General features: G+C 38.3%; 3 protein-coding genes across 7 annotated transcripts in view; 2 read left to right on the top strand and 1 right to left on the bottom strand.

Annotated features, from left to right (window-relative positions):
* LOC149148339 (putative disease resistance protein At1g61310) overlaps positions 1–679 on the bottom strand; it is an 8,740-nt gene extending 8,061 nt beyond the window's left edge. Inside the window, exon 1 of the mRNA XM_089442149.1 lies at positions 1–679. This exon is cut by the window's left edge and continues 1,181 nt beyond it. Coding sequence (XP_089298275.1) covers positions 1–679 — 679 coding nt within the window.
* A 9,604-nt stretch (positions 680–10,283) lies between these two features.
* Positions 10,284–22,327, top strand: LOC149148340 (putative vacuolar protein sorting-associated protein 24 homolog 2). 5 transcript variants are annotated; one of them, XM_089440427.1, is made up of 8 exons: positions 10,284–11,118; positions 11,243–11,673; positions 11,783–12,193; positions 12,381–12,459; positions 12,933–12,998; positions 14,730–14,832; positions 22,055–22,130; positions 22,253–22,327. In XM_089440427.1, the coding sequence occupies exons 1-2, from the start codon at positions 11,040–11,042 to the stop codon at positions 11,476–11,478; spliced, it is 315 nt and encodes a 104-aa protein (XP_089296553.1). In that variant the 5' UTR covers positions 10,284–11,039; the 3' UTR covers positions 11,479–11,673; positions 11,783–12,193; positions 12,381–12,459; positions 12,933–12,998; positions 14,730–14,832; positions 22,055–22,130; positions 22,253–22,327. The 5 variants fall into 4 exon arrangements, with proteins under 5 accessions (XP_089296553.1, XP_089296554.1, XP_089296550.1 ...); XM_089440424.1 differs by having other exon boundaries at positions 11,243–11,461; XM_089440426.1 differs by having other exon boundaries at positions 10,284–10,508; positions 11,243–11,461.
* A 15,704-nt stretch (positions 22,328–38,031) lies between these two features.
* LOC149148341 (uncharacterized) lies at positions 38,032–42,145 on the top strand. The gene is made up of 7 exons (XM_089440574.1): positions 38,032–38,438; positions 39,465–39,538; positions 39,961–40,120; positions 40,322–40,346; positions 40,800–40,886; positions 41,745–41,919; positions 42,068–42,145. The coding sequence occupies exons 1-7, from the start codon at positions 38,138–38,140 to the stop codon at positions 42,143–42,145; spliced, it is 900 nt and encodes a 299-aa protein (XP_089296700.1). The 5' UTR covers positions 38,032–38,137.
* Positions 42,146–72,089: the final 29,944 nt, after the last annotated feature.

The following is a 72,089-nucleotide window of genomic DNA, read 5'->3' on the forward strand; positions in this document are numbered from 1 at the left end:
GAATGTTAAACTTTTCTGAAACAGTTAACCAAATCACGTTTTCAAACACATTACCTTTCTTGTGGGTGTTAAAGACCATTCTCAGCAATGTCGTCTTGCCAACGCCACCCATGCCAATGATGCCTATTACCTGAAATTGATGATCTTCTGCATCTTCAAGCCTTCTATTCAACCACATCTCTGCTTCTTTTATCCCAGATCCCACAAAGCCAGACTCCGGTACTGGCTGAAGTAATGCCCCTGCTTCCAGTGGCTCAGAAGAAACAATCCCTTGAGTAGAACTTCTGGTTGAAATGGCATTTTCAAGATTGTTGCGGCGCTCAATGATATTTAATTTGCATTCTCTAATTTTTCCACACAATCTGGGCTTGCAGAAGCGGCAATCTAAGCAACCTTTCCATTGTTGGGAGCGTTGTATGACGCTCTCCGCATCTTGCAGGGAAAGTCGGAGCCTTTCCAACCCATCATTCAGAGGGGGAGGGATAATTCTTTGCTGATGTTGAAATTGGTTGACCGTGTCATCTAAGAAGACTCTGACACTACTTAGCTTTTCTTGCAGAAACTGTGTGTTTCTTTCCAAGTGAATAACATCATCTATGGTTTGGACTAGTGGAGAAATAACAACGCTAACAACACTGCTTATGATGTTGGCTATTGCTCTAGTGCAAACGGCCTCCATGGATTTTGCAACAACAAAGCAAGCAGAGGGAAAAAGCAGAAACAATATGGAAAATAAATTTTGCAAATAGAGAAAAAGCACAAGCAATATGAAAAAGTAGTAGATATTTGCAAACAAAATAATATGTATGGAAGGTGAGGTGAATAGGTACAACAATGAATCCAATTAATATAAAGCGAGCAGTGGTCATTTCTCCTGATTTTCTTTGGGCAGAATGTGATGGAAAAAAGGAAAAGTGAGAATAAAAGGAAGGAAGGAAGCAATATGAGTGTGACCAAAGAAAAGAAAAAGTAGGAGAGCTGAAAACCATGAAGGCACATGAGTGCGACCGAAGAAAGAAAAGGGGGAGAATAATAAACAAGCAAGGCTAGCAATGCAACGGAAAACAAACTTGCAAACAGAGCAAAAGCAGAATGAATATCGAAGGAAGGAAGGAAGGAAGGAAGGAAGCAGTATGAGTGTGACCAAAGAAAAGAAAATCAGGAGAGTTGAAAACCATGAAGGCACATGAGTGTGACCGAAGAAAGAAAGAAATAGGCACATCTTGAGATGGACAAGGAAGGAAGGAAGCAGTATGAGTGTGACCAAAGAAAAGAAAAAGCAGGAGAGCTGAAAACCATGAAGGCACATGAGTGTGACCGAAGAAAGAAAGAAACAGGCACATCTTGAGATGGACAAGGAAGGAAGGAAGCAGTATGAGTGTGACCAAAGAAAAGAAAAAGCAGGAGAGTTGAAAACCATGAAGGCACATGAGTGTGACCGAAGAAAGAAAAGTGGGAGAATAATAAACAGGCAAGGCTAGCAATGCAACGGAAAACAAACTTCTTATACATATACATATATATAACTTCTTATCGAATTCTATTTTTACACAATATTACATTTGTTCTCCTACTTTTTCTTTTCTTTTCTTTTTCAACACAAGTGAAACGAACACTCAAGTAGAAATTTTACTAGTTATATTGGTTTTTTTTTTCAAAAAATAAAAATTTGTAAGTATCAATTTTAACATAGTGCTATTCTTTTTCAAAAAAAATATTACAAATTTGCAAGTATCAATTTTAACATAGTCCCTAAGCATATAGATATTTTGAAAAATCATGTAAAAACAAAGCTACACATGTTTGATATCTATGTCCATATTGTTCTAATGGACTATGTCAATGGCTGAAATTTGGAGTTGTTTAACCAATTCACCATCACTCTATACAATTGACCATGCAATTAAATGCATCTAGTTTTGAATCATGCTTTGAAAGCTCTATATCTCATCTATAGTCTTTTAGAGAAGGTGATTCCATTATTATGGAAGATTCCCTATCTAGTGTATCTTCTTGAGTTCTAGGCTTTCACAGTGACAATGGCATTTTTGTATAAGTCCAATCTTTTGAATCTTCAATTATTTTTTGACCTCTTAAATTTCACATGTAAAATATTTGTCATCATGCTTACACCCAAACAATACCTATTTGATAAAGGAGTCTTATTAGTCCATGCATAAAGCTTTGACTTCTGACTTAAAGTCTAATGTAAATTACTAAACTCAAGTAATTCTAATAATAATAATAATAATTTAAAACAACAAAGGATGAAAAGTTATAATTCCAAACTAAGGCAAATTTCTTAACTCCTATAAACACCAACATGAAAAACTTCCAGCAAAAAAAATTTAAACATGCAAAACAAAAACAAAAATCCACAACAAAACCAAAAACCAAAGAACAAGCTCCATCAAACCAAATTTAAAGTCCTTCAAAGTATTGAGATCTCCAAACATTATGGAAGCCCAAACACTAGTATTAAGGAGAAATCTCCTACAAGGATGAAGGAAAAGGACAATTGATTGTATAAAGGTATTAATGGGCCTTTAGATATGAACTGAGGATAGAGTTTTGTTTCAAAGACTTGTTTTTTAACGTGTCTCCTTCAAAACACATGCTTTTTGGGGTAGAATATGCCTTCCTATCCAAGATTCTTAAGATATGATAGTATTTCATCTTATATAATTTTGTTTTTTCTTTCCTTATTCTTTATATATTTTTTAATAAAATTATTCTAATTTTATCAATATTATTTACTGCACTTTTAATTATAAATTTGAAATTTCCTATTAATTTTAATCCCATATATAAATGCAAAACCTCAATCTCATTATTAGTTACTCATCCTAAATCCCATGCAAATGATATTCTTTCCTTTCCTTTGAGATAATAAACAATCTCAATCCCTCTATCTTACCATTCCTATTTAAAGAAATTACCATTCGTATATAAAGAAATATATATTTGTAGATGTCAAAGTAAGGATGAAATTTTATTTCAAAAACCGATGTACCTTAATGTGGTTTGGTCGAGCCACATACTTCTTTACCCTTTTTATCGTCTCAAATCTTATTTATTTTTTCATTATTCTCTATAAATTTTTAATAAAATTATTCTTTACCCCTTTGATCATCTCAAATCTTATTTATTTTTTCATTATTCTCTATATATTTATAATAAAATAATTTTAACTTGAAAATAATTTCCAAAAACCTAATATCATAATACTGAAATAAATTTAATTCCATATAAATGAGCTTAGAATCCTAATTAATTAGATTTAATCCCATTTATACGACCAAATTCTCAACCTCATTATTAGTTTTTCTTTCTAAATTCTTTCCTCGATCTCATTATGCCGTAAGGCGTTCCTCTCTGAAATGAACTCCCCTAAATGCCTTTATGTCCCAATCTTAACCGTCATATATATTGTTAGACGATTCAACAATTACATGTCGTCCAATTTAATTAAAAAACGTTAAAAAACTGTTCAAGTAATTAGTTAATTAAAAAAATAATTAAACCCTACCCAGCCCGTCCTTCTACCCAAGTCGTCCATCGTGCCCGCCCAGATAGCCTGTTTGCTGCAGAGGAGGGCGGATAGCCTGTTTGCTGCAGAGGAGAGAGGAGGGCGGGGGCGAATGCCTTTGCTACAGAGGAGGTTTGCTACAGAGGAGGGCGGGGATGAGGAGGCCTGCTTTTTGCGCAGGAGAAGGGCCAAGAGAATGTGGAGGGCCAGAAGGAGGATTGTTGGAGGATTGTTGGTAGTTTTGCCCTGCATCCGTTCTTAAGGCCCTGTCTGTAGAAGCCAGTTGGACAGTTGAGGAAGACATAACCACTTACTCAAACCTGAGACTTCCTTTCCCTTTGTTGCCAGGGTTTCTTGCATTCGTTGGCATTTGTTATGTTTTTAGGGTTAATTATTTATTTATTTACTTATTTATTTATTTTTTTTTATTTTTTTTTGTGACTGGTTTTCTTGTTTGTGCAAGGATGCAAGCCAATGTAGCGCATGGAGGTAGGATGGGTGGTATTTGGATGATGGTGTTGCCTTCAGCGGGGCCTTCCTCGCCTACTTTTAATATGTTGACCTCGGCCACACAACTTCAACACAGCCTGACAATGCTTCAGCGTAGCCTGGCAATGGAGGGCGGCAGGCAGTGGACGCCAGGCCAGAGTGAAGTTTCGTCTCTTTGCAATAACCGGGCAGGTGAGGAGGAGAGGTTATTACTGCCATTTCAAGAAGGCATGGATGCTTCAGACGAGTTTTGTTAAATGCCCATTTTATTAAATGCCCATTTTGTTAAATGCCCATGGATGCTTCACATGCCTATTTTTTCTAAAGTTGTAGCCTCTGGTTTGTAGATTTTCTCTAATGGAGGAATATTGGTTTATCCCCAATTCATTTTATAGAAAGAGTTGCCACTGTGTAATGAGATGGAGACTCCACCTCTATGGTCTACAATACCAGACCAGAGGTTTCACAAATACCAGCGTTGTCGCCTCTGTTATCTATGCTTGCAATATGTCGCGAGGGGAGGGAATGTCGTAAGTATTGGAAGGGAATCTTTCAGAATGTTCATTTTCAAACACAGCAGAGCAGAGCAGAATGAATCTTAATCTTATTCGCTGTGTGGTTGCATATATGCAGGTCTCTGTGGTGGCTCCCAATGTCCCTGAAATGCATTTCGTAGTTCAACTGGCAGGGCCGTTATTGTTCTTAACACAATGCCTGCTCTGCTCAATTCAATTCCTGCCTCTGGACGGAACCAACCATAAGCTCAACCTCAGCCTGGTACTAAGAGTTAGATCCATCTGTCAGAAAATCTTTACCTCCGCTGGCTGTTGTGTTGCTGAAAATTGAAATGCTTCAATTCTTTGTTACCCATGCGCGTTGTTGGGCTTCAATTCTTTGTTACCCATAGTTACATGTGCTTGGAAATGTACTTTGACTGGCAGCCCACCAAGTGAAATCTAGACAGGGCATTAGGTTGCTAAGGGTCAAGGGTGCGGGTAACATGGGTAGAGATTGGGCGAGGTTATGTTATTCGCAGGACCGTTGAATCCAACCAATATTTATTTGCAACTTTGGTCTGAATCTCTGCCTTTTTCATTCCCTCTCCTCCTCCTCCCATGGTCGCCTATTTTGTATGCCGGTCTTGTCTGTATGACTCTTGGAGCTCCATGTCTTGTCATGTTTGTGTGTGTCTGGTTTGGTCGGTCTGAACTTTGCCTGGTCTAGTTTTGTATGTGTTGTGTTGTGTCGTTTGGTATGTGGTTTGTATGTGTTGTGTGGGAGGTGAAGGCAGACATCACATCAATTCAATTTTTAATTAGCAGGGGCCAAGAGATTCAATTCCAGCTATATATATACGAGGAGATATCCACCCACATCCTTCTCAATCCCAGGTATGCAAATGTATGTACATGTGATCTCATCTCTTTTCTTTGGGTTAACCTTAATACAGATTTTAGATTGGCTTGGTAAGTGACGTACATTACAGGATTTAATATGAATTTTGTAATTTCAAGCAATTGGCTCGCTCTGCTCAAGTGTTATTGAATTTCCAGGCTAAACTTAAATATGAATTGGTACAACATCAGTTTGCGAATCCACAGGCGTGCGCAAGGATTGAATCCCAGGTAGACTAGATAAATTTATTTGCGTCTCTTTGCTTTTCTGGTTATATATGTTCAAATTTATATCAGCTCAATGAGTGAGATGAGCAGGAACAAATTTGATTTGGGACCAGCCTTTTTCAAGTTGTTAACTATACTGCATAAGCTATGGCTATGGAAAATGGAGACTACCCGTGTCTTGGTATGGTGCCATAGGATTATTGTCAATTTTAGTTTCATAAATGGACTTGAAACTAACTATAATACAATATATTGTTGCAATGTAACATATGTCCTCATTGATGCATCATACTTTTACATAAAATTGAGATAATAGTTCTCTTGTTGTTGGCAAATACACAAATTTACTTTAAGCACATAATAGAAGATAGCATAAATAGTAGTCTTTATCATAGTAGGATTATCTCTTCTACACAACCAAAAATCTTAACCTTGGTCAATTGTTAATCTAACATTTTAGGAATGATTGACATGGGACAACAAGAAATTATACTATTGTTTATCATTTCATTCTATGTTTCTAAAAATCCCATAAAAGTCATTGATATTATGTATTTATCATGCATGATGATGAACAAAGTTGTAATATAAATAGAGTGTTAATGTTATGGAGAACTATTTGGTCCACATCTAATATGAATTGTATTTTAATGAATGGAACAAGGAAGTAGAAGATTGTAACAATGTTTGCTATGGAGAACTATCTGGTCCACATCTAATATGAATTGTATTTTAATGAAGGGAACAAGGAAGTATAAGCTTCTGAGAGTGTTAATCTCAAGGGAAATTTGATGCACAAATGTTCTTAAATTGGCTGAAATGTGAAAAAAATTAACATAAATACTAATTAGGGACCTATCTTTCACCTTTTGAAAATAAATCCCACCTTCAAAATTTCAAGTGCATTAGTATCTATATTATTATTACCCCAAAACCTCGAAATATTGTGTTCTCAGTTATTTAATACGAGTAATATGGAAATCCAAATAAGAAATGCAAAGGCATAAAACATGATAATGAGAATGCCATAAATCAAAGAGACAACTCTGCCTCCTCTTCAAAAGAAGAAAAGTTTATAAAACACTTAAAATAATTTTACAACCTTCACAATATATTGCACCTAGTTTAGACACTTAGAAATATCAATTTAAATGACAAATAACTAATGTACCTTGTTTTGATGGATAAATAGACTTGAAACTAACTATAATACAATATATTATCATAACTTAACATATTTCCTCATTGATGCATCATACTTTTACATAAAAGTGAGATAATAGTGCTCTTGTTGCTGGCCAATACACAAATTTACTTTATACTTTGAAGCACATGATAGAAGATAGCATAAATAGTAGTCTTTCTCATGGTAGGATTATGCCTTCTACACAACCAAAAAATCTTAATCTTTGCCAATCGTTAATCTACCTTTTAGGAATGATTGATAGGAGACAACGAGAAATTATGCTATTGTTTATCATTTCATTCTATGCTTCTACAAATCCCATAAAAGTCATTGAAATTATATATTTATCATGCATGATGATGAATGAACCCAAAGCCCACAATGTACAACACATGGCTCTCTCGGTACAATTACCTAACCCTAAAATCCTAAATAATTATAGGGGAGAAGGAATACATGATAATACTTTCATTAGTGAACTCTGTAATGGTGCAATAAACCTAAATCAAGAATCATAAGAAATTATAGGACAGAAGCACATTAGCATTGGTAAATATTTTTGGTTGTAACTATGTGAGATATATTTTAATCTTACTCATCTCGAAACCCTTCACGGATCATCAGTAAGCTAGTAAGAAATAAACTTGTGCTTGCTTGCTTGTAGAACTTTGTCTGAAAAGTAAAAACACATCTGCAATCCAAGTAATTTAACAATAAAAGTATAAAGCACGATTCACAAACAAAAACGAGAAGAAAAATTACTATAATGATTCTCTTCATTAATTTCCCCAAAGTGAACAGATATATTATAGTGAAGAAACAATACTGAAACACTAAAGAATCACTCACCACAAGTTTATCAAAGTTTCAAGGACCAATAAATTGACATAGAAATAGATGTGCAACTATAAACTAAAACACTTACCCCACGATGGCCAAGGGAACCTGTCCACTGGGAATACCAGTTCAATGTGATAAAATTCACACTAATCCAAACAATTGAGTAGAGATAAATATTAGATTCCCATAACAAATTCACTCACTTGAACAAAGGGCATGGAAAAACAGAGATAAAAATCAAACTATTGTGAGATTTATATATGTGAAGCAGGACAAATGGTATATCCTTGGGTATTTCTAATACAAGACTCCTTGAGCTTTGGCTACAAATTCATCATTGCGTGTACATGGTTCTTATTGGTCACGTAATGTGACTTGGTCAAGTGGAGTTATCCCAATATTGCATTTGCAGTAACTAAAAAGGGCAGAATTTTTTGTGAATGGATAAAATAAATTTATTTTAGTATATATCTATTAGGCAAGCTTCCTTTCAAGAGGAAAAAAAGTTGAGAAAAAGAGCCTTCGATCCTAGACCCCAATTATTTAATACCAGTAATATGGAAAGCCAAATGAGAAATGCAAAGGCACCAAACATGATAATGACAATGCCATAAATCAAAGTGAAAACTCTACATCCTATTCAAAAGAAGAAAAGTTTATACAACATTTTAAATAATTTTACAACATTTGAAATATATTGCGCCAAGTTTAGACCCTTGGAAATATCAATTTAAATGACAAATCTAACTAATGTACCATGTAGTGATGGATAAATGGACTTGAAACTAACTATAATACAATATATTGTCACAAAGTAACATATGTCCTCATTGATGCATCATACATTTACATAAAATTGAGATAATAGTTCTCTTGTTGCAGGCGAATACACAAATTTACTTTATACTTTGAAGCACATAATAGAAGATATCATAAATAGTAGTATTTATCATAGTAGGATTAACTCTTACACACAACCAAAAAAATATTAATCTTGGTCAATCGTTAATCTAACATTTTAAGAATGATTGACATGAGACTAAGAAATTATACTGTTGTTTATCATTTCATTATATGCTTCTAAATATATTGCACCAAGTTTAGAACCTTGGAAATATCAATTTAAAAGGCAAATCTAACCATGTAGTGGTGGATAAATGGACTTGAAACTAACTATAATACAATATATTGTCGCAATGTAACATATGTCCTCATTGATGCATCATACTTTTACATAAAATTGAGATAATAGTTCTCTTGTTGGCGAATACGCAAATTTACTTCAAGCACATAATAGAAGATAGCATAAATAGTAGTCTTTATCATAGTAGGATTATCTCTTCTACACAATCAAAAATCTAAATAGGATGATGATGAACAAAGTTGTAATATAAATAGAGAGTGAATGTTATGGAGAACTATTTGGTCCACATCTAATATGAATTGTATTTTAATGAAGGGAACAAGGAAGTAGAATATTGTAACAATATTTGCTATGGAGAACTATCTGGTCCACATCTAATATGAACTGTATTTTAATGAAGGGAACAAGGAGTATAAGCTTCTGAGAGTGTCAATCTCAAGGGAAATTTGATGTACAAATGTTCCTAAATTGGCTGAAATGTGAAAAAAATTAACATAAAGACTAATTAGGGACTTATCTTTCACCTTTCGAAAATAAATCCCACCTTCAAAATTTCAAGTGCATTGGTATCTATATTATTATTACCCCAAAACCTTGAAATATTATGTTCATTTTTCTACTATGTGTTCATTTTCTACACCTTTAGGTTTGAGCTATTTAAATCTCTAATGGGACGCTAATATAAATACTCATACCCCTAAATTACGTTTATGTTTGACAAAAAATTTCAGATTTCACATGTCACAACATACAAAATTTTTAATGTCTTGAAAATGCAAAGACAAGTCAAGCTCTACATCTTCAATCTCAAGGAAGGTTTCAATATCTACTAGTATTCTCAAGGTTTCAATATCTACTAGTATTCTCATCCCTTACAAGTAAGTTCTAGCCTCTCATCTATATTAATTCATGAGAATCTTCATAAGAAAAATGTACTAAAAAGCTTCATACATGAGTTTTCAATTTCATAAACAAGTTAGTATAATTTATCTCCTAAAATGTTAGATTAACGATTGACAAAGATTAAGCTTTTTTGGTTATGTAGAAGGGATAATCTTACTATGAGAAAGACTACTATCTATGCTATCTTCTATTATAAAAACCAAGAGAATAACGAACATCTCTTTTAAATATTATAAAAACAAAAAGCTTGAAAAGATTTGAATCATTTAAATGTTATAAAAAAAGAAACTTGGAAAAAAAGGATGCAAAAATCCTATTTAAAAAATAGTGATTTTTCATAAAACAATATTTTATTGAAAGAATTCATCATTTGCAAAACCCTATTTAAAAAATAGTGGTTTTTCATAAAACAATATTGTAATAAATTAGAACGTATTAAATATTTATAAACATAATAAATTATTTAATACTGAAAATTTAATAAATATTAAAACATTAAATTATATATATATAAAGTTAATATGTGATTAAATTTTTTGGAAGTAATTTCTAAATTTGTTAAAATCCTCTCGACGGCAAACATTTTCCTGGTCACTCTCCACGTTAAATGCACCGTTAACCCCTGTGATGATTTGTAGCTTGACATAACATGTAAATTGAAATGTTTTAAGAATTTTAAGATTGGTATCACGGAAAAAAGAGAAAAGAATTTCAATGCAATGCACGAAATGAGTGTAATGCACGGAACCAGGTTGCGGACTCACCATCAAACAAGCGATAATCCCCTCTATTACGGTAAATACGAATGTCATGATACGAATGTCAGTCTTTGACAGTGCGATCCACTTGGCAAGCAGACTGTTTTTTGCTCGAAAAGTTTTCAGACCTTGCAGGCATATCAATGGCGTGTTCCGACATCGACTTCATTTCACTAGTGGACGGTAGCTCGCTCTGTGGTTTCTGCCTCATGAGAACTTGCTTCCCTTTGTGGACTCATGCGAATTCTCTATTACCTGAAGAAATCAATTCTACATTAATGGGAATCTCAACGATATTATTGTTACCTACCCACTGTTTCGGCTGAACGCCAGTTCTGCAAATCGTAAGTTGAATGCCAATGAAACCACATGTCCATACAATCTACGTGAAAGCTGTGTTTGCTATTGGTTAGAAACCGACCTTTCTCGATCTCCTGAAATTCTGACAAACAGACCGCGCAATCAAGCACCTCTTTGAAGCTCTGCGCTTTATACTCAAAGACGGGCAGAGCCTCCATGACGAGCGCCTCCAAACCCATATTGCAGAGGCGTCCTCCCAAGAAAACCAATGTGGCGAGGAAAAGACTCGCAACGTCTGAGCAAGATTCTGTGCAGTAGTGGCCCTGTCTGCAGAAGCCAGTTGGACAGTTGAGGAAGACATAACCACTTACTCAAACCTGAGACTTCCTTTCCCTTTGTTGCCAGGGTTTCTTGCATTTGTTATGTTTTTAGGGTTATTTTTTTTTGTGACTGGTTTTCTTGTTTGTGCAGGGATGCAAGCCAACGTAGCGCATAGAGGTAGGATGGGTGGTATTTGGATGATGGCGTTGCCTTCAGCGGGGCCTTCCTCGCCTACTTTTAATATGTTGACCTCGGCCACACAACTTCAACACAGCCTGACAACGCTTCAGCGTAGCCTGGCAATGAAGGGCGGCAGGCTGTGGACGCCGGGGCAGAGTGAAGTCTCGTCTCTTTGCAATAACCGGGCAGGTGAGGAGGAGAGGTAATCAAGAAGGCATGGATGCTTCAGACGAGTTTTGTTAAATGCCCATTTTATTAGAAAGATTTGCCATTGTGTAATAAGATGGAGACTCCACCTCTGTGGTCTGCAATACCAGACCAGAGGTTTCACAAATACCAGTGTTGTCGCCTCTGTTCTCTATGCTTGCAATATGTTGTGAGGGGCGAGGGGTGGGAATGTCGTAAGTATTGGAAGGAAATTCTTTATGATGTTCATTTTCAAACCCAGCAGAGTAGAGCATAATGAATCTTAATCTTTAATCTTATTCGTTGTGTCTTGCATATATGCAGGTCTCTATGGTGGCTTCCAACGTCCCTGAAATGCATTTCGCAGTTCGCAGTTACACTGGCAGGGGCCGTTATTGTTCTTAACACAATGCCTTCTCTGCTCGATTCAATTCCTGCCTCCAGACGGAACCAACCATAAGCTCAACCTCAGCTTGGTACTCAAAGTTAGACACATCCGTCAGAAAATCTTGACCTCCGCTCACTGCTGTGTTGCTGAAAATTGAAACGCTGAAATTCTTTGTTACCCATGCGCGCTTCTGGGCGTCAATTCTCTGTTACACATGGTTACATGCCCATGGAAATGTACTTTGACTGGCAGCCCACCAAAGGAAAGCTAGACAGGGCATTAGGTTGCTAAGGGTCAAGGATGCGGGTAACATGGGTAGAGATTGGGCGAGGTTATGTTATTCGCAGGTTGTGTCGCTGGTTAATTTGTTAATTTTTGTTTTCATAGTTTTATGTGCATGACCATGCATCTTGGCTTTTACAGTCCATTTTCTCTTTTAATGTTGTTTGTAGTTTTGGGGTTGATTTCTTATTTTTATATTTTTGTATGTGCACATTCTTTTCGTTAGTCGATTTGTTTTTTTTTTTTTTGCAGGATTTAAAGAAATGGACGAGGAGAAGAGAGTCCTCTGGTTTGGATTTTTTTTATGACTAATACTAGAATGGTCAAGCAGGTACGCCTATTTTATGATTTTTTTTCTCTAATTTGAATATGTATACCTGTTTAAATAATTCTTTATTAATAAATATTTGCATAATGGGATGTCTTATGTGCTGATAATAGCTGATAAAGGGGATTGGATGAATATAGTTCTTGGAAGGGTTTATCTATGGTTGGGTTTTCAATAAAATGAAAGCTATTCAACTTAAAGTTCACACTAAACGAGCCTATTGATTTAATTTTTTTTGGTCGGCAGTTTTGATTACTTAGGTTTTTTTCTATCCAGAGGTTTTTCATCTTTGAAATGGGCATTGGTTTTTCCCAATTTTTTTTCTTTTCATCCATAATTTCATTTCAGCGTGAAGTAGGGTTGTAGTGCTCTATGTTCCATTATCAATACATGTTACACTTATGAATCTTTATGAAAGGAAGAAGGCACAATATATATTTATTCGAGATTAAATTGGCGGGTGCGGTAAATTGCAGCGGCTCTGGTTGGTACATCGTCGGCTGCAGCTACAGCCTCAACTTCAACCCAACATTTCGTTGCAGGTACAGCCTCAAATAATATAGGAACAAATGATATTTACATTTTAAATGATATATATGTGTGTATCTGTTCAGATCTTCTTACCTTTTGAATTCTTGTCTCTTTTTTCATTTTTTTTATTTGGAGAGTTTGAGATCTGTTTGAAGCGGATTTATGTTATTTAAAACAATTTAAATTTACATTTTAAAGAATATATATATGGATAATTGTAATGTAGATGATATGTTTGATTTGATTTGTTATATTTTTAATATTTTTGTTTGTGTTATTATATTGCTGGTAGCTTTGATATTTTTAGGGATTTCCCTTTTCGGATATATTTTTATTTTAATTAAAAAATAAACATTTGAAAATTCTCGAGTCAGAAAAACAAGAACAATGACAATATGATAAATTTGAAAATATGACGATATGATTGACACCACAAAAATATTTACGAGAGGATTTTACATTTGAAACAACTTAAATTATAGTGTGATGGAAACAATTATATCGTGTCTCTTATAAAAGATATCTCAGCACAGAAGACTTATCATTCATTTGTCAGCACATTAGTTCATTTGTCATTATTTATTTGTATCAACATGAGTGCCCATCTTCCTTTCTTGTGACGAAGTCCCTTCAAAAAGAGAGTCCTCTAGAGATATTGTGAATGCTCTAAATGGGTTATGGTTTCTCATTTTGATTGTAATCAACATCATTTTTTTTCAAACCATTGCCTAGATTAAGGTAGCTACGGTATCAGATCAAGCACTACATGTATAACTTCTTCTGGAGGATGACGTAGAAGAACCTGGGGTTTTCTCCCTTCTTTCTTGGGAATAGCTATCTGACAATAGCCATTTTTTACTATATAGCAAGCATTTGCAAGCTAAATATGATATTAACTAATTTGCAGTTGCTGTTTTTATTTCCCTTTTTACAATAGTTGTATACTAAGTTAACACTATTAGGATACATATATGGGTTGTCCCAAAAACAAGTGGGTCACTTGATTGGTTAGGTTCTCAATGTTGTACCTCATTGCTTTTTTGACCTTAGGATACCAATCCATGTCATCATATCTGAAGTAATATACCATTCTAATCTGTGTAGGACTTTATCAAATCAATCTTGAGGAGCAGATCTTCTTGATGAATTTCTCCAATCCACTAGATAGTTTTCAACCTTAATTTTTTTGTGGTTAATGCTTCTGCAGGAGTCTTGTAAGCCACGTAAAGTAGAATGATTAGCCTGGGATCATTAATTGAGTTCCTGTTGGCCGAGTTGTGGTCTATATTGATGATTCCTGCATTAGTTTGCTCTGCAAGTGGTTCTAGATGAAGAGCTTCCAAGCACACATTTAAAAGCACACATGCTTGTGTTTCAAATCTTTAGATTCTCTATTACTGTGACATTATAGCTTTAATTTTTGCAATTATGATTTTATTGTCTATATGAATAATCGTTTGCCTGGCTTCATTTCATTGACATCACATGGCATCCAATGCTATAGATTTAGTATTGATCTTGTGAGGTGTGCTTACACTAAATGCTGGCTGATGTACTGTTTTCCATCACTTTTTATGTATCTTGGGTTGAACCTCCAGTAACAATTCTTGTTATATTTCTCTCTAGTACAATTTCTAAATTTAATGATATCATGTTTGTGACTGAAGAACATCAACAAGGTTGCTAGTACTCAGAAACAGGCTTTGCTTTTATCTTTGATGAGTCAAAATTTTCTTGGGCAGAATTTGGCAAAAGAAATTGTAAGATCGAGGCAAGTTGTTCAGCGCCTTTATGAGAACAGGGCACAACTGAATTCGATATCTATGCACCTTGGAGAAAGTATTGGTAATTTTTCTTTACCACTCGTTCTCAGATCATCTTGCATGCAGTTTAATCGCTGTTCTGTTATTGAATTTGCAGTTTTTTCTCACTACCTTTATCTGACAATAGCCATTTTTTACTATATAGCAAGCAGTTGCAAGCTAAATATGATATTAACTAATTTGCAGTTGCTGTTTTTATTTCCCGTTTTACAATAGTTGTATACTAAGTTAACACTATCTGGATACATCTATGGGTTGTCCCAGAAACAAGGGGGTCTCGTAAATCTCAGATTTGATGTCTGGTTAGGTCATGACCTAAAATTAGATTATATATATATATAATATGTCAATTTTAGAAGATCCGGAGAGTATACAACTTGATAGGGGTAATGACATATACAGTATACTAAATATATGTAAAAAAATCTATGCAAAACAAATGCCATGGAGATTAGAAAATACTAACTCAATAGTTTGGATTCTGTTAATATAAAGATGCCAGTACAAAATGAGTGGCTTATCAGCGTTACAAATTATCAGTCACTCCACAAACTGATATATTATCAAACAGATGTTCACCTTCAGAACAACGTAATTTAACAGCAGTTTACATTTTCCAATTAGAAATTTCTTCACCGTGGTCAGCCCACCCTCCAGCAAAGTGTAAAAAAATCCAGCTAAAGATGAAAATTATGAAAACCCTGTTCAGAAAACAAAAATTCTTGATGGCCTGGGTTCCACATCATATACAAGTGTGTTCCATTTGGGTTTTGGTCATGATGGCCTGTCTATATTTGTGGTATCCGTTTCACTTTCCACTACCACATTACTTTTATCTAGTGGGATTTTACATTTCTTTGGTTGTTTTTGAAAATGAATTCTTCCTTATCGAAACATCTGGTTCTTCTCGTTGCTTATATTCAAGATCTTCCAAGCAATGCCCAATAAGCTTTTCTAGGTAATCTAAGGACTTCAAATGTTTTATGAGGAGTGATCGCATAACACTGTGTTCTTACTGCCATCAATTTACCTATGGTCTTGCAAATAATGTGATTGGCCACCCTTATAGGGATCTTATCATCTTTCTTGGTTTTAGAGGTGGTTTTCTGAATACCTCTTCCCAACAGAGATTAGAGATGATGCTCATCTCTGCTTGTGTCTACTACTGCGTCAAAATTTCTCTTGCCCATTGTTAATGTAGGTACCTGTAAGCCTTTATGAAGGAATGTATTGTTTTTGCATATATTTGTTCTATTGTGAATTTATGATCACCATGTTCATCTTCATCGGCATTTAGTAGGGGTTCAAGGAATCCATATACCATTTTCACGGAATGCTTGTCTTGAGAAAGACTTGGCCCCTTTACTTTTAACTTTTCTGTCCCTTGAGTTTCTATCACTTAGGTCAAGGCTTGTATCTTTTTTAGGCCTCTTCCTTGCCAGTGAATTGGAACCCCACATAGGTATATGCTGTAGCGATCTCGATTCTCTACTTCATCCCCTGTAGATATGAAATGGAAGTATGATTGTTCTTAGAAGTACTGAAGATCATAACCTTAGTCTTGTTAATGTTTAAATGATAAGTCTATGTTTGGTATTGAAGATCATAACCTTAGTCTTGTTTTTTTTTCTGCGTAAATACTAATTCTATTAAAAAGAGAAAAGATATGTACAATGAGGTCAAGACCTCAGAGGAGGCCGAAGCCATTCCTCAACCAGATACTCAGAGATATTACAATTCAAGCTTTCTGCCGAATTCACAATACAACCTTCAAAAGATTTTGTTTGGGCCATGACACGCTGAAACTTTTTACTAAGACTCACACTGTCATGCCACTCATTGACCAAAAAAACACAAGGATACCCAACATAGTCACAGTTGCAACAAAAAACAAATAACAAATTGGCTATCGCCACACCCTGGAACAAGAACATAAACCAGACATAGACCCATAGACTTGGAGACGAAGACACGAAATCAAAATTGCACAGCGCATAGGCAAGAATGCCCCCCGTCAGTGAAGAGTCAGCTTTAATCTGCATGCTGCGAAGAGTCAGGCGCGTCCCTCTCCACCTGGTTGGAAGAAGCTACCCAGGTGACAAAGCCATTGTCATCATGTCCTTCTGTGCCGCCTTCAGGAGTGGTCACCAAATTGAGAATGCAGCCTGCACGCTGAGACGGCCCACAGGCCAGAATCTCGCTCTGAGTCGGGTCGACGGGATGCTGAGGCGCTTCAGAGACAGGGGTGTCCTCCTGCATATTGTCCGCGTTAAACACCACCCCTGCCATATCCCCTTGCAGAACACTGTCTTCCTGAGAGTGAGAGGAAGTGGTTTGAGCCGAGCTGACATGATTATTCTCCTCCTCCGCGAGAATAATTGTGATGCTTGCCGTCAAAACAGGCCTGTTGAGCCTGCTGTGGAAAGTAAACCTGGAGGTCTGAAAAGAGTTATGCGGAAGAGACCCAGCTTGACCCAGGGGCGGAGAAGAAGGGGAGGTTGAGGCGATGGGAATGACGTTCTGTGGTGCAGGTCGAGAGGGACGGCCTCTGTTTCCCGTATTGCTTCCTCTGCGCGGGATACCTCGGCGGCGAGGCATTCTTGGGCGAACAGATTGACTGAGAAAGGGGTTGAGGCGGAGTAAGCGGGTAAGAGTTTGAGCGCAGAGGAGCCCAATGATACTCAAAGACCAGGCGAGCTTCCAAATTCGATGGACCAGGCAGGAGTGCGGGAAGAGTTCTGCGCCGAGGTAAATAAAACCAGTGACAATGGCGTGAATGAAAAACGGATCCATACATAAGAACTGACCTGTATGCGCATGAACCAGGCGCTCATAAATGCTAAATTGCGAGACCATCATTCCAAACTGCAACGAATTAACTTCGCATGCCCTTGAAAGAGTTCGCCAGCCCGAGGCGCATGTCATGAGGGCCGTCCGCCAGCCAGGTGCCAGGCCAGCTGCCTGCTCTGTGCGGCGTCCCATTAATAGCATTGAATGCCACCCGCATCCGGGTCATAACCTTAGTCTTGTTAGGGTTCACTCTCATAATCTATTTTTGGTATTGAAGATTGTAACCTTAGTCTTGTTAAGGTTCAATGTGATAAGTCTATGTTTGAGATCGAGGATCATAACCCTCGTCTTTTTCAGGTTCACTGCCATTAGTCTATGTTTGCAAAAAGTTACAGACAACATCCAAGGTCCAACTGCCTCTAAAGGCCTTGAGAAGATATTTGGTTCTTTATGTGGGAATTGTGCCTTCAATACTATCACCTTATTTCTATCCACCAAAGTTAGAAATGTATGCAATGATCTGTGCTATATTAGATGTATTCAGACATGGAAACTCCTTTTCTTTTTTAAATAAAATACTTTATTTGATTATTAGCATACAAATATGTACAAGGAAAGCTATACAAAAGCAATGGGCTGCATTAAACAACCACCATGACCTAAAGGCCTAAAAGACATGTCACATCTCTGTCTCTCCCTCTCTATTTTAGTATTTTGTGTGTCTTCTAAAATCAAACAAAATCTCACCATTGAAAGGATGGGTGTTAATACATGTAAGTTTATGAAAGAACAATTCGATAGGCTGAATCATGCTTGAATAGGAGAAGTTGGAAGACTGTAAGATTACGCAAATATGGAGAACATCATTAAGAAAGCCTCCTCCATGGGAAATAAGTTTAGTAAAAAGAAAAGTAAGGATTTGTAATTTTCACAAGTCGGAATGATGATTAAATGCAAATGGGCATGCAACAAAATTTAATAGGTAAAGTTTTTCTTTCATATTTTACAAACAATTGGGATAATGGATGGGGTATCATCTAATTAGATATTAACAATAAGGAGTTAATCTTAAAGAGAGCCACACATCTTTTAAGTAAGAATTAACATTTGTTTGCCTCTCTAAATGAAGTGAGGTTTTGTAGTGAGCTAGGGTAATTTGTCCTAGGTTTTCCCACACAGTCAGGTTTTATACAACAATTTTCTCGTAACACTTCACGAGGTAACAGCTTTAATATCAAACATCCACAGTCCACACATTATAAAATTTAATGAACAATATTGTCCAAACCAAACAGTTACAACCAGATAACTCAATATATATATATATATATATATATATATATATATAACAATTAAACAGTATACCACTGTCCTGCCAAGCAATTATAGACTAATTGCAATTGTTGTCAAATAATTTAATCCAGTCTGGCACATAATTACTAATTAAAGTCCCAAGTCTAAAGTTCAACAGACAATTTTAGCGTCTACAACATAAATAAAAAAATAGTCTACGGTATGAACTCAGTGTTCTTGCTTGCTTCTAGTATTCCGTTCTGTCAGCTCACGGCAGGGTTAGGGTTTATTTGTAGTTTAGAACTCACGTGTTTTCCCAGCCTCTGGACAAGAGGTCTGTCTCTCCAATTCCAGGCATCGGGGTCCCCCTTTGTCCTTAGCGGGAATCTCAGCATCCACAGTGAGGGTTTTTTTTCTTAAATTTCGTTCGTATGGGCTTTTAAGATATGCCCCAGCCCTTTCGCATCACCCAGACGGAACCTCGATAGACCATTCTTTTGGAAAGTCAATTCTTGGTTAGCCCCATGGAAAACGCAACGTCAGCTATAGAATGCACTTGCACAGGAGTCCCCCAATTTCAGACTAAACAAATATTGTAATCGAGTTGTCACTGAGAGCCGCTAATCTCAGAAGCTCAGGTTTGGCTGCTTTACAGTGGTTTATTCCAGAATTGTGCGATGTTGTTCTTTCTTCAATAGTAACTTCCTGTACCACGCAGTCAGAGATTTTCCACTTTCCTTCAAGAGATACTCCTGTATCCACACGATGATCAATTCCACAAGATCGTTGTCTTAGATGGAGTCTTTATGCCGGACAGAGATCATTTGCTGCCTTAGGTAGAGTCCCTTCTACCAAACAGAGTCTTGTTGTCAAAAAAGATCGATCATCACAGGATCCTGCTGCCAAACTAAAGATCAAACATCACAGACTTGCTGCACCCAAACAGAGATTTACCATCACAGAACCTCGCTGCCAACAGAAATTATCATCACGGAATTTCGCTCCCAAAAAACAGAGATCAATCCTCAAAGAACTCTGTGCCCTCAGATGAGCATTTTCTGTGCCCTCAGTTGAGCATTTTCTTTGCCAAAAGCAGAAGTCAACTCCACAGAATTTCGATGCCAAACAAGGATCAAGGCATCATAGAATTCGCTGCACAAACAAAGATTGTCACAACAGAACATGTGCCCACAGAGATTGATTATCACAGAGCCTGCTGCCCTTCTAGAGAGTTTCCCTGTGCCAGAACCTAAGAAGAAAAATAGAAAATGTGTCAACTAGGGTGGAATCTTTCACCACCAAAATTGAGAGGAGGAACGGTGCTTTCGCAATCCTAAGAGCCAGTTGCAGGAATTTGCCTAGGTAGGAGCAGATGGACTCTGCAGTTAAAATAGGGTGCTTTCGCAGGAATTTGACTAGGCAGGAGAAGATGGACTTTGAAGTTAAAATTGGGTGCTTTTGCACTTCAATCACCGTTTAGGCCTGTTCCTAATTGCCTCGAAGCTCTATTACATTACACCTTATGTTTTAAGATAAGGGAAGTTGGGATGAGTTGACCAAATACCCACCATTAGCATATATATATATATATATATATATATATATATATGGGGCCAGGACCATGTGGCAGGTAGCTTGTGAACTGTTATATATATATATATATAGGGCCAGGACCATGTGGCATGTAGCTTGTGAACTGTAATATAATTTGTACCACATTTAAAACAACAGACAGCCTTTCAGATACAAGTGACATGCAATAGTGAGAATGGATGATAGTATGATTAAATTTAAGTTTCTGACACAGGGCTAAGCATTGTAAAAGAGTCCTGCTAGACATGAATTAGATTTCCTATGCGTTATATATAAACGATTTGAAATTTTTAGGATAGCTCATGTGGTTTTACTGGCCATCTGAAATTCATATGGACCAAGAAGTTGACGAGGTCAAAATCCATCTCTGAGAGCTTCCCCTGGGATGAATAAGCTTATAGATATCAATTAAGACGCTTGTTATTTTACATTTGGCTTTCAACATCCTGTCACGTTCTAATTTTTCCTCTTTCTAAAATTGTTACTTCATTTTCTTCCTTTTTTACTTTGCTCCATACATTGAAGCCAATTCTGTAGAAAAATAAAGAACTATTGTAAAACAGTTTGATGGTTGATTGAAATGCATAAATTAGAAGTATATTCGCTTAGCCTGATAAGGATTTTTAGAAGAATAAAGTAGAACTGTGTTCTCATTAATCTTTTTCATAGCTACTTCAGATTTTTTAAAAGCATAATCCTTGATTTAGTATCCTGATAAGAAGCTGAAGTTAGAGACTGATAAGCAAATGGCACTGGAAAATATTGTATACTATACATCTGCATGAGTTTCTACAGCAACTTAGATTTGTACATTGATTTATCATGATTCGGTGGCTTGCTTCTATCCCAAACGTTACATTGGAATGTCATGATTCATCCTTGATTGGCTGGAGAATTGGCATTGCCAAAGCACAATCAGTGGACACCACATCGAGCTGGGATATGTCCGAGGGTAATGTCGGTACTAGATAGTTTTCAAGCTTAATTTTTTTGTGGTTAATGCTTCTGCAGGAGTCTTGTAAGCCACGTAAAGTAGAATGATTAGCCTGGGATCATTAATTGAGTTCCTGTTGGCCGAGTTGTGGTTTATATTGATGATGCCTGCATTAGTTTGCTCTGCAAGTGGTTCTAGATGAAGAGCTTCCAAGCACACATTTAAAAGGTTTCCCAATGGTGTCTCAGAAACCCTTATAGAATTTCACAGGGAGACCATCATTCCTTGGATATTATCATGTTTCAAGGAGGGATAAATCTGGGGTTAAGGCCATGACAAGGAATGGTCTATGTCTCGGCCTTAAACTTGGTTAGTAGGATGTTGTGCACATTCCCACCACAAATTCCACTCAACACAGCCAATAGAACAGGGAAGTAAGTTACACATTTGCTAAGTAATTTTCCTGCACTCCAATGGCTTGAGGTGGGAAACAATAAGCTTAACAATGAATGAGTTTGTCTTTCTCTGTTTTCAGTTTTTTGTTTTGGTATGTGTATGTCTGCACCGTTTGTTCGGCCCATTTTATTTTTCTGCGAGATATAGATGTGAACAACAAATTTTATCTTGTTGCCAGATTTAGGGCTGAAGGTGGGCAGTTGGAAAAAGATCCATGATTTAGGATTCTTATGAGGTTGTAAACGGAGTAGCAGGTACGTTGTTTTTGTTTACTAATCTCTACAAAATATGATATTATCTATAGAAAGGAAATATGTATGCATACGGTCTGAGGCTGTGTTTGGGAGAGGTTTAACAGTTATCATTTCTATTTCAGGGAAATGCAGGGTTTGCAAAGCCCATTGGGGTAGTGTTTCTTTAACAACTAATCACCATCAAGGTAAATATCTCTCTGTACTGCTCTGTGATGTTAATTTTATTTGGCGAAGATCTTTCTGTACTGGTTCGTGTAGTTTTTGCCAGCGATTTTTGACCCCGTGATTTTATTTTTTGAAACATTGAAATGAACCTTAACTAGGTATCTGAGTTTGTGTTTCTCTAAAATCGTCAACATTGTCAACATTGTTATGCCATCCATGTTTGAATAAAAAATCACCTGATTCAAATGTAATTGTTAATTATGATTTAGTTGTAACTTGTTTTTTAATACTAGATGCCCAGCTTGAAACTTAACAGATGCTTTGGTGAACATAATGCTCACTGCTTTCTCAAACTTGGGCCAAATCCAACACATCATCTTATCCAAAGATTGGGCTAATTCTAGAGAGAGCACAGAGTCATCTACAAAGTGGATTTTAAAACATCTTGTAGGCACAATGATCATTCCTTCGATTTGCACTTGACTCTAGCTAACCTAGAGCATTAGCTATGATGAAATGTTTTATTGGACAAAGAAAACCATTTTTGATGGACCACTGCAAAATAACTTGATTGGTTAGGTTCTCAACGTTGTACCTCATTGCTTTTTTGACCTTAGGATACCAATCCATGTCATCATATCTGAAGTAATATACCATTCTAAACTGTGTAGGACTTTACCAAAATCAATCTTGAGGAGCAGATCTTCTTGATGAATTTCTCCAGCCCACTAGATAGTTTTCAACCTTAATTTTTTTGTGGTTAATGCTTCTGCAGGAGTCTTGTAAGCCACGTAAAGTAGAATGATTAGCCTGGGATCATTAATTGAGTTCCTGTTGGCCGAGTTGTGGTTTATATTGATGATGCCTGCATTAGTTTGCTCTGCAAGTGGTTCTAGATGAAGAGCTTCCAAGCACACATTTAAAAGCACACATGCTTGTGTTTCAAATCTTTAGATTCTCTATTACTGTGACATTATAGCTTTAATTTTTGCAATTATGATTTTATTGTCTATATGAGTAATCGTTTGCCTGGCTTCATTTTTATTGACATCACATGGCATCCAATGCTACAGATTTAGTATTGATCTTGTGAGGTGTGTTTGCACTGAATGCTGGCTGATGTACTGCTTTCCATCATTTTTTATGTATCTTGGGTTGAACCTCCAGTAACAATTCTTGTTATATTTCTCTCTAGTACAATTTCTAAATTTAATGATATCATGTTTGTGACTAAAGAACATCAGCAAGGTTGCTAGTACTCAGAAACAGGCTTTGCTTTTATCTTTGATGAGTCAAAATTTTCTTGGGCAGAATTTGGCAAAAGAAATTGTAAGATCGAGGCAAGTTGTTCAGCGCCTTTATGAGAACAGGGCACAGCTGAATTCGATATCTATGCACCTTGGAGAAAGTGTTGGTAATTTTTTCTTTACCACTCGTTCTCAGATCATCTTGCATGCAGTTTAATCACCTATCATGCTCCTCGCCCCTACAAGGGTTGCTGCCTTCAACATACAAGCATCGACAATCCATTCTGCTCTGCACCTTCCTATAAAGGATCTTATGCCCTTAGAAGGTAATGCTCTTGCAAAATTCCAAGAAGAACTCAGGCATATAAGATACATACTAATCGATGACATGAGCTTCATTGGGCCAAAGCTTCTTAGCCATAGATGAACGTCTTCGAGAGGCATTTCCACAGCAAAGAAACACTCCTTTCGGTGGCTGTTCCATTATATTGGTTGGTGATCTCGGTCAGCTGCCACCTGTCAAAGACATACCTCTATATGTAGGGACGAGCCACGGAAGCGCACTGTGGAACACCTTCAACACAGTCATCACATTAGACACAATATTTCGTCAACAAGGCGACAACATCACACAGGTTACTTTCAGGAACATTCTCCAGAACATTAGAGATGCAAATCCAACAATCGACGACTACAACGTACTCATGTCGCACACAGATTCCTTTTTATCAGAAGAAGAAATATGTTCATTCCATGATTCCATGCATCTATTTCCAACAAATGCTCAAACAATGGTCCATAATAAGCAAATGATGAAATCTTTAAACACTCCAATCGCAAGATCCATTGCTGAAGATGGCAACACATATTCCAACATTTCCTCAGAAGATGAGCAACTTGAGCGAATTGTATTACTATGCAATGGCGAAAAAGTTATGTTGACTTCCAACCTTTGGGTTTCAGCCGAACTTGTTAATGGTTCCCTCAGAGAAATTGTAACCATCTTTTACAAAGAATCAACTGCACCACCACAAATTCCAACATTTGTTGTTGTAGATTTTCCCAAATACATCGGGCCTCCTTGGGATGAAAGAAACCCCACTCACTTGCCTATTCCAACAGTAAAAAGAAATGGACGTGCACAAATTCCACTGAAGATGGCTTGGGCTTTAACCATACATAAATCTCAAGGTATGACACTTCCAAAAGCAACAATTGACATTGGAAAAAAAGAATGTCAAGGTCTCACATTCACAACAATTTCAAGAGTACCTTCTCTACAAGATCTCTGGATTAGCCCCACATTCAGTTTTGATCGTTACAGTAAAATGAAGGACAACAAAAACATTGCTCGCAGAAAACACGCAGGAGAAATTCTCCATTAAATGCCGCCCCCAGATAATCTGCTCCAACCCATACTTTAACATCACCAAAAGGTTTCCTCCATTTATTTACCTCATTTTATTTCATAACATACTTTTCATATCTTTCAACAACAACCAACTTTAATCAATATTAATAATTAAACACATATTAGAATGTCTTGATATTATCTATACATCTCATTATAACATTTCCTTTCTTTTGCAACAGGACACATGGACTCAGAAATAACATACCTAAGCAACTACAAGTAGAATGGCAAGCAAAAAATATGCCTCTCCAACTACACATAAACCTCCAATGGTGTTCAATATGCCATTATTCACCAGGCATTTTCCACTAACAATATATAAATCCCCATGGCAAAGATAACTTCATTTCCATTCATTCCAAATTCATTTTAACACAACTCACCTGCAAAGTATTACTAATAAATTTCCACAACTGATTTACATATTACTAATTCTAACAAAATATACATTTTGCAGGTCCATTGCTGCTTCTTCAGGTCTTCGATGCCTCCAACATGTTTTGATACAACTTCAAATATGGAATGACAAGCACAATGTTCTTTAGAATATTATATTCCTTCTCGAACCTCTTCTGTTACAATTCACTATTTGTATTTTCCATTTTAAACTTAAAAAAGAATGTTTCAAGATCAAATACCATTTTGATGGTTTATGTCCTCACAACTATTTGTATTTTCCATTTCATGTTGGAAATACTGAGAGGGGGGGGTGAATCAGTATTTCTTTTTCTCACTATTGTTTTACTAGTTAAAACATATATGTTCAGAACACAAAATGAACAGCAGGAATAAATGCTTTTATTAATATAACTGTGCAGTAAAATAAATACAATAAATAGATTGTCACAATTGGTTGCCAAGCTCCAACTTGGACTTTGGTGAGGCTCCAACCTCCTGAGCACCAACTCTATTTTGCCAAGACACCAATCTTGGACTTAGGAGCACCAACTCCCAAGGATTTCAATCTTGTTCTATTCTGAGGCTCCAACCTCTTTGGTATACACTGGTGTGCTGCTGCGCTCTTTTCAACTTCCACTGCTTCTGCTGCCCCCTTTTCTTCTACTGCTTCCTCTATCTCATACTCAGGTTATACTGTCCACTCACAACCACTACAGTTCTCTGTTTTTGCTGCTTTTATATGCTCCATGCCCCTGTCCATTCGTTTCCTCTTACATGCTGGCTCTTTGGCTTCCTCCTCACTTTATCGCTTGACACTTCGGCTTCCATTCCTTTACTTCTTCTGTCTATACAATTGTTCCAAAATCTGAGTAGAAAAACCCAAACTCTCCTTTCTTAAATAAAACTCGGCCCTTGATCTGTGGTTAATACCTTACAGGCTTTATCGGAGGCGTTTAATCACCCATCAGAAGCCACCACCCGAGCGTTTCAATCAACCATCGGAAGCCACCACCAGAGCGTTTTAATCACGCATCGGAAGCCACCACCCGAGCGTTTTATCAACCATCGGAAGCCACCAACCGAGCCTTTAATCAACCATCACCGAGCGCTTTAATCAACCCGCCACACTTATAGAATTAGAGCCACCCTTTTATTGCCGCTTTTATGTCTATCGGAAGCCACCGCCCAACCGTGTCCACACATACAATCAACACAAGGATTTCAATATATATCTTAAGGCTTAAACCCACAGCCACATATAATATATGGGAAACATTATAAAACCCCTTTATAAAGATTTCGGTCACATATACATTACTACACAGGAACCCATGTAAATCCGCTCAAATGAACATTCGCGGATTTCAAATCTTATCCGCCCGCCTTTATAGTTATCGGCGGGTCCGGATTTCAGTGATCACAATAAATCCCTTTACTCCGACCTCCGATGAGGAGCGGACCCGATGCTCTTTTAGACTCCCTCTATACTGATTTCGGGTCCGATGTATATCGGCACTCGCTGTAAACAATAGTCCCAATCCTCTGACGGAACACGGACCCGATATGGCTTTAGACTCCCTTTAATATTGAATTCGGGTCCGGGATATCGGCAGGTTCGCTTCGGCGGATTTGTAACGCGAACGTTTAGCGGACCTGATCTCCCTTTAGGCTGCTCTCTAATATGACTTCGGCTCCAGATATCGGAGCTCTCCACTTCGCAAGCAATTCTTTATCGGACCCGATCTCCCTTTAGGCTGCTTTCTAATATGACTTCGGCTCCGGATGATTTCGGCGATCGCTACCTTGAACAGTTCGGACAGCTCCAAGGGGCTTTCGCCGATTAGATCTCCGCCGTCCATTATTCCTTTAGATCGGACGGTCAATGCTAAATCGCATATCGCGTCCATCGCATATCGCGTCCATCGCATATCGCATCCTCCATTCTCCATTCCCCGATCGCCGATTTGGCGAAATATAGATATATATATATATATATATATATATATATATATATATATATATGCCATCGGGTCCATATGTGCTGAAACACATTTAACTTGTGTTGTTTCCGCCAAAAAGGAAATAGGCCTTTGATTATTATAAATGCATATATGTAGATTTTGGGCGCTCAAACACTCTCGATAACATTAATACATGCATATGTGGGTTTCCATTGCTCGAACAACTCCCGATAGTATTAATGAAGGCATATATGGGTTTTGATCGATCGAACAGCTCCCGATAATGTTATTTGAGGCATATATGGCTCTGTTTGCTTCATTTTCTCCTCCGATGGCTCCTCTTGCTCCGATATGCTCCGATAGCTCCTCCGATGGCTCCTCTTGCTCTGGTATATGTGGCTCCTCCGATATGGTCTGCTCCTCTTGGCTCTGATATGCTCTGTCTCCTCCTCTTGAGTATTGCCATATTGACATCAATGACAATCTGTGTCCAACAATCTCCCCCTTTGTTATTGATGGCAATATTCTTCTACTTTCTCCCCCTTTGACATCAATGGCAAAGGAATGCACACGAACTCCCCCTGTCAAGTTGCTCCCCCTGTCCAGCTGCATCTTTATGAATAGACTTGAGTGATGATAAAGAAATAACCCCCATCTTTTGTCACAGGTGTTCGAATGCTTCCCGAGGAAGAGGTTTAGTGAAAATATCAGCTATCTGCTCCTTAGTACTTATATATTCCAGAGCGATGTTTTGTTCAGCTACTTGCTCACGGAGGAAATGATACTTGATTGGTATATGTTTGGTTCTTGAGTGCATCACTGAATTTTTACTGAGACTGATAGCCCTAGTGTTGTCACAATAAACAATAATTGGTTGATCTGTACATATGTTTACATCCTTTAGCACTTCCTTCATCCATAGTATCTGAGTACAACAGTCTGCTACAGCAATATACTCGGTTTCGGTTGTGGATAATGATATGGATGATTTTTTTTGCTGAGCCAGGATACCAAACAGTCTCTTAGGAAGAATGCATTTCCACTAGTACTTTTCCGATCATCTATATTTCCAGCCCAATCAGCATCGGTGTATGCAGTTACAGTCAATGTTGAACACTTTGGGTAACAGAGACCAAAATCAGAAGTTCCCTTCAAATATCTGAGAATTCTTTTTATAGTTAAAAAATGAGATTGTTTGGGAGCCGATTGAAATCTTCCCACCATTCCTACTGCTTGCATTATGTCAGGTCGTGTAGCTGTTAAGTATAGGAGGGCTCCAATCATTGACCTGTAATGAGTTGCATCTACTAGAGGGGAGTCATCATCTTTGCTCAGTTTGCAGTTTGTGGTCATGGGGGTGCTCATGGGTGCACAGTCCTCCATTCCATATTTTTTGAGCATGTCTTTTAGATATTTGGCTTGAGATATATACAATCCTACTCTGGTTTGAGATACTTGAAGTCCAAGGAAGTGGGATAGTTCACCTATCATTGACATCTCAAATTCTTTTGCCATGCTTTGAGAAAATTCATGGCTCATTTCATCATTATTACTAGCAAAAATCAGATCATCGACATAAACAAGAGCAACTAGTAACTTACCTTGATCTGTCTTTATGTATAGATTGCTTCCAGCCACTCCCTTTTTGAAGCCTTGTTGTTGGAGATAGTTATCCAGTCTTGCATACAAATCTCTAGGAGCTTGTTTCAGCCCATACAAAGCCTTTTTCAACTTATAGACTAGGTCCTTTCCCGCTGTCAGATCAAAACCTTCTGGCTGCTCCATGTAGACTTCCTCCTTGAGTTCCCCATTTAGAAATGTTGATTTCACGTCCATTTGATAGATTTTGAATCCTTTCGAGCAAGCAAATGCTAAAAACATCTTGATAGCTTCCATACGGGCCACTGGTGCAAACGTCTCTTCAAAGTCAACTCCTTCAATTTGCGAATAGCCTTTGCAAACAAGTCTTGCCTTGTTTCTGATAACCTGTCCTTCCTCATTCATTTTATTTTTGAACACCCATTTGGTTCCTATTATGTTTTTGTCCTTCGGATGAGGTACCAGCTCCCATGTCTTGTTCTTCTCAATTTGGGACATTTCTTCTTCCATTGCTTTTACCCAATGAGGATCCTTACTTGCTTCTGTGAATGTTTCTGGTTCTATCATAGATAGGAGGGCAATGGCTTTTCTCTTGGGTGAGGTTGTTATCCTTCTTCTGGTCTGCACACCTTCATCTTTATCGCCAATGATCTGTTCTTCTGGATGGTATCTTTCTACATACTTCATCTTTGAAGGAGTATGAAACGGTTCTCTTTCCTCTTCTTCTTCTTCATCATCTATCTCTTCTTCTTCAATGAGAAAGTCATCTTCCTGTTCTTCAATTTCCTTTTCTGGAAGATCTTCATCAACCTTAACATCGATGCTTTCCACTATTTTCTTCAGTCGAAAATTGTAGCACTTGTAAGCCTTGCTCCGTGGGGAGTATCCAAGAAATATCCCCTCATCAACCCGAGAATCAAATTTTCCAGGTGAACCATCATTAATTTTTATGAAGCACTTGCTTCCAAATATTTTGAAGTACTTCACCGAAGCAGGTCTTCCTTTCCATAGCTCATAAGGAGTTTTGTCACAATTTGGTCTTAATTGAGTCCGATTCAATGTATAGAATATTGTCCCTACTGCTTCCCTCCAGAATTTAGGTTGTAGGTCTGCTGCTAACATCATGGTTCTTGCCATTTCTTGGACAATTCGGTTTCGTCTTTCAACTACCCCATTTTGCTGAGGTGTTCTGGCAGCTGAGAATTCCCTTTTAATTCCATGAATATTGCAGAACTCATTGAACTCGTTTGATGTGAATTCTCCTCCTCTGTCTATTCTGAGACACTTAATTTTTGAATCTTTTTCGTTTTCTATAAGGGCTTTTAGATTCTTAAAACACTCAAAAGTTTCAGATTTATACTTTATGAAATATATCCACATCATTCTAGTATAATCATCAACAAATAACACAAAGTACCTTTCTCCTTGGAGTGCTTGATTTCTAGTTGGCCCACACACATCAGCATGGATGATCTCCAAGGGCTTTGATGTACAGTGTTCCTTTGTCTTGTGGCTGGTTCTGGTCTGTTTTCCATGTTGACATGGACCACACACTGCTTGCTTTGGTTTGGACAACCTTGGGATGTCTTGTACAGCTTTGATTTTGCTGATATTGACCAGATTTTCGAAGCTGGTATGTCCAAGTCTCTTGTGCCACAACCAACTCTCATCTGCCTGACTCAAGTAGCATTTGTTTTCCTGAATTTTGTTCAGAACGTAAATATTGTCTGGTGTTCTCACTCCTTTTGCCACAAGTTTCCCTGAGGCAGAGTTCCTTATTTCACAGTCTTTGGTGCTGAAAACAACCTTATGTCCTTGATCACAAATTTGGCTGACACTCAGAAGGTTGCGTTTGAGTTCGTCAACCAGTAGAGTATCTTGAGCTTTTCCTTTTCCATTGATCAGAGTAACTGTTCCTCTTCATGCAATTTTGCCAGTTCCGCTTCCAAAGGACACATTCCAATCCTTTTTGCTCAGTGAGATAAATTTCCTTCTGTCTCCTGTCATGTGCCTTGAGCATCCACTATCCACAAACCACTGGTTTCCATTATTTTGCGCAAATAGAGACAGGCCGCATTTTTCCATTGCAGAGATCTTGCTACTCGTCTTTCTTCCTTTGAGTGGGCAGTTGTGTTCATAGTGTCCATTATTGTAGCAAAAAGAGCAAATCAGATCAAATTTAGTCAAGGGATCGAATGAATTGAAGGTTTTGATTTGTCCCTGTCTTTTGGGAGCATATGAGTTGATTACTTGGTCCTTTTGCGTTTTCTTTTCACTTCTGCGAGCCATGCAGTGTCTAGCTTGGTGACCGAAGTTTTTACAGTGAAAACAATGTCCAAGAAATATGGTTTTGAAGCAACCACGGTTTAATTCGCCTTCCTTTCTGAGAATTACTCCTCCCTCGTGCTTTGGATTTTTGATGGGCCCTTGGTGGAGTACAGGTTTGTATTTGCTGTAGTGTCCATGATTCGACTCCACATTCTTCTTTGGAATAACTCTTTCTTGATTCTTGGAATCTGGGATGCACTTTTGATAAGATACTTTTTCATCTTTTGGGTTGCAGGAAAGTGCATCGACATAGCTTTTCACACTATTCTTAGTGCTTGAGGATTCTCCCTTGAAACCTATTCCAGATTTATCATGTTGAGGTTTTTGATTTTTCAGAATAGTATCAAGTATTTGAGAGCTTTTACAGCCCTTTTTAATTTGCTCCAACTCCTTTCTCAGAGATACTACTTCGGCCTCACGTTCTTCACAAGTCTCTTCTTTTTCCTTAAGCTTTGTTTCCAAGAGATCTTCTCTCCTTCTTATTTCCTCGTTTTCCACTTTGAGAGAGATAATTTTGTTTTGTAGTTTCTCGTTCTCTTCAATGGCACTTATTAACAGTTCATCCACATTTCCTTCTTGCCCCGAGTCATCATCATCTGTTAGTGCCATGAATAATGCTTCTTGGCTTTCACCATGATCGCTTTCCTCATCTGATTTCTTTTTGATGACCATAAACTCATCCTCATCAGACTCATCTTGCTTGGAGAGAAGGTTTTTCTTATTGAACCCTTTCTTTTTGTATGTCATTCTTTTAGAATTTCTTTCATCATCACTGTCATGTTTATTAGGACATTTTGTTGCATAATGACCTATTTTACCACATTTAAAACAGATAAGAGGATACTTGCCTTTAAGCTTAGATCCTCTCTTCAGCTTTCGTACATATTGAGCCAATTCGGATTCCACATCTGACTCATCACTACACTCATTCCTTTCTTTCCCTTTCTTTGACTTTGAGGCCTTGAATGCTGCATCTTTGGAGCTAGGACCACCTTTCCTCATTTCATAGGCAGTGAGAATTCCATGGAGTTCATCCATTTTGAGGGTGTCAAGATCCTTTGATTCTTCTATAGCACCTATTTTGGAGTCAAATCTGTCTGGAAGAGACCTTAATACCTTTTGAACAATGGTACTTTCTTCAACTTTTTCGTCTAATCCTTTCAGGGAATTTACCACTTCAGCTACTTGGAGGAGGTATGCTGCAATGTCTTCTTCATATTCCATCTTCAAGCTTTCAAATTGTCTTCTGTGAGTTTGAAGCTTTGCCTTTTTTACTTTTGAGTCTCCATCGTACAAGCCAACTAGCTTCTCCCACATTTCTTTGGCAGCGTTACAGTGCATGATTTTTGTAAACACGAAATCAGTGATTCCACTAGTGATGGAGTTCATGGCCTTTGCATTTGCAATGTAGGCTTTCCTCTCGTCTTGGTCTGTTGGAAGAGTGGAAGTCGCTTGGTATTCAGTTTGACAAAAATGCCAGACTTCAGGTCCAAGGGACATTAAATAGTAAGTCATTCTTTTCTTCCAAAAACCAAAGTTAGTGCCATCGAACAGAGGAGGTTTTCCTGATGCTTCATGATTTCTCATCATGGTTGCTGATCCTTCTTTAAGTTGTTAGGCTAGAATGAAGAAGCCCGCTCTGATACCAATTGTTGGAAATACTGAGAGGGGGGGTGAATCAGTATTTCTTTTTCTCACTATTGTTTTACTAGTTAAAACATATATGTTCAGAACACAAAATGAACAGTAGGAATAAATGCTTTTATTAATATAACCGTGCAGTAAAATAAATACAATAAATAGATTGTCACAATTGGTTGCCAAGCTCCAACTTGGACTTTGGTGAGGCTCCAACTCTATTTTGCCAAGACACCAATCTTGGACTTAGGAGCACCAACTCCCAAGGATTTCAATCCTGTTCTATTCTGAGGCTCCAACCTCTTTGGTATACACTGGTGTGCTGCTGCGCTCTTTTCAGCTTCCATTGCTTCTGCTACCCCCTTTTCTTCTGCTGCTTCCTCTATCTCATACTCAGGTTATACTGTCCACTCACAACCACTACAGTTCTCTGTTTTTGCTGCTTTTATATGCTCCATGCCCCTGTCCATTCGTTTCCTCTTATATGCTGGCTCTTTGGCTTCCTCCTCACTTGATCGCTTGATACTTCGGCTTCCATTCCTTTGCTTCTTCTGTCTATACAAGTGTTCCAAAATCTGAGTAGAAAAACCCAAACTCCCCTTTCTTAAATAAAACTCGGCCCTTGACCTGTGGTTAATACCTTACAGGCTTTATCGGAGGCGTTTAATCACCCATCGGAAGCCACCACCCGAGCGTTTTAATCAACCATCGGAAGCCACCACCCGAGCGTTTTAATCACCCATCGGAAGCCACCAACCGAGCCTTTAATCAACCATCACCGAGCGCTTTAATCAACCCGCCACACTTATAGAATCAGAGCCACCCTTTTATTGCCGCTTTTATGTCTATCGGAAGCCACCGCCCAACCGTGTCCACACATACAGTCAACACAAGCATTTCAATATATATCTTAAGGCTTAAACCCATAGCCACATATAATATATGGGAAACATTATAAAACCCCTTTATAAAGATTTCGGTCACATATACATTACTACACAGGAACCCATGTAAATCCGCTCAAATGAACATTCGTGGATTTCAAATCTTATCCGCCCACCTTTATAGTTATCGGCGGGTCCGGATTTCGGCGATCACAATAAATCCCTTTACTCCGACCTCCGATGAGGAGTGGAACTGATGCTCTTTTTGACTCCCTTCTATACTGATTTCGGGTCCGATGTATATCGGCAATCGTTGTAAACAATAGTCCCAATCCTCCAACGGAACGCGTACCCGATATGGCTTTAGACTCCCTTTAATATTGAATTCGGGTCCGGGATATCGGCAGGTTTGCTTCGGCGGATTTGTAACGCGAAGGTTTAGTGGACCCGATCTCCCTTTAGGCTGCTCTCTAATATGACTTCGGCTTCGGATATCGGAGCTCTCCACTTCGCAAGCAATTCTTTATCGGACCCGATCTCCCTTTAGGCTGCTTTCTAATATGACTTCGGCTCCGGATGATTTCAGCGATCGCTACCTTGAACAGTTCCGACAACTCCAAGGGGCTTTCGCTGATTAGATCTCTGCCGTCCATTATTCCTTCAGATCGGACGGTCAACGCTAAATCGCATATCGCGTCCATCGCATATCGCATCCTCCATTCTCCATTCCCCGATCGTCGATTTGGCAAAATATATATATATATATATATATATATATATATATATATATATGCCATCGGGTCCATATGTGCCGAAACACATTTAACTTGTGTTGTTTCCGCCAAAAAGGAAAAAGGCCTTTGATTATTATAAATGCATATATGTAGATTTTGGGCGCTCAAACACTCCCGATAACATTAATACATGCATATGTGGGTTTCCATTGCCCGAACAACTCCCGATAGTATTAATGAAGGCATATATGGGTTTTGATCGCCCGAACAGCTCCCGATAATGTTATCTGAGGCATATATGGCTCTGTTTGCTTCATTTGCTCCTCCGATGGCTCCTCTTGCTCTGATATGCTCCGATAGCTCCTCCGATGGCTCCTCTTGCTATGGCACTCCTCCGATATGGCTGCTCTTGCTCTGATATATGTGGCTCCTCCGATATGGTCTGCTCCTCTTGGCTCCGATATGCTCTGTCTCCTCCTCTTGAGTATTGCCATATTGACATCAATGACAATCTGTGTCCAACATTTCAAACTTAAAAAAGGATGTTACAATTCACTATTTGTATTTTCCATTTCAAACTTAAAAAAGGATGTTTCAAGATGAAATACCATTTTGATCATTTATGTCCTCACAACTATTTTTTTTTTTTCCATTTCAAACTTAAAAAAGTATGTTTCAAGATCAAATACCATTTTGATAGTTTATGTCCTCGCAACCAATTCATTGTCAATGGTTTTAACATATTTTGTTAACAAAATCAATTGATTTTAATGAATATAATTTATCTTCATATTAATTTAATTTCTCGTTTGAATAATGATTTCTTAAATAACCCTATCCAAATCAATATGGATACTCGATTGTTGTTCGCGTGGATTCATTCGTTTACCTTCACCTTTAACTACACAATTTTTACTAACTACAAACAAAGGTCTCTAAACAAGTTTATTCGATAATTTATGGCTACTTGCATTCCATTTCAACAGTTTTCGGCATGGCTTCCTCAAATTAATACTCGGAATCATCGACCCTTGCTTTCAAAAAAGCCCACAAAAGCCCATTCACATTTCAATATTATTCCACACACTATGCCTTACGGCGTTTCCTTTGCAACATTAGGTGCAAATGCTAGTTATTAGTTTCTCTTTCAAAATTCTTTCCTTTCCCTTGGGAAAGTAAACAATCTCCTGTGTCCTAGCATTGTTAAGTTAATATGTTTTTACTTTAAAAGATATTAATTTTTTTTTTATTAAACTTTTGGAATAATTTTTTAACGTCGCTATGGTGTGCATATATCAAGTTGATAATGATGTCGATGTCGGAATCATCTTAGTTGATTTGTTAGCATCATCCATATCATATCAAATCCTTGATCTTTGAACAAAAATATACAGTCACGTTAAGAGCATTATGTGCAATATTAGAAATTTAGATGATTCTGTTACAGTGAGTATGGTTAAAGCCATAGGGTTCCACTCAGGTCGCTAAGATTAGCCCTAAAATTCACAGTTATCCAAAAGACACTTCTGTCACAAGATAATTTTGGCAAATATAGAAATGCAGGCTACCAACTTTTATTATGGGGGGATGTGCTTTAATTATGCTAAACTCCGATGTTGAGATTATGTGCAGGACGGTTCTGAAAACAAATTACAGTCAAAATAGAATGTAATATAATCGTATAGTCAGATCAGTTCCACTGGGGTTACTGAAAGTGATGAAGGTGTAGAGGCGATGGCCCCATAATTAGTAGGGTACGTCTCAGCAGGGCTGACATGACAGCTGCACTCATGTACAACCAGCAAAGAAAACGCGTTGAAATGCAGAGAAAATCTCAAGTCAGGGTAGCAGAACAACACTTCCTGCTGTGCTACTGCAGGGTATAATAAGGTGTTTAATAAGGCATAGTCTATAATGCTACTTTTTGGAAATCCGGGAAACGGATTTTTCTTCTTTCCCGGCTGATGTGACATTGCTTGGGGTTTTCTCTCTGGTCACTAGATGTCTCTTGTCCGTCGCCGTCAGTCGACCGCCGCTACGCCCTCCAGGCGGTTTAGTCCCCATAGCATAGCATGTCATTCATGTAAACCCCATAGCATGCCATTCATGTATGGATACATTGTCCATGAAATTTGAATTCTTTTAATTGCCGCGCTTTACCTGAAATCTGTTTTGATTTTCAATTGGGACCGAGGCAGAGGGTCTCCTCTCGCCAACATTCCGTTTCCCCAAACAACCAAAGACTAAACCTGAGTAAACTGTAGAGAGCGTGTTTTTACGACACGTCTTGCAATTCGGGGAGTTCCCTGTGCCAAAGCCGGGACAAGGCCAGATTTTAGTTAAAAAAATTCGAACTTCCGCTCTCAATCTTGTCGATTTTAAGAGACTGGGGAGGCATATTCAAAGGTACCGATTCCGATTTTGCGCTCCACGTTTTCCTGCTCTTCAAGGCTATTTGGGGGGACTTGAAGATGTTATCATGACATTACTCCGCTCTTCAAGGGTATTTGAGCGCACTCATTTCAGCCATGACTTATGACTTCAAGTATATAAAAAAGATCATTGGTGGGACGTGCATTTCTATGGCTACTGCCTGCATTGATCATGGACGTTCTTCCACCCGAACTAATTAGGGAATGTCTGCTAAGAGTACCTTACACGTCTCACCCCAACCTTATGTAGAAGCTCGCGGGCCATGGTGAAGAGCCCCCAGTTCTAAGAAGACATAAAAAAGTTTGGCATTTAGCAGCAGTACTGTGTATGGAATGTGGAGCAGAATTATCGCAGGATGAAGCGTCTGGAGAGTGGAGTGTCATTCCCATTAAGAATTCCACCTATGGAATGTGATCAATTTATTCGGTGTGTCGTTATTTTTGAGATTTAAAATTAAAATCATAGGGCTTAGCATATCATCGTTGATTGAATCAGTTAGTGACTAAACTCTGATAATTAGGCCTATCGGCCTTCCTTTGAGTGAGCCTTTCGTCGTCCTTTTGTTTCTAAGGTTGACACATGGCGTCCACATTCAGCGGGCATACAACGAGCAAATCATTCATATGTGTCGTGCAATTTCTGTTTATTCTCAGCAATTTCCAAGAACTTCCTGATTTCTTCCACCATGTCCGTCTGTTTTTTGCTCTTCCTCCATATCTATACGTTTTCTGCTCTTCATGTTCTCTGTTGTTTGACATCTGCACAAATTTTCCTCTTTTCGCTTGACATATGTTTCCCACATGTATCATTATTCCGGGTTTGTCATCAGCTTGGATTAGTTATGGCCGTAACCACCTTACCCCTAACCGCATTCTCGCCTCATTTGCCTTCTGTGTGCCCGGAGGAGCTCTGCTCACGACCGACGACATTGATGATTTGTGGCAGCAATCGCCTGTAAGTACTTGAATCATTCTAACATTAACCTGTTGCTATGTTTTAGTTTTTTGCTGCTTGAAAGAGAAAAACTCGTTTATAGTGTTTCAAATTCGAGTTCTCTGTAGATTTTGCAAGTAATAGGATCGATTTATTCCATAATGCAGGATGGATAAGCTCTGGTAAGTCTACGAATCTTCTCAGGAATGTATAGGTTGGGAGGGTATTATCAGATTTACTAAATTCCGAGCTATTTCTAGCCACTTCACACCATGAAGACCCGAAAGCATGAAGTAGTTAGGCTTCCTGGAGAAAGCGGAAGGATACAGATGGACCCTGAGAGTATTTTTGCTCGGGTCGAATTGGAGACAGGGAACCCATACCATTGCGAGATGCCTACAACCATTGCACAGAGATATCACGAATTCATGGCAGATTCTTGCTGCAGCCAGCTATGCGACGGTCCAAACCCTCATATGGCACGAAATGTCTACGGGTTCATCTTCCTCCCGACAAATTTGTTAGCCTGGATGGTTCGGGATTATGGTAACAATGCATTAGCAGAGCTCGAGCGTAAGTATCAAAAGTTCTGTTGTTGTTTCTTTCGCTTCAATTATGAATTTCGAATGAAATTTAGCTTTTGCAAATAAAGGATTGGGTGTGTACCTTGATTGCACATTAGTTTAATGCTTTAATTCCGTCCATTACTAGCTTTTCGGACTGTTAAACTCGAAACTAGAAATTTCAAATCCTCTAAATATACCTGTTTGGTGTTACTGTAAACCTAAATTGGGTTTTACATTTTTTTGGTTGGCCCCAGCTCAATGTTAGAAAGAAGGATTTGAGCTATTGTATGAAGCTGCCAACATTATTATGTGAGACTCCGGTAGGCCTGAACCCCTTAAGGGACAGTTTTTATCACTACAGCTAGCTACCTCAAACCCTTCTCCATAAGATTTGAACCTGAGACCAGATGGGACTAAACTCCAAATAAACCAACTGATGTATAGCTCATGGGTTTAAATTGGGTTTTCTAACTTGAATTCAAATTTCTCCCTATGACCAAAATTGGGATCACAAACCTAGACCAAAATTGAGGATCACAAAGATACGAATGACCATGTAAGCAGCTATGGCGCAGTGTGCATGATTATGGTATGCTGAAAAATATGACTGATTTCAAAATCTTGAAAGTTAAAATAGAAACATTATTTCATGCACTACCAGTTCTCAACGAAATAAGAGACTTAGTTCAAACCTTGAGACTCACTTTACAGCCCTCTACCACTATGGAAAACAACAAACTGTAGACCCTATAGGCTGCTAATAAGATGGAACACCTGCTGACCTAAGGATACTGATGACCCTTCACTGCACTTCGGGACATTTCACATGATTTTACAACTTTTAACTTTACTTAAATTCTCATAAAATCGTGAATTTTTCAAATAGCTCTTTAACTTATCTGCATCCATTTAGATTATTATTCTTTTGATATACATGTAATTACATTTGGCTTTGGAAAATGAACCTAATTTACATTGTATGCCGTTTTCTTCGTTATATATATATATGAATTTGAGATCTTCGTTTTTACAGATTTGAAAGGCTGTCAAGGAGGTCATGACTGCTTAGGTACAGAAGGTGTGCTTCGAGTAAGCCTGGGCTGCTTTGTATCCAATTTTAAAATTTATATGCCTTACAAGTTGTTTGGCTTTTAAACACGTTGGATACCGGATTCTAATTTCTTGTCATGAGCTTTTTAAGTTTGAAGTGGCATCATGTCTTTCACAGAAGGTAAATCCGGATCAGTATCAAGGTCTGAATTTTCATGCAGAACTAACCACCCATTGGTTACAAACCAGATTATTTCTGGGGGCTTTAACATGCAAGTGGCCTTGGCAATTTTCAAATGCATAACCATGGCAACATAACTTACATAAAATCATATCCGCGTATCGATGCCATTTGACTATAAGTGGCACATGCGTCTCGGGCACTTCGTGCGATGTCAAGCACGTTATTTTCCCCAACAGTATTGGACCATAGCGATAGGCCTCTGGAGTCTGAACTGTTTACCTTAACATCACCTCAGATATTTTATTTCGCTATGTTTCTTACAACAGTTGGAACTACGAAGTTGCATGAATGTCGTGACTCGTGGCATTCAGGATGGTGGCCCTTGAAGAGCCTTATGTGGATTGCTCTGATGGTGATCCCCTTTTTTATTCCATCTGCTTTTATTCAATTCTATGGTGAGTTTACCTAAAATGATTCTCAGCAATCTGTTTCAATACCAAATCTGGTTCAAATTACCAAGTTTTACTTTGTTTCTGCTTAAATTAGACAGGTTTCATGACTTTGTGGCAAATTGCAATTAGACATCAAAATTGTCCAAACATGGACTTCATAAAATGACATATCATAAACTAACGTCTTTGTAACTATTGATGCAGGTGAAGTTGCTAGATTTGGTGCCAGGTATGCTTCTCTTCTTTCACGTTTTTTGGATACAATGTGCCTTTTAAGTACACAAACAATCTGCTTGGATAAATTGACTTTTGGAGAATCAATTTTACATTTGTTGATTTGTAGAAAACAAATCCAGGGGTGGGGGTTGGTGATATTTTCACGCAATGTTTCACTATTTCAGTGATATATAACAGATCCCCCGTACAGCAATCACCTACGTCATCAAAATACCTTTTGCAATTTTAACCTAAATAGTACGACTAGATAACCTTTGTCTTCCAAAAGAGAATATGTAGATGCTATCTTTTTGTCCATGGTAAATTCAGGATTACATTGGTTACATTTGGGTGATATAGTTTGATCAATCACTAAATGGATATTATGGTTTCTATCTTATAGGCTAAAATTAATTGCTTGTTAAGGAATACTAACCAGGGCCAAAATTTCTCTTTTTTTTGGTAGGATATTTCTCATCATACAACTTTTCAGTGTGATCAATTTCATCACCTGGGGGAATGATTATTGGGTATTGGAGAAAAATGTTGAACGATGGTACAACTCTTTCCCCTCATGTTCACCGTTTTTTTTCTTTTAACTTCAAGGAAGATGGATATGTTAAAAAATTGAAGTTTGAATCCAAAATTTGTTTGGGAGATTTTTTTACCCTCAGTTTCATCCAGCTGAAGCCATCCCTAGATTGGACAAAAAATTCCTTTTACAGAGTGAAAAGAAAAGGAAAATTACTGGATGACGAACTGGTATTAATTATGTTAATGGGTAAAATAACCTATAAGGAAATTCAAAAACATAGAAATAGTCGAGATGCAGATAAGGCATATGGCTATGAATACCTAAATTGAGATTCATATGGCCATTTATCATTTAGTTCCAATATGTAGATTTGGTTTAGAGTTTGCTTTCTTGGATCTTGTCAAAAATCAGGAGATAACAGAATCAAGAACATTTAAGTAGGATTAGAAAAATAAAGCCCTGTCTATCTACAGATATACACACATATTTGCCTCATGACCATATCGACGAATACGAGAAGCATCCTTAGAAAGTGAAGAAAATTTGAGTAATGCAGAAGATGGGCGTTTACTTTGTTACTTGAAATCCCAACTTAAAAATACAGAACTTGCCTTATCTGTTCCACAGCTCGACACAGCTCTATATATTGAATTGACATGCCAATGTACTAAATCTGAATTTTATAACTCATGGAAACATCGATTATAATGCATCCAAAAACATATTCAAATTTCCACCTCCCCTGTTTAAAAGCTATAAATCTAAGAGTTTTTTGTTCTTTAATTGAGATCCATTTTCTCCTTATCATGACATTTATTTTATCGCCCAGTTTTCGTATATGACATAACACTGATGAACAAAGAAAATTTAATTTCACTGTCGGATCCTAGTGATTACAATGTCAACGATGGCCTATGATGCTTCCCTGGCTGGAATCATACTGATGTACATTTGGTATGCTCCGAAAGCATCATGCGTCCTGAACATATTTTTCATCACATGGAAACTACTTATTCTTCAAGTAATGACTAGCATCTCCCTACATTCAAAAGTAAGTTCCAATGACATAATTCACATGTAGTTATTAGTGATTACTTATCACAAGTTCGTTTAGTTGAAGAGTTGTATCTGCTCCTCAGTGTAATTCTTAAACAATAAATTGCTAATATAGGAGAATTGTTTTGCTTTGCAAAATGCAGGTTAATGCAGGCCTTATGACATCAGGACTTATGGGGCTTTATGTTGTATTCCTTTGCTGGTCTGCTGTCAGGAGGTAACCACATTATATAATAGTCTTTTTCTATTTATATTTTTATCAACGTCAGCCACTTTCAGAGCCACTATAATTGAACTATTTTATCTGGTATATTCTAAAATACTTATATCACCCATTGGACCACAGATACCCCCATATGTTAACCACTCTATCCTCTGGGTATGAGGAAGATTTTATATTACTAGGTAGTTCAGTTTCCATAGGCTAATTAAACTAGGTATGAAGCTTATATCACATGAAGTAGTTAAGTGGACTAGTTTGCTGCTTTTGTTTTCCATTCAGATTGCCCCTATGGATGACAATAGTTGTAAGGTTTCAAGCCTCTATACCACTTGCTATTTTGTATCTCATGTTTCAGTATACATTCTTATTGGTATATGAATATATATAATGTGCATGAAATATGTGATGATTCGAACTATGCATTAATATCACAAATTCATTGAATGAACATAGTCGTGTACACTTTCATTCTCTGACTGACATCTGGATCTTCTGTTGTTTGACATCTGGCACAAATTTTCCTCTTTCCGCTTGACATCTGTTTCCCACATGCATCATTATTCAGGGTTTCTCATCAGCTTCGGTTAGTTATGGCCGTAACCACCTTACCCCTAACCGCATTCTCGCCTCATTTGCCTTATGCGTGCCAGGAGGAGCTCTGCTCACGACCGACGACATTGATGATTTGTGGCAGCAATCGCCTGCAAGTACTTGAATCATTCTAACATTAACCTGTTGCTCTGTTTTAGTTTTTTGTTGCTTGAAAGAGAAAAACTCGTTGCTTTGTTTTCTTTATTTGTTGTTTGACAATTTGTTCGTAAAGAATCTGCAAGTAATAACCGAGGGGCGGGGAATTAGGATGGTTCGTGTCCTCAGTTATTTCTATCACGTTCGGGAACCAAAATCAGACGAAGAAGTCATATGGTTCAAAAATTGGTGTGATGAGGTTTTGGGAAACTGTCTCAGAAAGTTGATTGACCCTAAACCATATTGTGTCATGAAGTTACAACTTGTTGCAACTGAAGATCGTCATTTAGAAAGCATACTGAGGAGGGTAGAGTCACCAAACCTGACATGGATACGCTGGAACAACTGTCCCTTCTCTTGCCTGCCTCCCTGGATTCCGATGAAGAATATAAGGGTTTTAGAAGTGGTATGAACCAAATTGAAAAAACTGTGGCAAGCAAAATCTCAGGTTAGGGCTAAAGACAATTTTGTATTTATTCTCTTTTTTTACTTTGCCGCCCTAATTTATGGTAGATTGTTGCTGCAATTGCTATACTAGCACAGGCTCTCGAATGCATTTGAAGGGTTTTGTAGATAAAGGCTAACATCTCTGTATTTTTCTTACTGTTGAAAGATGAATATTGTGTGGCAGGCACCTCTGGAGTTGCAGGAGCTACATGTTTATGCTCCTCTTTCAATGTTCCCAAAGTCCATTGGACGGATGAAGCACATCGAAAAGATTGTGGTGACTTGTATGTCAGATTTGATTCATCTCAAAACTTTACCAGAGGAATTCTGTCATTTGTCCTCACTGCAATACTTGCACCTAAGATGCCCAGATATGAAGTCGTTGCTTGATTCTTTTGGGTCGCACCTTAATCTCTCTCGCTGTCGGAGTTTGCACGGGCTTCCAAATTCCTTCGGGAATTTAATTCGACTTAAATATCTGAATTTGGAATATTGCTCCGATTTGACCTTGTTGGAGGAAACATTTGCAAATATCAAGACGCTTGAATATCTAAACCTTTCAGACTGCAAGAGTGTGGAAGTGTTGCCTTGCCAAGTTGCACATCAACTGTCCCTGGAAATATTAATCCTGTCAGAGACAAATTTAAAAGAATTTCCTGGGGATATTGGAAACCTAAGCAGTTTGGAAGAATTTTCTTTGGGAAATGCTTTGTTGGAAATGCTGCCCTGTTCTCTTGGTCACCTGAGTAGCTTGAAGAAGTTGTGGGTTTGTGATTGCCCAGAATTGAAGAAAGTACAAGAATATAACCATTACTACAAGGTTCAACCACCTCAAAACCAATGGAGGCATGATCACTGTGATAAAGGATAAAGAATCTAAGAACATATCGAAGAAAGAAAGAAGTCATTAAAATATCAAAGAAGCAATCTGCATCAGTAGAAATCCTTTAGAACCTATAGCAACTTCTCCATTATTATCATAGAAGGATACAACGGTCATGATGGCAACAATATGGATATTGTTCCTTAGTTTATGAAATAAATGTTGAGAAACCAATGCTAGTAGAGTTACCGTTAGATTTCTCTTTCTTGATAACGACTAGTGAATTACGTTCTTTGTTATATTTATCTTTCATCTAGCACTTATGGTTGGTTTGACTAAAGTTGACTTTCTGGTTAGGGCTGAAGTTTGACTGCAGAATTTGACAGGTTGATTTGACTTTGTGTTGGGCTAGTCTATTTGACTTTTTTACTCTCTTTGCTTAACTATTGAATAATAATAAGAAGATTTGATCAAAGGGTTTTCCCCAAATTGGGGTTTGGCATCTGCTAAATCTGGTGTCCTCTTGTCTTGGCTGGTCTTCTGCATTTGTTTTATGTTCTATCTGCATTTACTGTCAATGTGATTGCTACTGGAAATAATTGGAAATCGTTATTGGGTTGCTAAGCATAGAATATACCATTGTTGTATTGAAATTACATCATCAAACAAAGCTTTGGCGAAGACATGCTAATAAAGACCGCTATAGGCAAAAGTGCATCGCATTCAGGCATTTGCGCAACGCACTCAGGCAAAAACGCAGCGCCATCTTGCAAAAGGCTTTTGGAGGCCTTCCGGTGCTCCAAATTAAGAACTTGGTGGCTCGTTGGAAATTTGTGAGTGTTTAGTTTTCATTTGACTACTCGAGCAATTGTGAGTGTTTAGTTGTCATTTGACTACTCAAGCAAGTGATTTGGACACTCCATCTAGCAGAAAAATAGATTTTCCCAAGGTCACTCCAAAAACGCAACGCCTGTTTCAAAATAGTGGCAGAAAGTGATTGTTTGACTTGTTTTTGAGCTTTTTCTCCCAACATGTCCACCAAAAAACTTGAAAAGTGGATACCAGATAAGTAGGGGTAATTATATATCTAGGCATATAAATTTTTTGGCATTTGGATGGCTGAGGAAAGCGCAGTGCCTTGGTAGGGTCAAAATTTTGGGTTTTTCTGCGAAAATAGGCCTCAAAGATGGAGATATATATCTCTAAAAATAAAAACAGAAAATTAGAAAAAGGGCAGAGTTTTGGTAGATAAGGATGTTTTGAATAAAAACCTCTCTTATTTCTTGGAAATTCATTTTCATTTTCTCGGAATCTGTGCCACAAAATCATGACTAAAACAGGAAATTAACTTTAATTTTTTTTTATTTTTTGACATAGGTCTCCAAGAAAGTTTCATATATCCCAATCTATGATACCTATGTAAAAACGGAAGGAGTTTTTTGTCCCTTGTTATATGATTGACAAAAACCTCTTCCACGTTTGTCAAGTTCATCTTCATTTGGTCAGAAACACACTTTGAAGCAAAATCGTCCTTGTGTGTGACAAATGACCACTTGATGAGTTTGTGAGGCACTGATCTATTTGATGTTAGATGGCTCAAATCTTCAGACATGTCCTCCATTATTGTACTTATTCTTGTTAAATAGGGATTCCATACAGGTGAAGATGGTTTTAGATAGAGGAGGAATAACCTGTTGAGGAGTTTTGTGAACCCAACGTTTCGGACTGCCAAGTGAGTCCATCATCAGGGGACGCGACAATAGATAATCTTGAATCAATGGTATATATATCTAGGTTATTGAAGATTATCTATTGTCGCGTCCCCTGATGATGGACTCACTTGGCAGTCCGAAACGTTGGGTTCACAAAACTCCTCAACAGGTTATTCCTCCTCTATCTAGTACTTATTCTTGTCAGTGTGTGTTGCGTATGTGTCCAAGTTGAAACCCTAGCTCACTAGGAGGAAGAATTAGGGTTTTGTTTTGGGAAAATAGGGGATTTGGGACAATATTGTAGATGGAGGGGAATGAAGGGGTTAGGGGATTTCTAAATTCTTGGGGAAATTTTGGGGGTTAGGTATAGGTGTTAGGGAGTGTAGGGAATTTGAATTCCTAGGAACGAGTGAGGGGAAGGGGTAGTAAAGTACAAAACACAGCCCTAGCCTAGGAAAGTGTCAAAAGGATAGCAATAGGCTAGGGTTTGTGGGAAAGTGAGAGAAATTAAGGGAATGAGCATGGTAAAAGGTTAGGGGAGATATATGGAGTATATGTGAGGGTGTTTGAGCAAAAAAAAGTAGGGTTTTACCACAAAAATGAAGTAAAATGACTAGGAGACCAAAAGTGCAGCAAAACCCTAGGAGAGGGTGATTCACTAGCTCTTTGTGAGCAAACTGATGAAAGGAAGGATGAAGGAGGAGTGAATGAAGTTCACTTACTTGCTGATTATGTGTTGGACCGGTAAATTGATGGATAAAACCTCTGCAATGAATGATTTTTCTCCCTTTTCAAAAGCGCAATAAGGATGCCAAAAACGTAGCGAGGGAGAAAGAATGATACTCCAGAGGCAATAATTTGATCTTCTGAGGGCTGGAATGCACTTTTCTAGTGGAGTGATGTCTTATGAGGGTGGAATGAGCAAATGGATTTGTTTTTTGGTCCTTTGTAACTTGTGGAAGCCAATTTTTTCATAGTGGTGAGGTGACCCACCACATGCTTTTCACTTTTGCTTCCAAAACTATGTAGCTTTGGCATATTCAATGCAACCTTGGAACTTTAGAACTTATTACATCATATTTGAAATAAATTAAACTTTGAAACAAATTTTTTTGAGCAAATTCCCTATTACTACTCCTTCATTTGTTGGATTTATGAATGAGATGACAAATTTTGATGACTTTGACCCTAATGACCTAATGGTGACACTGAGCTGAATGAGGACCATGATGATATGACTGAGATTATGATGGTGAGTGATGGCACATCCAAATGAGTGATGGCAATGACCGAAACATGGAAATTTTGAAAGGAGTAGCAATAGACCTAGGCACACTAAGCAGTGACCAAAATTTTATTTTGAAAACCTAATGAAATGATAAAAATTTGGCTTTGAGACCCTAACAAACCTTGTAAGAGCATATTTGATCACTGGTGACTGACATGACTGGCAGGCGCTAATATATCCAGCACCAGAGTGTCAAGTAATGGTTGCAAATGGAGGAACCATAAATTTCTCTAAAAAGTGCCATAATATCAAGCTATCCATGGGAGAATATGTATTGAATAGTCTAATGCTTTTCATTCCAATGGGTGGTGCAGATGTTGTACTAGGAGTCCAATGGATAAAATCTTTGGGTACGATAGCTTTTAATTTTTAAGAACTTTTCTTGAATTTTTTTTGGGAAGGAAAAGAAGTTGAATTAAGGGGTATCATAGGGAAACCGGGAAATATAATCAACTCTAACAGAATGACAAAGCTTCTAAAGAAAGAACAATAGGGTGTAATTGCACAATTATGTTCACTAGAGGTTCCCACATCGAAATCATCTATTTCTCCAAATCTCCAAAATGTTTTGGACAATCATTCCAAGGTATTTGAGACCCCTAAAGGCCTCCCACCTAGAAGTATTCCCCCAAACATCAGGGCTTACAAATATCCATATGCCCAAAAGAGTGAAATTGAACGTATGGTTATAGAAATGCTAGAGGTTGGTATAATTCAACCTAGTCAGTTCTTTCGCTGCTCTAGTGGTATTAATACGCAAGAAGGATGGATCATGATACATGTGTTAGGATTATAGGGAGCTCAACAAGCTTACTATTAAATATAAATTTCCCATTCCTGTCATTGATGAATTATTGGATGAATTACATGGAGCAATTTACTTCACCAAGTTGGATCTTTGTTCAGGATATCATCAAATCAGAATGAAGACTGACGACATTCCAAAAATAGCATTTAGAACTCATGAGGGTCATTATGAATTTTTGGTCATGCCTTTTGGCCTTACCAATGCACCTTCTACATTTCAAGGTTTGATTAATTCCATTTTCAAACCCACCCTTAGAAAATTTGTGCTAGTATTTTTTGATGATATATTGATCTACAACAAGTCTTGGAAGTATCATGTTCAACATGTTGATAGGGTGCTCAAACTATAGGAGGAGAAACAATTATATGCAAAAAGCTCCAAATGTTTCTTTGGAGTACAAGAGGTTGAATATTTGGGTACTCAGTTAGCTCATAACTTGTTTTATCATCCTCATTCTGATGGGAAAACTAAGATAGTGAAAAAATGTTTGGAAAGATATCTTCATTGCTTTGTATCTGATAAACAAATATAATGGGTCAAGTGGTTGCCTGTGACTGAATGGTGGTATAACACTTCCATACTGCAGCAAAAATGACCCCATTTGTGGCACTTTATGGATATCATCCATCGTCCATCACATCATCTTTAAAAGAAAATTCTAAGGTTTAAGCAATGGAAGATCACATCGAGCATCAACAACAAGTTCTCAAACTCTTAAAGGATAACCTCACTTTGGCGCAAAATAGAATGAACCAATAGGCAGATCAACATCGTAGCCAAAGAAGTTTTGATGTAGGTGACTGGGTATTTCTACAACTACAACCATACAAATAAATGTCCCTCAAGCAAGCTAAGGAGGATAATAAATTATCACTAAATTATTATGGTCCGTACAAGGTGTTACAAAATATTGGTACTATGGCATACAAATTGGAGCTTTTTGCATCTTCCTGAGTGCACCCAGTTTTCGATGTTTCATGTTTAAAGAAGGTTATAGGTGAGGGTATCCTAGTTCAAACAATATTGCTAGAACTTGACGAGGAAGGAAAAATCATATTGGAACGAAGTATTCACAAAAACAAGAAATTGACAGCTACGAAATCGATCAATTTTAGAGTATCTCATCAAGTGGAAGAACTTACCCACTGAATATTCCACATGGAGAATGAGAATTTTATACAGAAGCATCCAAAACTACTCAAGCATTGAGGACAACACTTTTTGAAGGAGAGGAGCATGTTAGGTCCCTATTTATTGTTATTAGTGCAACACCATTAATGTATTATTGTGTCCATATAATCCCCATGTTGTTATTATTATGCCTCATAGAAGCCCACCATTGTTATTGTTGTGCCCCTACAATATTATTTTTATGTGGCCTCTGATTATATTAGTGCCCCTTAGACTCCTATATATAGAAAGGAGGTCTTATCATTTGTATCATATAAGAGTTGTTCATTTGTGTAATGTAAATGAGGTTGCCCCCTTGAAGAAGCTAATTTTGAAGGCGTTGATCTATCTTTTCTTCTATTTTGTGAGTTGGTTGCATAACATTTCATATGTTTTATAATTTATAGGTTTTAACTTATTTTCAAAAAGACATTTTTATATTTTTTAAGTTTGTAGTTTTCCCTCAAACTTTGGACGGAGCTCCCAACTACTCTCAAAGATAAGTATTTTATGTCTTTTAAGTTTTGGGTTCATGTAATCATTCAGTTTTGATTATATTGAATACTAATCACCTTTCTCCCTCTATTATCTTGATTAGGGAAAAACATCCGCAAGAAGGAGGATCTCTCAAGACAAGGTTAGCAAAGAAACAAATGTATGCTTTGAATTCATTGATTGAAAGGATTATTCATTTGATGATCTATTACTAACCTTGTTATGTCTAGAAGTATTGAATCCTAGTGATTTTTGTTTGGGTGATTCATCTCTTGATAAATATACCTACCCCACTCTTATCTAATTTGGTAGAACCCTAGACAGATTCTGGAAAACCTTAACCGAAGGGTATGCTATTGTGAATGTTTGAAACCCTAAGTTGATTAGGGATATTGTGAAATGCTAGTCTTTATTGATGATTTTATGTTTTGGATTTTGGTATGATTAGGAAGTCCTAACTTGTTAGGATGGAATGATAAGATATAAAATCTTGAAACCTTTGAAGTTATGGTAATATAGGGTTTGCTATGTTTCTACATTGGAACCCTAGTTCGTTGGGGTTTGGTGGAATATGTGTTCTACATTAGAACTCTAATTAATTAGGGTTTGGTGGAATGTGTGAGCAATACTCTTATATTGTCTTAGAATTGATTTACTTGGTATGTGTGTATTGTCTAGTCAGACACTAGTACAATCAAATGATTGTGTGTCTAAATCTTATTTGATATTGTTAAGAAGTTGGGTTTGACTAACACATGATATGAAATGTATGTTTCATGATGATGAAATTCCTATCTTGGTCTAGGTCATAGGTATTAATGTTATTGGACATATAGTATGCTTATGTATGGTTGTGAATTCCTAGATACGTGTGTTGACCGAGTCATTGATGGTCATAAGTCTTAGTATTCAATGAAATCCTTGTCTGAGATTTTAGGATGTTGATGTTTGGAAATCTAGGGTGTTATAGCTAAACCCTAGTGAAGTTACAAGTTGTTTAGTATGTGTAAAATATAAAAATCTGAGATTTATGAATGAAATGATTGTTGAGATTGGAAATCTAAGGTTTTGGAATTGAACCTTAGTCGAAATATCTGATGAATATTTGAGATTTGTGAAAGAGATTGTTGAATTTTTGAAAATGGAAATCTAGGGTTTGCAAGTAACCTTAGTAGTAGTTGGTCATGTTAATGACTGGTTGATGGTTTATTGAAAATCTAGGGGCTTGGAACTAACGCTAGTGGAAGTTGGCCAGGTTGATGACTAAGCTGTGGTTGACTTTGATTAATTCTTTTGTATGAAATCTAGGATTTGTATGAATCCTTAGTGAGAAGTTGGGTTTGACTAACACATGATATGAAATGTATGTTTCATGATGATGAAATCCCTATCTTGGTCTAGGTCATAGGTATTAATGTTATTGGACATATAATATGCTTATGTATGGTTATGAATTCCTAGATACGTGTGTTGACCTAGTCATTGATGGTCATAAGTCTTAGTATTTAATGAAATCCTTGTCTGAGATTCTAGGATGTTGATGTTTGGAAATCTAGAGTGTTATAGCTAAACCCTAGTGAAGTTAAAAGTTGTTTAGTATGTGTGAAATATAACAATCTGAGATTATGAATGAAATGATTGTGGAGATTGGAAATCTAAGGTTTAGTCGAAATATTTGATGAATATTTGAGATTTGTGAAAGAGATTGTTGAATTTTTGAAAATGGAAATCTAGGGCTTGCAAGTAACCTTAGTAGTAGTTGGTCATGTTAATGACTGATTGATGGTTTATTGAAAATCTAGGGGCTTGAAACTAACCCTAGTGGAAGTTGGCCATGTTGATGACTAAGCTGTGATTGACTTCGATTAATTCTTTTGTATGAAATCTAGGATTTGTATCAATCCTTAGTGAGAAGTATAACACATGTAGTTTGGAAGGTTGTTAGATGATTTGTAGATCCATATTGTGTTAATGGTTTCTAGGATTTTTTATATGTTGTAGTAAGGTATGTCATACCTTTGCAAGACATATTGAAACCCTAGATGGAATGAATTATCTTATGAAGGAGTCTAGGGTGTATAAAGTCCATAGCATGATGTTGAAAGAGTATATGCCTCTTATTTATAATTAAGTCTAGGTATCTGATATGAATAAAGTTGAAATGCTTTTGTGATTCTAATATGGCTAACATCATGCTTCTATAGTTTTGGTTGTACTTTCTATTGAAGTTGTGCAAGTACAGAATCTTCAAATTGTTGAAGATACTCAATGTGACAAGCAAGTTGTGCAGGTACACAATCTTCAACTTGGTGAAGATACTCAATGTGACAAACAAATTGTGTAGGTACATAATCTTCAACTTAGTGAAGATGTGATGAGCATGATGGGGATGATGATAAATCTGATGAAATGGTTGGAAGCCACGAAATATTCTCCGATGTAAAAAATAAGATGTTGATCTCCCGGAGGAAGCATGAATAGAAGAGATCTCCCTAAGATTAAGAGGGAGTCTGGATAAAGAGGTGCTTCCTGGTTGAGGGGGAGTGACAGATATGGTTATTTGCTTCATGTGTCATGCACTAGACCAGGACTAACAGTCATCACTCCGAGTGAAGGCCATGAGAAGGAAAAGGAAATTGGAGAATGAATTTTGAAGTGCTACTAAAAGAAGGAATGTAGGATCCAATTGAAGAATATGTTGCTGCATGAATAGTAGGAAGAAAAATGTATGAGGAATCTTCTATCAAATATTCGGTTGATAGTCCTACTATGGAAAATTGAGAAGGAACATATGTTGCCTGGAAGACCCTGAAGGTTTGTATTTGATTATGTACATATGAAAGTATGTTATTGATTGGGGTTGTTATTGTACATGTGAATCTCTCGAAGGAAATCATGCTGGTTACTAATCAGTGTGACTCGGAGAGACTGGACATTCTTGATATGCTAGATCAAGGGGTGTTAAGGCTTTGCGATTCAAGAATTGCCTGGGGAGACATCTGGTAGACACTTTGTGTTGATGTCTAAGTCCCTGAAGTTGGAAAGGTGGTTTTGATTATTGAGCTCTGTTACACACCTAGATTTTTGGGTTGGTGGTTAACAAGTAAGCTTGATGGTACCTAGAGGGTTTGAGATATTAAGTCCACCTTAGTCCCACTTGGATAGATTGTCCTGGTTAAGAATCTAGTCCATGGCATTGCGGTGCCTAAATTGTTGATTTACTAGTTGGATAGATTGCCCTAGTCAGGAATCTAGTCCATGGCATTGCGGTGCCTAAAGTTCTTCATGGTTCATATAGTTTGAGATCTTTCATTGTATATGTACATTATGAATACCTCCCTAGTTAAGAGCGAGTGTTAAACAAAGTAACTATGTTCAATCTTCAATAACGTACTTAAGTCATTATGTAATGTACTTGTCAAAAGAATAAAGAAAATATTTATTATTATTATTATTGTGACTTATTAAAACATGGGTTTCATGCTTGGTCACCATGTTTTAGGTCAAATTCTCCATTGAGGACTTCTAAGATTTATTCCGGATCTATAGAATTATTGTACATTTAATGAGATGTTAGAAAAATATTATATATGACAGAGAAATGCAAGAAATATAATATGCGGAAAAACACAAACACATAAAACCAGAGAGACACAGATATACTGGTTCACCCAGTTTGGGCTACGTCCACCCCAAACAACCAGTCCTTCATTTCTATTATCCATCAAAATGGAGAGACACATCCTACAGCAGATCCGCTGTAATATCCTCTGTTTTCTCTCACAGTCTCACCTGTTTGTTCCTCGCTCTGAGAATACACATATATTCAACATGCTCAATACAATACCCTCATACAAAGAGAGGGGTTGCCTTCTAGGGCAAAAAATACCCTAAACTAAACATAAATTCTACCATCAGATCATCCGCCTAATGAATGGCCCAGATTGACTAGAAATTACTATACTTTTACAAGGCAATTTTACATCTGTTTTTAGCTTCGGGGGCGTTGTCCCCGAAACCCCCGCTGGGGGATTGCTGGCCCTTGGACCCCCCAACCGGGGGGGGATGGCCCCCCCCCCCCAAACCACCCGCATGGAGGGGTGTATAATCTTCCTGGTGTATACATCCGGCTGAAACAAAGACCTCTAAATTAGGATGATAATCATGCTCCACACCCAACAAGAGACCCTTCTTGGGCTTTTGAATCATGTAAAAAGGTTTAGTATTGAGTCAAATATGAATTATGGAACCTCCACACCATGTCAGCCTAAGAGAAGATCAAGTTGACCTAAGGAGCTATATTACCCCACAAGAAGCCTATAAAAGGAAGGACTACGAATTAATTTGTAGCATCACTTCTCATTCTTTCTCTTCTACGCAAAAGTGTGAAAATCTGTTTTCCAGGCAGAAGTACGAAGTAGGAGGTTGGGAAAGTATGTTGTCGAGAAAACGAAGTGAATGTGAGTCTGGGGGAGTCTAAGGAGTCAAGGAAAATCGAAATTTTGGTGGTGGTCTCTCTCTATATTGTGCTCTATATTGGGAGAATGAATGCTCTCAAGTTGGACTGTTGTCAGAAGCCGTGAGCTGCTGCATATTCGAAGTCGCTGGGAAGAGATAAATCTTCTGGAGGATGACTTGGTGTGGAGGGAAGGTTTGGTTAAGGTCTAGGGGGAAGATTCTCAAGGAATACTATTGAATGGAAGAATTACTTTAACTGGGTTTTCTTCTCGAGGGGGTTTTTCCCTGGCATGTGCCTACATCTTGTGTCCATTGTTTTATGTGTTGCTACTTTTGTGTAATTGCTTGCTGAACTAAAGAAAGAAGAAATAAGGAATCATAATAATAAGTAACATCACAAGTAATTATAAAGATCGAGAAAAACTTTACTTCTTTTTTGATTTTCCAACATGTCCCTCACTAAGGGATTGTTGTTCAGAACTTAAACTTCTCGACACTACTCTTGCATACTCTTTACAAATTTTAAGCGTAAAACCATTGCCTTTTATGTGGTTGTAAGAAACTTTGACTTCAAAACCATGTGGATCATATCCTGTATTATGTTAAACTAAAATCGGGGGAGCGGAAGAAAATTCTTGATCATATTTACTTTTGTTCCTCTATTTTTTATTAATTTGTGAGGTTATAACTATAACTTCAACATTTAGGAGCCATATTTTTATGGACGATGGTCCTGTGTTGTCTTTGCAACGATGGGATGATGTTAGTAGTCGTCTCAATGGGTGCGCTTCGCTTATGTGAAATAATTTGAGAAGCCTTGGTGTTATAACTCACTAAGGTATTGTTGTTCAAGATTTAAACTTCTCCACATTCCTGCACACTCTTCATGGATTCCACAAATGATATTGGTAAATTGGTGGTTTCAATTACCCTTCCAATAAGATTTAAATAATTTTATTCTTCAAACTGAATCTGTTATTCATTTAACTCCATAAGGCTACAAATATAAGCTTAATTCATTTGATATCTTATTTTTTTGGTCATTTAGTGAATTCTTTACTCATATGTTCTCAACAAAAATGATAGAATATTGACAAAGCCAAACATTTAGAGCCTAATTTGGCTACAGATTAAATTAAATTTTTTAGCCATGAGCATTTATGAAGCTCCTTCCAAAGTAACCAATGTATAGGGTGGACTTCTACACTTCAGAACTCCCGCACAATTAAATTATATAACTCTCAAATAGTATAGTGTCGTACCTCAATATATTTATGATAAAAAATATTTAAATCATTTCTTACAATTCAAAGTAGTTGAGATTACATGACCACTCGATGTGAAATCTAGACATGAAAAAAAGATTTGTTTTGCGCATTTTTTATTTAAATGGCACTCCAAATAGAGACAAACAATATTGATCTAAGAATTGCCTCATATTATATAAAATATGTCAAATATCCTTTAAGTGAACAATTTGAAATATGTTTAGTTAAGCTTACATGATCATTGCAAAACATTGCACATGATCATAGTTAATAGAATATCTCAATAACATATGTTAGGTCCCTATATTACTAGTGTAGCCCCTTATTGTCCCTATAATACTAATGTATCCCCTTATTGTTATTGTTAGCGTAGGCCCCTTATTGTTATTGTTGTGCCCATGTAGTCCTCATATTGTTATTATTGTGCCCCACAGAAATCCACTATTATTATTGTTGTGCCCTTACATTAGTATTGTTATGTAGACTCTGATTATATTGTCGCCTGTTAGACTCCTATGTATAGAAAGAAGGCCTTGTCATTTGTATCATCCAAGAATTTTTCATTTATGTAATGTAAAGGGGGTTTTCTCCCTTAAAGAGGATAATTTTTAAGTAGTTGATCTATCTATTTGTGAGCTGGTTGCATAACATTTGGTATCAGAGCTTTGGATTCTAGGTTTCCACTGCTACAAACAGGTCATCGTCGAATTTTCGCTATAATTGTTTTTGTATGAATGTTTAGAAGTCAAATTTTTACCACGAGTAGCTAAAATCTTGATGAAATTCTTGCAAAAAATTTAGATTTTGTTTCACTACATTTTCAAAGATATGGTCCAAAGAATTTAGGCTTTTTGCATGCTCAAAAATTTCGTCTCAAATAGGGGACCTTGGGAAAATCATCATATCTTCCTCTATAAGCATCGAATTTGAATTTTGTAAAAGTGTCCAAAGTTGCACAAAATGTAGTATCTTGTATATCATTTTCAAGGCTGAAGGTCAAAACAATGACACGTGGCACTATGTACAAGTTCGCTCTACTGAACCAATCCATAATCAGGACATCGTGGGAGATTGGACATAACTTTACCTTGAAGAATCCAAATTTGGTCATACTTGTGGCATTGGAAAGAAGACTTAGAGGGATACCATAGGACTGAATTTCATATCTTTGATATTTGAATTTATAGATATACAAGATATTCAATATGTAGAATTTCTCACTGTAGATCAACATTTTATGCAATATATTAAAGCAAAATACAAGTTCTACTTCTACAACAAACTTGCGAAATCTTAATCGAATATGAGAAAGATCAAATAGAACACATCTAACTGAGAATGAGAAAGCAATCACACATGAACACAGAAGAATACTCTGGGGAAAGCCTTAGCCTAAAACCCCGATCTCTGTAATATCATACAAGTGGAAATATGTTCAGATTACACAAAGCTTCAGCTCACAAGCCATCCAACTCTCAGTGCAATCGAACAATACAGCTGACAGATTGAATAGACTCGACATTTGCCTTCCTCCAGGCCTCCAAGCCTCCTATTTCCTTGCGAAATTTCTCTTGGGGTCCAATGCTACCCTATGTGTGAATTGGCCTCATCACACAACCATCAAACTCAAAAGTAACTGTGCAATCTCCAAGGAATGAATTCCTTCTGCATGCAAGAGGTATCCTCCATGGAATATTCCTACAATTGATAGTACACTGTCCCATCACCTGATCTCAACTAGGTCTCCGACTGAACTAACATGCATGAGTTATTTATGAGAGAATATTTAGTTATTTGAAGTGTAACAATTACATGCATGCATGCATTAATTAACTGAACTCATAATCAGTTCCACAAACTGTTGGAACTGTGGAGCACTTGGAAGGTATGCTTTTTGACAAGCAATCTAGTGGTTTTTCAATAATATTTCTAACCTTTTCTGCATTATGAGTCTAAAGAATATAAGGGTTTTGATAAATTGTGTGAAAATGGACAAACGAAGCTCAATCACTAATAATTGATGTTTTCTATGCAGAAGGACGCGGAAACAGGGAATCATCGAGTAAAAACAAGAAGCGAAGGGAAAGTAACTGCTGTCCCGTCGACAGGGAACCGGATGCGGACAAGATCAAGTAAAATTAGAGCCGAATAGTCCAGGAAAAGAACGCAGGATACTGAGACGGAGAACGCAAGAAAGGAAAGAGAAGAACTGAACGATTAGTGAATCCCTCAGGATCTTCGATCCTGAGGGATCGCTGCTTTAAGCTTATCTTTTGTATCTAGATATCTCCGTCATTTCTGTTATATAAAGGTACCACGCCATCGAGCGTGGGGGACGACTGTTGTTGTAATTACAAGCTTCAGAACAACTTTGATCATTAAGTTTTGTTAAGACCTGATTTTGTATACTTTTGTTAATGCAATCAATATAAAGGACTTGGTGTTCACTTCGTTTCTGCATCTGAAGTAACTTTAAGCAGTGTACCATTGGTAGCCAAGGGCCCAGCTCCGACGGTCACTTGCTGTTGTATCATACGGTGATTTGTGTGGTTTGCTTATTTCTCTTGTTTCAGTAATCCGATATATCTTTTATATGATAGACTATGCTTCCTAATTAATATCTGAATCTGAATAAGTTCTTTAACCCACGTCTCTGTATTACACAAAGTGAATCTATTCGAATTGCATCCATTTCTATAGCAAGATATTGGTATGAATGTTATCATCATTGGATTCATATAAAATAAGTATTTGCGAGGCTTGAAGATAATATCACTTTGTTCAGAAACATAGTCACATCATACATTACTCTCGGATTGCTACAGTAGTCTAGAACGTGTACATACATTTGAGTTTGCTGTTCCATTTGAGTTTGTTGTTCCATTTGAGTTTGCTGTTCCAATTTATATGATTGACGTTTCCTGTTTATGATAGTTTGCTTTTCCATTTAATTACTGTTGTTCCATTTGATTACTGCTGTTCCATTTTAGAATTGCTGTTCCATTTTACTTTCGCTAATCTGCCTTTATTGATTTTGCCTGATAGCAGGCCTAAGGCTGTCGTGAGCCCAGCAAGACGCTGCCTAGCTCCCAGACCTATAAGTCCATGCTTTGGTTTTCTTTCTTTATCAGTTTCTAAAGGGAAAGGTTATTGTTTCTGTACCCTTGACTGATCAACTGCTTTGTGTGATTTTATCTTTTGAGTTGGTTTAGTTACAGCTTAGTGTTTGTTTCCTTTCAAATCATTAGAATGCTATACTACCGAGCATTACTTGGACAGAACAGCCTCGCATTGAGTTACTCCTTGAAAGAACAAAACGATCCCGGATTGACTTAATAATGTGGAATAATTGGTGGTGTGAGAGACCCTAGTTATCGCTCTACATTTTGGCTCCGTTGCCGGGGAAGGGGTAATAGCCATTTGTCCTTTATAGAGTAGTGCGCAAATCTGCTAGGAGGGAGTTGGATTTTAAAAACGGAAGGTAAGAACCTACGTACGGAGCATGTAAAAGCCCTGCTCCACCATCTGCTCTCTTAGTAGAATTGCTGGTTGATAGGATTTAGTAGTTTTCCTAGAGTGCATGACTAAGCAGAAAAAGATAGAAAAGAATATCAAACTTCAAGTGAAAGCCAAAGGACCGGTGTCTCTTGGTAGGACAACCTTTATAGACGAAATCTACAAGAAAACTGGATCTCAGCCGTCGGTAGGCTTTAGAAAAACTAATTCTAAGCAGCCTACCAGTTCCCTTCAGGCTACAGCATCACCATCTGAAGCCTTTGCTGAGGTCCACAGCCAGACTAATGAACAGGACTATCAAGAAATTGAAAATTCTGTGACAAAACGGCTGCAGGAAGGGAACTTAAGTAACCTTTGTGAAGGAGAAGGGGAAACAGGGGAAATAGAAGAACCAAGGTCTCCTTCTAGGATAATTCAACTGTTAAACAGCCCAGATAAGGGGAGCGCAGCTAGAATTAATATTGAAGGCACCCCATTCCTTCAGATAGAGATTCCAGCTGTAGAAATTCCAGATAAGGGAAGCGTCATTAAACCAACCCCTGCCAAGTCCGTCCCTTCCCAACCTAGGAACACCCTCCTAGAAATCCCGGAAGGATATTGGCACATATTTGATCCCATGGCGCAGAATCAGCCAAATACCCAAACCTCTACCTTACAATATCCTATAGTAGATTTTGTTGTGAATGCACCGATGAAGACAATTCCGCTTCAACACATCCCAACATTTCATGGACTCACATCAGAAGACCCTGATGCATTCTTATTCGAGTATGATGTGTTATGCAGGGGGTACGATTACACCACTGACCCCCAAAAACTAAAGTTGTTCCCCTCTACTTTGAAGGGTGCAGCTCTGAGATGGTTTATGGGTTTAGGTGGTGGAGTCATAAACAATTGGGAAGAGATGAAAGAAGCCTTTCTCAAGAAATATCAGGATTACTATAGGTCAAGGGAACTGAAAGATGAGATTTTCCAAATGACGGCCAAACCAAATGAAACTTTAGAAGAATATGTGGAACGCTTCCAATATAATTTACAAAGATCCCCCTATGCATCATTACCTTTGCCTGACAATGTGTTCAAAACTGCATTAATCAGAGGTATGAAAGAACAGTGGATTGAAACATTGAATATCATGGGAAAAGGGGACATTTACCAAGAAAACTTTGTTGATATTATTAAGTTATGCATCAGGAGTTCAAGGGGTAGCACAAGAATAAAACCAACAGAATACGATCGGTTTGTTAGAGATAATAAAATTTCAACAGAGGGGGTAACACGTGTAGAGCTTGGGAATTTATTAGAAAATTTCAAAACTGATATTTTAGGGACATTAACTACACAGCTTGATATTGTGTAGGCTAGACAAAAGCAAATGGAGGCAGAACAAAATCTGGCAATTTTTTTCCCCCGATGCAGAAAAAAACACAGCCACAAGGAATGTCCACTAGATTCAGTCCAAGCATGTGCTATTTGTACAAAGGATCATCCTACTGAAAGCTGCCCCTCACTCCCTGGACTGAAGGCAGTATACAAACAAGCAGAAGAGGAACCAGAGCCTGCATACTTTGTTAACCAGCGTCGCCAATAGCAGCCTAAGCAACCAGGTATGTTTTCGGATCCAACCTCTTCCTTTCAGCCTCCACAGTATAATACTCAGCAATATGGTATATGGCAAAATCAATCTGCACCCCCATTTTCAAACTGGCCATCACAACCATTTCCCTCTTCAAACCCATGGATGAATCAAACAAACCAATTCGGTTGGCCAAATTTTCCTTATGCCCCACCATACTGGCAAAATAACTCATATCCCCCGCAGTGGATTCCCCCTACTTCACAAGGTTCACCCTGGCAGACCAATTGGCCAAGATCGACATATAAATCAACAGGAACTATCCCACTCCCTCAACCAACTCTGCCAGCTTTACAACAAAATCCCCAGCCTAATCTGAGACCGCAACTCCCAGCCCAACCCAATCCCAATCTTAATAATAGGCCAGTCCAATCCATCCAAATCATAGACACATCAGAGATTGGATCTGACCTAAGGGAGTGCAATGATCTTCAGTTAAGATCTGGACGAATAATAGAAATAGAGGGAGACAAAACAATTCGCATTGAAGATCAGTTACCAATAGAACAACCCCCACAACAGAAGGATGAAAACAAAGAGCAAAACAATAAACAAGCAAGTACATCCTCTCCTCCTTTCCCAGAACGATTAGTCATATCTTGACCTATACAATCTCTAGACTTCGACATTTTGGGAGAATTACAAAATTTGTATATAAAGATTCCATTCCTCCAAGCCATACAAGATATTCCTATATATGCGAAAACCATAAAAGAATTGTGCATCAAAAAATCAAGGAGGAATACAAATACTAACCCCAGAGTCCAAGTATTTGGTACTTTATCCGACCTATTATCAGGAAAAGAGGCACCTATCAAATATGAAGATCCCGGGAACCCAATTGTAACTGTCCAAATCTATGGCCAAACCCTGACTAACGCTCTAGTTGACCTGGGAGCTGCAATCAACATTTTGACAACCTCCACCTGCCAAAAGCTTGGCATCACGTCAGTAGAACCTACCTCTACTCTGTTAGAATTGGCAGATCGATCTGTAGTTCGACCAGAAGGTACTCTGAATGATGTCATGGTTTCCGTAGATTCCTAGGAGTATCCCACAGATTTCCTGGTAATTAATCCTAAAACCCGACTAGATGGACATCCGTTAATCCTAGGCAGACCCTGGCTTCCTACTGCCGATGCCTACATTGGCTGCCGGCAGGGAAACATGACTATAACTAAAGGACCAGATGTTAAAAAATTAATTTTATATCCTCCAGCACAGCCAAGCCTGCCAATGATTAAAACTAACTATTATCCTGTGTCATATCTTGCTAACAATATCAGATCTCCATTAACTATACAGAAGGCTTTAGACTTTAAAGATCAAACAGAGGACGACGCCATTAACAATTTTATTAGTCAAACTGAAGCTAGAACACATATGCAGTGTTTTATGATAGAAGCAGCATTTGACAGTGAGCTAGAAGAAGATCCACATGACCAAACAATACCAGTAACTGTTGTTGCCAATAACAAAGTAGTGGAAATTGAACCTAGTAAAACTCTGAATATTAACGCCAACCTTACATCAGATCAAGAAATAAAGCTTGTTAATCTGTTACAAAAATACAAGGATGCATTTGCGTGGGATTATCCTGACATGAAGGGGATTGATCCTCAATTATGCACCCATCACATCTATATAGAGAAAGATGCAAGACCTGTCCGTCAGCCACAAAGAAGACTCAACCCTCACCTAAAAGAGATAGTAAAAGACGAACTTCAGAAGCTTTTAGATGTTAACTTTATTTACCCTATCTCTGACAGTAAATGGGTCTCTCCCCTTGTGGTGGTACCCAAGAAAAATGGAAAATGGAGGATTTGCGTGGATTACAGGGAGTTAAACAAGGCTACACAGAAGGATCACTTTCCCCTCCCATTTATAGACCAAGTATTGGACACGTTAGCAGGGAAGAAATTTTTCTCCTTTCTGGACGGCTTCAGTGGATATAACCAAATCCAAATTGCCCCTGAAGACCAGGATAAAACTACCTTTACGTGCCCCTGGGGAACGTTTGCCTATCGAGAATTACCCTTCGGCCTATGTAACTCCCCTGCTACATTTCAAAGGGCTATTCTCCGTATTTTTGCAGATCTAATAAACGATGGACTTGAGGTGTATATGGACGACTTCACACCGTATGGGGATGAATTTGATCCAGCTCTGGATACCCTGGAAAAAGTTCTACAACGTTGCATTGCTACCAGACTCTGCCTGAGCCACGAAAAGTGCTACATGATGATGATGGAAGGGCTCATTCTAGGGCACTACATTTCAGCAGCTGGCATCCAGGTAGACCCTGCTAAAATTCAGATCCTTTTGCTCATCCCTACCCCCACTACTCAAACAGAGGTACGTAGTTTCCTTGGATTTTCTGGATATTACAGACGATTTATAGAACATTATTCACGAATTGCAGCACCTCTATATGCCTTAACTGGTAATGTTGATTTCTTGTGGACAGAGAAATGTGACCAGGCTTTTAAAGAATTGAAAAAGTTGTTGTCAATAGCTCCAGTCCTTCGAGGACCAAACTAGAATTTTCCATTCCAGATCTCATCTGATGCCTCGGATACAGCAATCGGTGTAGTCCTAGGACAAGAAGAGGATAAGAAGCCATACGCTATTTACTATATTAGCAAAAATTTATCCTCTGCCGAACTCAATTATACTGTTACTGAAAAGGAATTCCTGGCTGTAATTCATGCTGTTAATAAATTTAGGCATTATATTACAGGTTATCCTGTTGTGTTATATACAGATCATTCTGCTATCAAATATCTAGCAAACAAACCTGTCACGAATGCTAGAGTAACTTGATGGTTGATCCTGTTGCAGGAGTTCGACATCACAATTAAGGATCGACCCGGCAAGGAGAACCCTGTAGCCGACTTCCTCTCAAGAATACCCAAATCAATCGAAACAGCAGCAGTAGAAGATCAATTCCCTGATGAACATCTGTTTGCCATTGCCATTCGAACACCCTAGTATGCTGATGTCGCCAATTACCTTGCAGTGGGTAAGTTACCAAAACACCTAACCCCTCAGGAACGAAAGCAAATTGTTCAAAAAAGCACTCGATTTTCGTGGATTGGAGACCATTTATTCCATACAGGGGCAGACATGCAAATCAGGAGGTGTATTCGAGAGGATGAGATCCTAGACATCTTAAAAGCTTGTCATAATGGACCATGCGGGGGGCACTTTGCCGACAAAAGAACAGCACATAAAGTGCTACAGGCAGGATACTATTGGCCTACAATTTTTAAGGACGCGAAAAAGTTTGTATAAGCCTGTGATAGCTGCCACCGAGCAGGAAAACCTGGTCAAGCTGATGAAATGCCTCTGAGACCACAAGTGGTTATTGAGCCATTTGAACGATGGGCTCTCGATTTCGTCGGGCCCATTAATCCACCATCAAACCAGAGGACATACATCCTGGTAGCAACAGACTATGTTACTAAATGGGTTGAGGCTGAATCATTAGCTAGGGCTACAGAAGATTCGGTAATACAATTTTTGTTCCATTTGTTTGTACGTTATGGACTTCCGAGAGAAGTAATTACAGATGGTGGACCACAATTTGTTGGAAATAAACTAGCTGCAACACTTAACAACTATCATATCCAACATAAGATCACTACCCCCTACCATCCGCAGGCAAATGGACAAGTAGAAAACAGTAACAAGATAATTGAATCAATCTTAACAAAGACTATCGCATCACACAGGCGTGATTGGGCTGCTCGGCTACCTGAAGCACTGTGGGCTTATAGAACCACATAGAGAAGTACGACAGGCTATTCACCTTATCAATTGGTGTTTGGGAAACAACCAATCTTTCCTATCGAATTTGAGATCCAAACACTACGAACTGCACAAGAGGTCGGCTTAGATCTGAATGAGGCACAGATCAATCGACTACGACAAATCAACGAATTGGATGAGATTAGGCTCTCTGCATTACAAAACACAGCATTAATCCAACAACAGCGAGCTAAGTGGCATGATGCACTTATAAAGAATAAAGTCTTCCATGAAGGAGACTGGGCTCTGTTATACGATTCTCGGTTCCAGGATTTCCCGGGGAAACTTCAGACTCGCTGGCTAGGACCATATGAGATCCAGAAGGTGCACGACAATGGGACCCTCACTCTGATCACAATTGACGGTTCTGGACATACGTTCAAAGCAAATGGCCACCGAGTTCGTCTCTATCGAAGACCTCTTACTCGGGAATCCTTTTGTCAACAGCTACAGCAAGATACTGATTTGGAGATCTTAGGAGACGAAGCGAAATCTTCCTCACCTATAACTTAAGCAACTCGTTTTTCATAATTTGTACATAACATCCTGTACATATGTTCTTTTCATCTTTGTTTGTAGTATTTTTGTTACCTTATTTTGCACAGCACTTTTTTGATTTTGCTGTTCCTTTTCAAAAGGAACAGCACTGGTTTGATTTTGCTGTTCCTTTTCAAAAGGAACAGCACTCGTGTGATTCTGTTGTTCCTTTTCAAAAGGAACAACACTTTTGGTGTTTTGTTGTTACTTTGCGAAAAGGAACAGCACTTGGTGTTTTGATGTTCCTTTGCGAAAAGGAACAACACTTTTTGCTTTGCTGTTCCTTTGCGAAAAGGAACAACACTTTTTGCTTTGTTGTTCCTTTGCGAAATGGAACAACACTTTTTTGCTTTGCTGTTCCTTTCCGCAAAGGAACAGCACGTGTGGATTTTTGTTGTTCCTTTGCGAAAAGGAACAACACTTTTGTGTTTTGGAATTTTTTGCTGTTCCTTTGCGAAAAGGAACAACACTTTTTTGCTTTGATGTTCCTTTGCGAAAAGGAACAACACTTTTTTGCTTTGATGTTCCTTTGCGAAAAGGAACAACACTTTTTTGCTTTGCTGTTCCTTTGCGAAAAGGAACAACACTTTTTTGCTTTGTTGTTCCTTTGCGAAAAGGAACAGCACTTTTTTGCTTTGCTGTTCCTTTGCGAAAAGGAACAACACTTTTTTGCTTTGTTGTTCCTTTGCGAAAAGGAACAACACTTTTTTGTTTTGTTGTTCCTTTGCGAAAAGGAACAGCACGTGTGGATTTTTGTTGTTCCTTTGCGAAAAGGAACAGCACTCTTTGTGCTTTGCTGTTCCTTTGCGAAAAGGAACGGCACTCGCATATTTATTTTTCCAAGATACAGAATTTGGCTAATTCTGCTATTTCTTTTCCACAAGATAACTCATTTACACGCTTCTCTCAGAGAGGACACCATCAGAACCTTTCTGCTCCTATTGGGACGTTTTGCGATTATGCTCTCCTAAATCCTTTAGATATAGCAATGACATTATGCAATGAACATAAAGCATGATATACCGAAACCAGCATATCATAAATCGCTACTATTTTAACAGTCAGTATATATAAGAAGACAAGAGGAGGGACATTAACTTTCGTCTTCACTGTCATTATCTTATTCCCGAACCGTGGTTTGGTAATTTTTATCATGTCGATCTCCCTAAAAACTTTCTTGATCATTACTGAGGAATATGAGCAAACGATTTATATCTGTCTGTTGGGATTGTAAGACTTCTTCCACCATTCCCTTCTCTTAAGGAGTGCGGAACCACCCTTATGTGCAATTGAACAAAGAAAAAGAGAAGTGTGCTGCAAAAGAAGAATAAAAGAAAAAATAAAAACAAGATATGAAATCGTCAAATGCAGGATAGGGGGTCTCATTCAGAGCCAGCCTACCATGATCATAAGGATGGAAGCGAAGTGGCATTCCCATTACGGCCACCACACCAGGGATATGGTCCAAAGGTAAAATAACAAGCAAACCTTGGAACAGGAGGTCTCATCACGAGCCGGCCTGACCACGTTTCGTGCCTACCTTGTGAATGGCATTATGGTTATCTGGTCACCAAGCCAGCATAATGGCCTGCATTTTGACAAAGCACTCTTCAGTAGATACACAAAGGATAATGGTTCCGGAGGGTGAGATAAACAACTTTGCCAAGGTTATGAACACCTGTTGGCAGCAGAGCTCTGTTAATGGCATTGGAGTCGTAATATTTACACCAACAGGTATGATATTAAGTCTGTTTGTCTTTTATATCCTTTGCATGTATCATATGTCACACTCTGATATAATTATCGCATGAACATTATCACCAATCATGGCAACGGAATTGACAATGACTACTGGAGACTTTGTACAATTGACAGACGTCCAACCCCTCGGTTCCTCATTATATCACATTGGCTTATCTAAAAAGCGATCCACTTTTCTGCCTCGGTTTCGGTCCATTGTCCTTTTACAACATGGCATAATTTCTACCTGTTGTACTTTATGATTTGACTCCCGACTGGCTGCTGCTCCTCTCTTTGACGGCTGGGGGCAGCCTATCAGATCGCGGGGAGGAGGTAACCTCATTACTCCAATGGTTACGTGGCTGCACACCATTCGGGCAAAATAATGACACGATTTAACGGTATGATGATCTCATTCTACGGGCTGCCATCCACGATCTTTCTCTTTGTTGCATGCTCTGCGAAGATCCTTCCTAAAATTAGCATCGAGTATCCTCTCTGCTTGGTAAATACTGCAAACAGTTGTTGTTTCATTCCTGAGTCTATTTCTGGAGTAAGCTATGGGCGGGAGGACAATCCGAAGTGAACCGCACAAGCTGACCGCGTCCGCTGCTGCCCGCGAAATTCTGGAAAATGCAGGATGGTTGAATTACTTCAACCGCCTACAAGAATCGAATGAGGCTGTAGCGTTGGAATTCCTGCAAAATTTGCAGGAAAACCACTCTATAGTCGGAGGAAAGCGGATAGGAGTTACGGAGGACATTATCGCAGAAACCTCAGGATTACCAGCTGTTGGACCCAGATGGGAGCTGAAGAAGGAAAGACTGCAAAAAGTAATGGAAATTTTCCAAAGCGAAGGCCAAAGTCTGACAGTCAAAGGGAAAGGAGTTCTGCCGACAACACTGGGGGAACCCTGGACCGAGCTGGCGAAGATAGTGCAGAGCTATATCACCTGCGAAGGGAGAAAAGATGTGGTAAGGGCTCGTCACTTAAAACTTCTAGCTGTTTTAAAGGGAAAATGTTCTGTAAATCTCCCTGCCCTTTTAAATTCGTTACTACATGATGCGGCCCGAAGCCTGAAGAAGGCTCAGCACACAGATACGGTTGTTAGCCACCACGGACTGATTCGACTAATAATAAGCCACAGTCTTACCCAACAGCAAGGCACCTGGGAGGAATTGGTCGAAACAGTTAAAGAGGGACTGGCTGTACCACCCCTAAAATCTGAACGAACCTCCAGCACACTGGAATGTTCAGAAAAACATAAGAAGCCAGCAGCAGAAAAGCATGCTGTTTCAAAACAAAAGCAGTCCTCCAGCACGCCGGAACAATCAGAGAAACGTAAGAAGTCGGCGGCAGAAAAGCATGTTGTTTCGAAACGGAAGCAACCCTCCGATACGCCGGAACGACCAGAGGAACCTAGAGAGCCTGTTGGCACTCCCAACCTGCCTGAAAGACCTAGGAAGTCAGCTCGATTGGTTCGAATACGGGGAAGGTTGGAAAAGATTCAGAAAACTGCGGCCCAACCAATTGAAATCGAAGACGAACCTCCAGAAGTGGAAGGTGAATTACCCGAAGGAAATGCTGAGCAATCAGAGGCTGGAACTAACCAGCCAGAAGGAGGAATTGAAGAAGGACACGACCAATCTGAAGGAGAAGAGACCACCAAGCGAGACAATCAAGAAGAAGAAAACGCACAATCTATGGGTAGCCCGTTGCAAGACCCTCCAGGAGAAGAGGAATTGGCAGCAGTTCTGGCCAATATGAGAGGATACGGCCAAGCCTCCAGTACAGGAGGCGTCCTTGATGGCCCCGCAGAAGAAGAATTACCCGAGGAAAGGCACGCAGAAGAGGCAGGGGAAGAAAACCTGCCTGGCTATGGTAATGAAGCAGAAGACATCAATCCGGGACAATCTGTCCCCAGGACGCCGGAAGATGTTCCAGGAGAGGAAGAAGAAGTAAGATTGAAGGCCAAACCCTCTGCCGAGGCAAGGGAAATTGAAAAATTGAGGAAGAAGCACCAGAGGATGCTGGGCACGATAGCCAGACTCCGGCAACAAATTAGAATGTTGAAAGCCAGTCTGAGAATACAAAAAACTGCAAGGAAAAGGAAGAGGACCACGGCAGCAAGAACCCCGAGGGTTAGAGTTCGTTTTGATGGCCGAAACCACATCAGGAGACCTATTGTTGAGGAACAGTCTGTTGTTCCAAATGATAATGAGGAACAAGGTGCTGTTCCAATAGAAACTGTTGTTCCATCTGGCCCGGAGGAACGAATGGACATTCCAATGGAACAACAAGAGGCTCCGGTGGTAGGAAGACCACAACAACCCTTTGTTCGCATTAAAAACGAAACGGATAGCAAAGAGGTTCAAATAGAAGCACTCCCCTCGGGTGTAATTCGGGTCCGAAATTCCAAACAACGTAATAAGAAGGTCTAGGTTAAACTTCCAGCTTCTACGGCTGTGTGGAAGAAAGACCCAAAAACCAGAACCTTGCATAAAATGATGAAGGAAGCCTAGCAGGAGGCCGAGCAGTTGCGAGAACAGACGGTCCCCAAGGAAAGATATGAAGAGCTCCAACAGCAACTTCGAAACATCAGTCAGTCTGAGAGCCAGGCCTTTGAAGGATGGTAGAAGGAGCAGGAAAAGGTTGCTAAGGTAACTCGTCGACTAGATAGTGTTGTTAAGCAGATGGACACCCTGTGTTCCTTGTATACTGATGTTTTGACTTGTAGAGCCCCTGCTAAAAATTATGCTTTGTTTTTGCTTGAACGGTATTTGAGATTAAAAATAAAAGCTGTTAGGGCGGGAGCACCTATCCATATCAACACTGTTAATGATTTTATAGACTGCTGCAAGCACTATGGAGTTAAAGTTCAAAGGTTGTTATGTGAATTTTACCTGCACAATCTTGTCTTAGACCAGGAAACTGATTTGAATCCTGGCCCTTTCGTTGGCGATATACAATTCCAAGCCTTTATCTCATTTGGGGTGAATCAGTTAAAATGGCTTAAAGCTTACAACATCTTCCAGAGGCAAGAAAATAGTTTAGACCTATGGGTACGAGCTGAACCTAGGGACCCAGCAGCATTATGGAGAGAGCATAGGAGTGTAATGAGGATCCCAGGTGTCATGAAGATATTAGGTCCCATGCATGGAGACTTGATCCGAAATGGTCTGGAGTATTTCCTGACTATTAAAGACCATGCCCTCCATGCTGCAAAGTTTCGCTACCGAACCTCTAACCCAAACATCTAGCTCAGGGAACCCTTTAACTTTGAGAATTTTGAATTGGCTGCTAGTCGATTGAGTCTCTATGGGGAACGGATTCTGCGAGCAGGACCATTCTGGTTGGGGTATCGGTTTCGCAGCCCAATTATTTGGCATCCTGCACCTGGATATCAGGCCCTATATGAGATGCCTGCAGATCAGTTAGATCAGTTCTTTGACCATCTAGTTGCTAATCATGGTTGTCGACCTCTTCGTGAGATCCCTTCTCCGGCCTACTCTCTCACAGCCTTGCATGTCAATTATAACGTTTTCATGAGGACATGAAATAGGGTAAGCAGGGGGGTGTGTGGAGCACTTGGAAGGTATGCTTTTTGACAAGCAATCTAGTGGTTTTTCAATAATATTTCTAACCTTTTCTGCATTATGAGTCTAAAGAATATAAGGGTTATGATAAATTGTGTGAAAATGGACAAACGAAGCTCAATCACTAATAATTGATGTTTTCTATGCAGAAGGATGCGGAAACAGGGAATCATCGAGTAAAAACAAGAAGCGAAGGGAAAGTAACTGCTGTCCCGTCGACAGGGAACCGGATGCGGACAAGATCAAGTAAAATTAGAGCCGAATAGTCCAGGAAAAGAACGCAGGATACCGAGACAGAGAACGCAAGAAAGGAAAGAGAAGAACTGAACGATTAGTGAATCCCTCAGGATCTTCGATCCTTAGGGATCGCTGCTTTAAGCTTATCTTTTGTATCTAGATATCTCCGTCATTTCTGTTATATAAAGGTACCACGCCATCGAGCGTGGGGGACGACTGTTGTTGTAATTACAAGCTTCAGAACAACTTTGATCATTAAGTTTTGTTAAGACCTGATTTTGTATACTTTTGTTAATGCAATCAATATAAAGGACTTGGTGTTCACTTCGTTTCTGCATCTGAAGTAACTTTAAGCAGTGTACCATTGGTAGCCAAGGGCCCAGCTCCGACGGTCACTTGTTGTTGTATCATACGGTGATTTGTGTGGTTTGCTTATTTCTCTTGTTTCAGTAATCCGATATATATTTTATATGATAGACTATGCTTCCTAATTAATATCTGAATCTGAATAAGTTCTTTAACCCACGTCTCTGTATTATACAAAGTGAATCTATTCGAATTGCATCCATTTCTATAGCAATATATTGGTATGAATGTTATCATCATTGGATTCATATAAAATGAGTATTTGCGAGGCTTGAAGATAATATCACTTTGTTCAGAAACATAGTCACATCATACATTACTCTCGGATTGCTACAGTAGTCTAGAACGTGTACATACATTTGAGTTTGTTGTTCCAATTTATATGATTGACGTTTCCTGTTTATGATAGTTTGCTGTTCCATTTAATTACTGTTGTTCCATTTGATTACTGTTGTTCCATTTTAGAATTGCTGTTCCATTTTACTTTCGCTAATCTGCCTTTATTGCTTTTGCGTGATAGCAGGCCTAAGGCTGTCGTGAGCCCAGCAAGACGCTGCCTAGCTCCCAGACCTCGAATTACTTGGACAGAATAGCCTCGGATTGAGTTACTCCTTGAAAGAACAAAACGATCCCGGATTGACTTAATAATGTGGAATAATTGGTGGTGTGAGAGACCCTAGTTATCACTCTACAGGAACTAATCTAACTAGACTTAGCTCAGATAACTAAGCTAACTAATTACAACTCTAAGTACAACTCATCCTGATTTCCTTAATCAAGGGATAACTTCCTCAATCAATGGAGAAACTGTTGCATGTCTTCACATAGACTTCATGTTTAATTTCCTACAACTAATTAACTCAAGATGAATTAATTAATTATTTTACAAACAACTGCTAAGATCAAATTCGAATTTTAATTCTCAATTTTAGTTCAGCGACTAACTAAAATTGGAATGTATCCTGAAATGCTATTTATAGTAGTGCTATTTTTAGCACTTCTATTTTTAGCATTTCTTGTTGCTATTTTCAACACTCCCTCTCAAGAAGAAAGGGATTATCAGTAACCCCAATCCTGTTTCTGTGGAACTCGAACTTGCATTTTGACAATGACTTAGTCAAAATATCTGCATCCTGTTCCTCGGTCGAAACATACAACAACAACATGATCCTCTTCACCACACAGTCTCGAAGATGATGGTACAGGATATCAATGTGCTTGGACCTGTCATGAAAAACTAGATTTTGAAAGAGTTTGATACAACTCTGATTATCGTAGTAGATCACAA

The sequence above is a fragment of the Pinus tabuliformis genome, chromosome 9, assembly GCF_031772625.1.
Source record: "Pinus tabuliformis cultivar Carrire ecotype Pingquan chromosome 9, CPIR1, whole genome shotgun sequence".
NCBI classification, from domain to species: Eukaryota; Viridiplantae; Streptophyta; class Pinopsida; order Pinales; family Pinaceae; genus Pinus; species Pinus tabuliformis.

Excerpts from the sequence above, each read along its gene's own strand:
- LOC149148340 (XM_089440424.1), top strand. The coding sequence starts at position 11,040 with ATGTGGCGAGGAAAAGACTCGCAACGTCTGAGCAAGATTCTGTGCAGT. Across the intron at positions 11,119-11,242 it reads CTGCAGAAGCCAGTTGGACA|GGATGCAAGCCAACGTAGCG; the intron begins GTTGAGGAAGAC and ends TTGTTTGTGCAG. Across the intron at positions 11,462-11,782 it reads TCTTTGCAATAACCGGGCAG|GTCTCTATGGTGGCTTCCAA; the intron begins GTGAGGAGGAGA and ends GCATATATGCAG.
- LOC149148341 (XM_089440574.1), top strand. The coding sequence starts at position 38,138 with ATGAAGACCCGAAAGCATGAAGTAGTTAGGCTTCCTGGAGAAAGCGGA. Across the intron at positions 39,539-39,960 it reads GAGTAAGCCTGGGCTGCTTT|ATATTTTATTTCGCTATGTT; the intron begins GTATCCAATTTT and ends ACATCACCTCAG. Across the intron at positions 40,347-40,799 it reads GTTGCTAGATTTGGTGCCAG|GATATTTCTCATCATACAAC; the intron begins GTATGCTTCTCT and ends TTTTTTTGGTAG.